Source organism: Trifolium pratense, linkage group LG2 (genome assembly GCF_020283565.1).
Source record: "Trifolium pratense cultivar HEN17-A07 linkage group LG2, ARS_RC_1.1, whole genome shotgun sequence".
NCBI classification, from domain to species: domain Eukaryota; kingdom Viridiplantae; phylum Streptophyta; class Magnoliopsida; order Fabales; family Fabaceae; genus Trifolium; species Trifolium pratense.
The window spans coordinates 9,985,632-10,057,678 of NC_060060.1; the positions used below are offsets into that span (position 1 = coordinate 9,985,632).

The window sequence follows — 72,047 nt, forward strand, 5'->3', positions numbered from 1 at the left end:
GACAAAAAGAAATGGCAGAAAAAGAAAGAGTTCAAGAAAGGGAAAGAAAGTGTTGAAGACAAGCCTGAATCCTCAAAAGAAGGAGGAGGGAAAAAGAAGAATTATCAAAAGAAGGATAAGAGCACCATTCAGTGTTACAATTGTGACAAATATGGTCACTATGCTAAAGAATGTAAGGCTCCTAAGAAGAACCAAAGTCAAAACAGTGGAGAAGAAGCAAATGTGGCACAGGATGATTCAACATCAGAAGATGATGTGAATTTCATGGTGACAATTACTGATGAAGCAGCAGATTCCATGGTTTGGTACTTTGATACAGGGTGCTCAAATCATATGACAGGGAATAGAAGCATCTTAACTGATTTTGACAAGTGTTTCAACACAAAGATCAGGCTAGCAGATAGCAATTCCATTGCAGCTGAAGGCATTGGAAATGTAGTGATACAGAGAAATAATGGAAGGAAAGCAGTGATTGAGAAAGTTCTATATGTGCCTGGTATGAAATGTAACTTGATGAGTGTAGGTCAGTTACTTGAGAAAGGGTTCAGGGTAGTGCTAGAAGATGAAGCACTGAAACTCTTTGATTCAAAGAACAGATTAATTCTGAAAACAGCAAAAAGCAAGAATAGAACCTTCAAGAGTCAAATCAAAGCAATTGAAGCTGAATGCTTAGTTGCAACTGCTGAAAGTAAAGACAGTGACTTATGGCACAAGAGGTATGGTCATTTGAATTTCAAAAGCTTGTCTATGCTTAATTCAAAGAACATGGTGTTAGGACTGCCTAGTGTTATACCTCCAGTCGATACATGCACTGTATGTTTGTTAGGAAAACATCCTAGATCATCTTTTAAAAGTAACTTGCCTATGAGATCTAGTGAAGTGCTAAATGTTGTGCATTCTGATATTTGTGGACCAATTGATGTGTTATCAACTGGTGGAAACAAATATTTTATCACATTTGTTGATGAGTATTCAAGGATGATATGGCTATATCATATAAAGGCTAAAAGTGATGCATTTGAAGTGTTTAAGAAATTTAAAACACTGGTTGAAAAACAAAGTGACAAGTCAATAAAAGTGTTGAGAACTGATGGTGGAGGAGAATATACATCAAAGGAGTTTGAGAATTATTGCAAAGAGCAAGGCATAATTCATGAAATTACAGCACCATACACTCCTCAACATAATGGTCTTGCTGAGAGAAGGAATAGAACTATCCTGGATATGGCTAGAAGCATGGTAAAGCAGAAGGGTTTGCCACGTAGATTTTGGGGTGAGGCAGTTTCTACTGCAGTATATATCCTAAACAGATGTCCTACCAAATGCTTAGACAAAGTGCCAGAAGCTATATGGAGTGGTTCAATTCCATCTGTGAAACACTTGAAGGTGTTTGGTTCCTTGAGTTACAAGCATGTGCCAGATGCAAAGAGAAAGAAGCTAGATGACAAAAGTGAACCTGTGATATTTGTTGGATATCATAGAACTGGTGCATATAGACTGTATAATCCCACATCAGACAAGATAGAGATCAGCAGAGATGTGAAAGTACTTGAGAATGAAAGCTGGGATTGGAAACAGAAATCTGTATCTAAGAAAATTTGTGAAGTGGACTTAGATGATGGATTAAGCAACATAGATGAACCAGTTACTTTTGTTAATCCAAATCAAGGTACTAATCATGAAGAAGATATGCACACCTCAAGTGATGATGATGATAGAGTTCATCCGACACCAAGACCTCACAGAGTTACTCATATTCCAAGAAGGTTAGCAGATTGTGAAATGGTTCCAGATAATGCTGTAGACAATGAGGGTGACATTGTGCATTATGCTATGCTTGCAGACACTGAACCTTTAGATGTCAAGAGTGCACTAAAGAGTAAAGTGTGGTTAGAAGCAATGATTGATGAGCTGAAGTCAATTGAAAAGAATAAGACATGGGACCTGTGCAAGCTACCTTCAGAGAAAAGAGCAATTGATGTGAAGTGGGTGTACAAAGTGAAGCAAAATCCTGAGGGCCAAGTAGTCAAGTACAAGGCAAGACTTGTGGCCAAAGGTTTTCTGCAAAAGCAAGGCCTAGACTATGATGAAGTGTTCTCTCCTGTGGCAAGGCATGAAACTATAAGGCTGGTTATTGCACTAGCTTGTAGCAGAAGATGGCCTTTATTCCATTTAGATGTAAAGTCAGCATTCTTAAATGGACCATTGGAAGAAGATGTATATGTCAAGCAACCACCTGGTTTTGAATTGAAAGGTAAAGAAGATAAAGTGCTGAAACTGAACAAAGCTTTGTATGGTTTGAAACAAGCTCCAAGAGCTTGGAACAAGAGAATTGACCAATTCTTTGTTGTACAAGGATTTGTGAAATGTAGTGTGGAATATGGTGTGTATGTTAAACACAGTGATAACAAGCATATGTTAATCATATGTTTGTATGTTGATGACTTGTTAGTGACTGGTAGCTCACTAGCAGAGATTGAAGATTTCAAATCACAGATGAAGAGTGAATTTGAAATGACCGATTTGGGAAAGCTCACCTATTTCTTAGGAATGGAGCTGTTATATACTGCAAAGGGGGTGATACTGCATCAAGCAAAATATGCCACTGAGATTCTGAGAAAATTTGAAATGCTTGATTGCAATTCATCAGTCACACCTGCAGATACAAGACTTAAGCTGGAAATAGATGAAAACAGTGATACTGTGGACTCTACTATATTCAGACAATTGATTGGTTCACTAAGGTACTTGTGTCAAACTAGACCTGATATTAGCTATGCAGTTGGCTATGTAAGCAGGTTTATGAGCAAACCACTGAAGCCTCATCTACTGGCTGCTAAGAGGATACTCAGATACATCAATGGCACAATACACTATGGTGTGTTATTTCCATATTCAAAAGATAGTGTGAAACTTGAATTAAATGGGTTCTCTGATGCTGATTGGTGTGGAGACAAAGTAGACAGGAGGAGTACTAGTGGTTATCTGTTTAAATTCCAAAATGCACCAGTCTCATGGTGTTCTAAGAAGCAGTCAGTGATTGCTCTCTCTAGCTGTGAAGCAGAATACGTTGCAGGATCCTTGGCTGCTTGTCAAGCTAATTGGCTACAATCACTTCTCAATGAAATGAAGATCATTGAATACATCACGGTAATGCTGAAGATTGACAACAAATCAGCAATTAACTTGGCTAAAAATCCTGTTAGTCATGGTAAAAGTAAACACATTGAGACAAGATTTCACTTCCTTAGGGACCAAGTCAACAAAGGAAAGTTAAGTTTGGAGTATTGTTCCACTGACAATCAACAAGCTGATATATTGACTAAGGCTGTGAAGAGAGATCAGTTCCTCAAGCTCAGGAGGGAAATAGGGATTGTATGCTTCGATAGCTTGTCTTAAGGAGGAGTATTGGTTTTACTGGTAATCCAAGCTCTGAAGCACTTCAGAGTCTGAAGCATTATAACCTCTGAACCAGCGCTTCAGCCTCTGAAGCAACATATCCTCTGAACCTCACAACCTCTGAAGCTGATATAAGTTCTGAAGCTCTGAAGCTCTGTTTCAAGTTCTGATACGCGTTTCTGTTTTACTTAAGCTTTTTAGAGTTAGTTAGTTAGTTTTGTACAGTTGTAATTCAGTTACGTTTTGTTTGTCCTAGGTAGTTATGCAGTTACTTGCATTTTGAAGTAACCACCTATTGTATATAAACAATCAAGGCCCTTTGTGGAAGAATAAGATTTTTACTTTTCCTTTACTCAATTTCTGCTTATTCTAAATTCATTCTTCATTCATCTTTCATCCTTCAGTGCTCTTTGTTTTGGGTTAATCCCCAACAAATTATTGCGGTTTTGTTGTTGTCATCATTATAGTAAAAAAAAAAATAGCTGAACGGTGAAACATTCTTTGCAATAGTTTATTTTTAATATTAATATACTCAAATCTAAAATAAAAATGGATGAGGATGAAATTCAGTCCAATGATATAAATACTTTTAAAAGACTAAATTGTTAAAAAAATAATTGAAAGACTTCATTTACCTAAAAAATTATGATAAAGACAATTCATATTTTTATAAAATTTCAAACCATTCTCATTGTATCTATCTTGTAAAGTCACATTTATTTATATAAATAATTAAATATGTCTTCTACCCAAAAAAAAATAAAATTAAATATGTCTAATAATAAATTATTTTCTAAAGATTTAAATAATAAATTTTAATGAAAATGTGGAATCAATCTATTAAAAATTAAAATATTTTACTTTTACTATATTTTTTTTAACATGCAAAAATGAGATATATTAACCAAACAAAGAATCCTGTCAATACAAGGTGTGCTAAACAGAACTATAAACATTTACATCAAGCTCATATACGGATTGTTCTGAGTTTCTGAATAACCTGAAATTTACTTTTACTATATCAAAATAAATATTTTAATTTTAAATACATAATGTTTTTATCAAATCATTAAATAGTTCTTTTGAGAAACTTGTTAGTAAGACCTTTTATATTAATATTAATAAATTTTATTCTTACCCAACTTGTGTAAGTTGCAACTCTAGAGTCATAGTTCCATTCTAATTCTTTTCACACAAAACCACATTTTAAGTTTTGTGGGCTAATCATAATAACTTAAGCCCAAAGATAATAATCCACTTAAATAAGTATTTACATGTCGGTATATAAAAGCAAACATACAGTAATAAGATTAAAATAAGAATATTTAAGATTAAAATGAGAATATTAAGAAAAACACTTACATAATTAAGCGCACACATATATCTATATATAAATTAATAAATTGTTTTTGACTGCAAATGAATATAGACATCAATTCAAACATAATCTCTTATTCTTTCTCTATCCTTAAAATGAATGAACACCGACAAAGTACACGAATGGCCAAAACATTGCAACTAGGTGTTGTTACTTAATTCCATTTTGCATCTTTTATTCCAACTTTTAGTCAAATCATGATTTTTTAGGTGTGAACATGAATACCAAAAAACTTAGAGGCGGCAACCCGTACCCATACAATGTTTCCCACATTTCCTATTTGTTATGTTTCTTTCAATATGAGATGATATCATGTAATTACATAAATAATTCCTTATGTCGGGTAATATTATAATAAGCAGTAAAAAAAATTATTAAAAATCATATTTAGATATATATTTATATAGTAATTAGGTGGATTATTATCATAGGTCTATAAATAATATTTTATCATAGTTGTCCACCTCATCAATATATACTGGTATACATTTAAATAAGATGTGTACTGCTTATTTTTTTAAGGTTTTTTTTTTTTTTTTTTTTTCTGAAGAAGTTAAATTAGCCCACCGAAATTGACACCATAGCGAATCGAACTTCAGACCTCAAGAGGAGCAATTCTTATCAATTGGTTTTTTGTCAAGAGTCTTGTGATTAGAATTTTACTTTCTAAAATGAATAAGTAAAAGTACGTACCAAAAAAAAATACCAAAACTTTAGTCCTTACGTATTGCTTCCTATCAAGTTATGGAGATAATCTCTTCTCATGTTATTCAAAATTTTTTGTTCATTTTGTTGATAATTTAAGAGTTTAATGAATATACTCTATCAATATATAAAATAATTTTACAATGATATTCAATAGAAATCAAGCATTTTGCTATGTCATATAATTAAAATGGACGTAGTCAGATAATTTGATGTCGAATAAACAGTTATTTATTGCATGACAGTGTAAAATTATATACACGACTCTACATATCCTATTTTCTCATAATTTACATAGTGCTAAAAAATGTTGAATTTAATTTGTCAATTTAACTATACACCATCAAATCTATAATTTTTTTTTTGACTTGGTCATAATTACTTTCCAAATCAAACATATAATTTTTTTTCTCTGTTATGTAAAATTTTACAACTACAATATATAAAAATCATACTGACATTTTAATTTTATATATTTTGGAAAATCAAAGAGAAATTGTACACCATGATATTTTTTTTTTCATCAATAAAAAATAAGTAAAGGGGGTGATGTATCTGTACATAGTGGAAACAAGAGTATAATAAAAAACAACAACAATAGTATATAAAATATACTATTTAAATGGGGGCTAGTATTTTAATACCTCATGTTTAATCTCTTTTGTACAAACTTATTACTATAATTTATTCCTCACATTCTCAATAACTTTCCAAAGGGTATTTAAATAAGCTTTCACATAGTTTTATTTTCATTATCATCTCAAAGGGTCTTCAAAGAAAATCTTATACAAGAGAATTGGTGACAAAATAGAAAGAAAAAAACAACAACGTTGTTTACATGTCCTTGTTAACAGTGGCGCATCAAAGAGGTTCAGGTGAGTTCACCGGATTCACGGTGAAGCGCGACGGCGATAATGATGGTGGAAGTTCTAGTACATCTCAATCATTAAATTTCAACCAAATGCAGAGTAATTCTTCAATGGTTTATAATGGTGATAGAGAATTAACACAAATGGTTTCAGCTCTAACACATGCTGCATCATCAGAGTCTAATCAAATGAGTAGTAATGAATGGATTCAAAGAAGTGGTTTTCCTAATGCATCATCATCTTCATCTTCTTATTCTTCTGGTTCTGGTTCTGGTTTTGTTATGACTTCTGGATCATGGAGTGGTAATAAAAGAGGGCGTGATGAAGAAAGTAGTGATTCTAATAATCACTTTTTACAACAAGCTGTTCCTAAACTCTTTAGAACTGTCATGGTACCTTCTCAAGGACAAGGACAAGGAGAATCTTCATCATCAGGTGCACTTTTTTACCATATATATATATATATTTTTTTTTATCTAAATCGGTTCCTATGCAGCTGCAGTATGATGTCACAGTCATAGAGTTGTTAGGTAAATCTAACGTTGCTATAATTGTAGCACCATACTGCAGCTGCAAAGGATTCGAGTAATTTTTTTTTCATTTCTTCTATGACTGGTCGACTAAAGTATGGTACAACAACCATAAGAGTTGTTAGATATTTTTAGCAAAATAAACCATTTTGCAATTGTACGGAATATTAGATTTTCTAGAGATAACGTTTAAATCTCTAAATCTAAAAGTCACTACAATTGCAGCACCATCCTCCGGCTGTAGAGGATTCACGTAAATTTTCCCTTATTTCTTCTACGACTACGATTGTATCTATGCCATATTTCTAGCTAATGTGAGACTTCTAACAACATGATACAATAAAAAGCTAAATTGCAGCCGTAGAGGATTCAGAGTCATTTTTTCTTCATTTCTTCATCAAATCATAAAACATGATCTTTTGCACATAATCATGACTTGATATATGTGCAGAAATTTTGTGTTTCATTGTTAGATCATCAAAATTTTATCTTAATCCAAAAATGGTGCACACCATGCATTATTAGCATTAGTTTATACTATTGTTTTTGTTAATAACATACCAACTTTATATTAACAAAAACTTTGCACAATGAATATGTATTAAGAATTCAATATCTTATACTGCATGCATCAAATATTTTTCATTTTTCACCATTTTTTTTTTCTCAATCTCAACATTTTTTTATAATTGAATACCTTATCCTTCCATATAAACGCAACATACCATCCTTAATAAGCATACTTATTTTCAATTTTATTGTCTTTTCATGTGTCAAATGCTGACCACGTCTTCGATCAGAAGTGTCGGCCTTCATAGCTGATTATTCTTACTAGTACAAAATGTTTTGATACAACTTTTGTTTCTTTAACTTTTCATTAACAAAATATCTCCAAAACTAATCAAATTATTTTCTTTACTTATTAACCAGTGACTGAAGAAGCTCCAACCACAAGAACAACCATAGCCACCGCCACATCAACGGCAGCGTCACTCGAAGATTCCAGCCAACAGAGGAGAAGATACAGAGGAGTAAGGCAGAGACCATGGGGAAAATGGGCAGCAGAAATAAGAGATCCACACAAAGCACAAAGAGTTTGGCTTGGAACATTTGATACAGCAGAATCTGCAGCAAGAGCTTATGATGAAGCCGCATTGAGATTCAGAGGAAGCAGAGCAAAACTCAACTTTCCAGAAAATGTTAGATCCATTATGCCTCCGCCACCGCAACCACAACAACAACCACGACCACAACCACAGTCATTATCACAACTTCAATCTTTTTCAGCAGCCGCGGTTCCTTCTAGGACACCACAGCCGCCGGTTCAAGATTCCTCTGACTTGATTAGAGATTATTTAGAATATTCTCAAATTCTTCAAAGTTCTGGTGATTTTCAACTACAACAAATGCAGCAGCAACAACAGATGCAACAACAAGAACATGCTTCTAATTTGGTTCAACAATGGTATTATAATTCACAATTAGCTGCACTTCAATCACATTCAATGTTATCAACATCATCATCACTCTCTTTACCTTCTAATATATCACCTCCAATGGCTACAAGTTTACCTTCCACTCAATTTTCAACCTCTTCTAGTTCATTTCCCCTGTTTTCTAGTCAACAAATGGGATTTTTTCGACCCCCGGAAAACCGTCCACCTGGTGGTGGACGTGGTGGCAGAACAGAGTTTCCGCCATCAACGTGGTCAGATACTAGTGGGCATCCACCACCACCTTATGGTTGATACAAATATCTCAAGTCCCCGATGATAATCATTAGTCACAACTCAGTTACTCCCTTCGTTTCATATATAAGTAAAACTGTCTTTTTTAGATTTATTGAATAACTGATGAATCTGAAAAAAAAAACATTTGCTTATACACGAAAATGGAGGAGTAAGTTGCAAACTTTGATATTACGCGGAAAATAAAAAGTAAAATAGTTGTGAAATAATACGCTTATAGAGATATCTAAAACTTTTATATTGCGACATTAATTGTGTATTCAAAATGGAATTTAAAATTTAGTTAACACAATTGTTTAGTTTCATTCATATTCTTTTTTCTTTTTTTTTTTAGGTTTTTCTTTCTTTCATACATATGTAGGAAAAGATGAGAATGAAAGAAATTGTATTAGTCAAAAAAAGAAAAGAAAGAAATTGTATGTTTATTTTTTTTGTATTTCATTTTTAGATAGTAGAAAATTCAATAAAAGGTAGTTTTGGATTTAATTTTTGTTTTGTTACTATTATAGTAAGGAAGAATATTTGAGGGTAAAATTCAACATCATATGAAAAACATTGAAAATGTGTGTTGTTCTGATTATGAAGAGAGAAAATTATTAAAAATGCGAAAATCGTATTTAATATGGTGTTTTTGCTAATTTTCATGTCCAAAAAACATTTGTTATAGAAATTTGTATTCACACCGTTAGTGTACTAAAAATTATTTGATCTTGATTGGACGAGTCATTCATGTTTAAAAATTCCAAATTATAAAATAAAAATCAAATTTACACTATTTTAAACTTTCGATCAAGATTAAACGGCTTTAAAGCACACTGATTGTATGTATGTGTGTTCCAACTATTAGAGAATCCATTTTTTGTAAAAGTGTGGTGATTAATTAAAGATAGAAAAATTATAAAGTCCGGGGTAAAGACAAAACAGAATTTTGGTTTTATAGGTTTATTTACTTATTTTATTCTTCAATGGATTTGGTTTGATGCTAACATTCTCTTAGTTATCCATGTCTTCTATAAGCCTAACAACCACAGAATTTATCAAAATGTTTGGATGCTTTCGAGTATTTTAGTATTAATTTATGGTGACTAGTGAACAAAGCAATGTTGTTATTGTTTATCTTTTATGTTATTTGGATAAGCTCGATCATTCATTCCAATCTTACTCATTAAGTGTAATATATTTCTACGTTCAAAAAAAAAAGTGTAATATATTTCTGAAAAATGATTGATGTTTGTATAATAAAAAATTGTAGTTAAAATTCACAAATTGTATCTCAATTGATAAAAATACCAAAATTATTAGGTCGGATGTTACGATAGGGGTTCGAATTTTCCAATCCTTTAATTTTATGTTTCAATAACTTATTATTTCTATCAACGAAAAGAAATTGTTGTTAAATATTTTTTTAAGGGTATTTCTAAAATGTGTGTAAGTGTGAATAATATAAAGTATAAAGAAATAGAAATGAGAATATATGTTATAAGCTTTTTTTTTCCTAATTTACCCTTTATAATGATTTAGGAGTATTTACCCATCAACCAATAAGAACAAACTATATACATGTAAAATAAAAGTTAATTACAAAGTTAGTTGCGTATACTACATATAAATTTACATATGTAGCTCATTTTCATTGATTGTTAGGCAAATATTCCCAAATTATCAAACAATACCTGATATTTTTTAGGTTCAAATAATATATAATAGTCTCCGAACAAATTTGACAGAGAGAATAAAGTAAAAATATATGTAAACAAAGAATGCACAATATTTGACAACGAAATTCAGTCAATTTTGAGGTGAGTCATATTCAATAATATCATGTTATATTATGCTAAAAAAAACATAAGAAAGTAACTACACACACGAGTTGTGCCATTATTTTATAGAATAAAATTTTATAAAATAGATACAATGGATATACTTAGAGAGAGAGAGTTAAAAATTGTAGACAAGGAAAATGTGAAAAGGAAGAAAAAATGTAAGATGTCATTATAATTCAAGATCTATACAACCCTTTGAATTGCAATTTAATAAACATGGTCGTGTGTGTACCAACTACCAACCATCTTGTTGAGTTTAAAATCTCTAGCAAAATACCGAAGCATGACTGCACTAAAAGCATTTTGGTCTAATGACTCATAAAAAATAAATGTATTTTTGAAATTGTTGTGATTAAAAGATTTCACTGTCATTAGCGATGATTAATTTTTATCGAAAAATATGTGGGGCACAGCCGGCACACAAAGTGGATTATCCCATCCCAATCAAATCTTCTTCATATGCATGAGGCAAAAAATCGAACCCCTAACCATATGCTTAAGAGAATCAAAACTCTTACCACTTAGATCAATTTATTATCGGTAATTTTTGTATTCTTAAAACTAAGAATGTGATATAAATGCCTAATTTGAAATTCCATTGAAAAATAAGTAATACTGTAAATAATTAAGGATTGCATCTGGCGCCAATTTAGGTGGGCTAATTTAGCTTCTTCAAAAAAATTAAGGATTGCATCTATTAGAATTAAAACTCGACTTCTTCGTAATTATTCAACCTTAATTAAGCGCGTGTTTGTTATAGATTTTTTTAAAATAGATTCTTATAGTGTTAAATAATTTCGTGTAAAAAAATTTTACAAAGAAATTTTTTATAAAATTTTCAAATGAAAATATGGTTAGAATAGTTATTCTTAAAATGTTATTTTAGGTATTTGATCATTTTATTGAAACTTTTTTGGATATCAAAATTTCGAAAAAATCATTTAATTTTGAAGCTATTTCAAATAGATTTTCATAAAAATCATTTTTGAAATACAACTTTTTGAAGAAATTGTGATTTTGACTATGTTTTCATCTTCATTAATGTGTGTTTATGTTATATAATGTCAAAATTAGTATTTCAATTTAGAAAAAACTAATACAAAAAAAAAACTTGTAATATTTTAGAAAACGATTTTAGAAAATATAAAGAAAAAATCCATTTTTAAAAATCTAAAACAATCAGCCCTAAATTGTCTTTAATCTGGGCATGTGTATTGGTAAAAATAATATTATTCCTTTATTTTAGAAAAAATTATTTATTTTTTAAGACTCGATATCTAACCGAATAAAGACCGACTAATCCAAATAAATTAAGTGAAATTTTTTTTTACTAAAAGGTAAAGAAAAATATATTTTGCATTGGGTTGTTAACAAAGTCTGTATGGTATGAAAATTCTTTGTACTTAATTTTCCAAATTTAAATTGAATGAAGTGTGGTTCAGTCAAATCACATGGAACCTAGTTTGAGAATGGAATGGAATTTATGCAATCTTATAATGAATTGTCAAAAGATAGTTTTGAATGGCAATTGGTCTATAACCTTTATGCTAGTTTATATGATTCAATGTTTCTTTGTTTTGTATATAGTGTTTTTTTTTAGTAGAAAGGGATTTATAAAAGAGGGCCATTAGGAATAAAAGTAAACGTTGGTATGAATATGGGTTGTTAGAGTGTGGATAATTGAGTTTGAATTTAATCGATAAAATTATTGTAAAATAAAACCATTAACAAAGACAATTGAAAAATAACAATTTTTTCTTCTCCTTAAAAGTAGTAAAGAGGTAAAAAATTGTGTTTGGCCAACTTCTCCTTATTTTGTACTTCTTTACTTTTTTTTTTTATAAGCAAAATATTATTATAAGGGAGTACAAGGGGTACTCAATCCCTTACAATACAAAACAAATTATAGTATGCTTTGGATAGAAACATAAGGATCTGAACACCAATCAGAAAAAGACGAGAAAGAGGCGTCCGGAACAATCACAAAACCAGGCCCAAGAAATAGCTTGTCATCCACAAAATAAGAGACATTAGACAGAGTCTCATTGAATACCATATTATTTTTTTATGCTCTTTCTTCCCCTCTTACTTTATTGTTTTTTTGTAAATAAAGAAAAAATATATAAAGTTGTCACAAAAGTTGTTAACTATTGTTCAAATAACATCACTTGATAAAAAATTGTGGGTTTCATTATTATAGTTAACAAAAGTATAAAAAAAATAAAATTAATAATATTACCTTTCGTATTCGGAGGAAGTAAAACTTGATATAGAACACGGTATATGTATTTTCTATGTTTACTTTAAATGAAATTCTTTTAGAAGTTGCAAAGTATGTAATTCTCTTATAAATAGGAGTTGATATCAAATGAAACCCAGGTGTCAAATTTTAGTTGATACCAAATTTCATCCACTCATTTCATTTAATCTTAAGGTTTAAAACTCTCATCAAAATAAATATAGTATATAAACTACGTTTAGCCTTGATTCCCATGAAATGTGAGACTTTTAGGTGTATTAGAATAGTTGACCCGGTCGAGCCTAAGGGGGTAGAGGATATGTGACGTCTAACCTCTCCTTCTAACACCAATGTTTCATTCCACTCTGAAGTACATCACACCACGTTTCAATGTATTGTTTGCTTTGAGTCTCTGTAAACCCTCACGATTTTATCCTTTCTAATAATGTGAGACTTTTAGGTTTACTAAAATAGTTACCCTTTTTACAACCACAGTCTGAAAATGTGTTCTAGTCACAATCCTTCTGATTGGGTAAGAGTAAGATAAGTAGTAAAAAAAACATTTCTTAAATTTAGAAGTTGTTGTAAAAATGATAAATGTAATTTCATTTTTAATTACTATTTGATCACACTATCTTAAATTCAGAGGTTCGAGTTTGAACAAGTATAAAATGAGTCAGGTGTGCATCTCATCTCATCTCATCTCATTGACTATGATCAATTAAACACGTGGGGTGGCATACCTAATTTTGGGTCTAATTGCCTTTACACAAAATTTAGGTTATTTAAAAATATAATACATATATCTAGTATAAGAAAAGCTTTACCTTTGCAGTGGATGAGTCACTTGTTAGTGTTAGGGATGAGGCTTAAGGGTGACTGGTTGATTACCCACTATTTTGGGTAAGGCAATTGGACCAAAAATTGTGCATATCTTCTAAATACCAATTATAGATGTAGCACATTTTTTTTGCTTTTTAATATTTTAATATCAACCATATCTATCCATTAATATTATGTGAAGTGAAAGTTGATAAGTCTGAAATAGACGACCAGTGTTAAATATTTATGATTGTAATATCGTCTTTTGTTCTAAATATACTATCAACAAAAATTAATATATTTAATTTAAATTTTGAACAACATACATAAATTATGATTAATCTAATATTTTTCTTATATTTAACGTCCCAAAAAGTCTCGCGATAAACATGAAAATGATGTTCTTCATGTCAAAGATGTAATTATTCAATGGTCTAATGATTTGAAAATGATAGGATATGGATTTGTCTCATTTCATGCAATAGTGAATTTTTGGGGACAATTAACATTCCGCGTGTATAGACTCACTAGGGGTTGTTTCACTGTTTATATGATGAGTGCTAGGCTGCTAGCTAGTTGAGTTACTAGTATTTCCATTTTACATATATAAGGTGTTTATTTATTTTATACTTTTGTCAGGTAGCTTAGTGTCTAAATTTAAAGTGAATAAGTGAACGGTACGAGGTTTGAATCTCAACTCTGTATTTATAATGCTATATTTATATCAATTGGGTTAAGCTCATAGGGATAAATGTGATTATTTTTCTATGGTGTTACTTATGGTTTATTTGTTTTTTATTTTACTTTCTTTGATTTTAAATATAAGAAAACTTTAAATAAATAAAAATTAATGTATTATATTTAAATTTGAAATATCAATTTTTATTAACCAATTTTTTCTATATTTAAAATCAGTAGTATTTTTTAAACAACTAAAAGGAACTATAGTAAAAATTGATGATGAAAACCAATGAAACCAATGCAAAATAATCTGTAGGTTTCAAGTGCCGATCATGAAACCATAAAATTGACAAGGGTGATGCTAACATGTGTCCTAAGGGATTACAAAAAATTATTATATAATATTATTAAAATATAAGTGGTTATTGTGTTTTTTCTTGTAAATTTATTTATTCAATATTTTATATTTAGTGATAAATAATGGTCCGTGTATATTTCTAATAAAAAATTATAAATTTTATTACGAATATTTAGGGTAATTTAGTCAGTTTGATACTATTTAACTTTATTATTATTAGTGGTAAGTAGTAAATTTGATAGTATATTGTTTATGTTTCTTTCTTCTTTTTTTTTTTATGAAAAATATTGTTTATGATTTTTTTATATAGAATTGTTTTTATTTGATAGTTAATGAAATGCATTAAGCTTGTTTGAATAAAAAAAAAACTTTATATAATGTTTTTATTGCTTTTTTTTCTTCCCTATTTTTATTCGTATAGATTGCTCTGTTTTGTTTTTATCTATAATTTGTTTTGTTCCTATTTTTAAGTATATCATTTTTTTTTTCGTATTTATCTTATATTTTTTATTTTTTTGTATTTATCTCATTCTTTCTATAATATCTTTTTATATATTTTTTTTTGATGAAATTACAATGAAAGATATAAAATTTACAACATAATTAAAAACAATAAGGATAATTTAAGAACTTTGGTTGTAATCGATTTTAATATATTAGTAATAGAGTATCCTTTGTCAGAAGCATCGCACGATTGACGCAAACGCCAGATGAAAAAAAGTAAAACCTTCAATGACACTAATTTATTCCAAATAATAAATAGCATTAGTATATGAGGCGAGAGGATCCTCTCCGGTCACATTTTCTTCAAGTGGAATCATGACCATTCATTTAATTTGTGAACAGTATCATATATATAATAAAATAATTAAATAAAGGGTGGATTACTGCACTACACTCCATGCAGTTATTTTTTCACGGGAGGTAATCTGTTCCTGTATATATGAGGGTCAATCTCGATAGCCTACGTAAGTAAGAAAATTGTAGGTCTCTTTAACGAGAGAAGATTCTCCCAATTGCATATCTCACTGCAGAGGAAACAATGCCCATCTATACCCTTAAATTAAAACATATCCCCTTTTTTTAAAAAAAATTCTTTATTTTCAAATCAATAACTCATCTTTCATTGCATGGTAATCTGACCGGAGAGGATCCTCTCTCCTCTTTAACTATGTACCTATCCGTATGAACTCCCCCTTCCAAGCTCATTTGTCAGACAATTAGGCTAAATTCTTTCCAATAATAAACATTCTCGAATCATATCTTCCTCCGAAAACAAATAACGAACTCCTCCACCTCCGTCTATCCACCCAAACACCCGACCCCCTCCTAAACATCTCGACCACAAACACATTGGGATCAACCACTGACCCTGCCTGCTAAACCTACAACAAAAAGAAGGTAGTACTTTTAATCTCTTGTTCAATGTCATCACTAGGAGAGCATTTACAAAGATGAAATCATTAAGAGCAAGGAAACTTCTGTTCAAAAGTATTTGCAGCACACAATGATGATTAAACAATTAGAAGACTAAAACTTATTTGCAGCAAGGAAATTTCTAGTTTATAAAAACTAATAAAAAAATTCTATTGGGCGTTAAAAAAAAAAATTCAACCTATTTTTTTAAACTCTTAGAAATAGATTAAATGTCATAAGTAGCTTTCAGTATATGCACAAATTGCATATTTCATTACAAAGACAGCTTATACATTAAACAAATGAACATATTAAGATATATGTTCAAAACACAGGCTATAAGAATTTTGGTGTATTGGTAATGATGAGAATGAAACAAATGAACATAAGTTACATAACAAATGTTAATAGTGAAAACATTTAGATGTTTTCGTACTTTTGGTATTATTGGCTACTATTATTATCTTGATAATGTGTTAAATTAAAAGCATAAATAGCCTCAGTTCCATATAGATAGCTTCCATTATTTATTTGGAGTGAATTTCCCATCTAATCATTTACAAATAATTTTTCTAGTAAAATAAATTTTGTTGATTCAACAAATAACACACAACATGGTGGCCAAAATGACCACACAAAGAGTAGTACGATGGAGCAAAATTGTTGGTGCAAAACCGACTCCTCAACTAGGGCCTCCTTCACCCTTGCCTTTATAGATAGACTCTAAACATTCCTTCGCCCGATAAACTTTCGACTGGAGGTAAAAACTCCCATTCTTTGCATTATTCTCAAACAATCTTTCGTATTTCTGCAAAAAACAATTCTTTAAGACAATGCTAAAACAAGAGTTCATCGAGTATGTTTTTGGAACACTGTAACGTGGATGAAGTTGTTTAAAATTGACGACTATACACGGCTAAAGTGGTAATGTAGAAATGATTGGGGAGATAAAAAGGTAATTATAAATTAAAAGCAATACATTTCTTGCATTTTGTTTACATTTTCTTTGTAACAATCATAATAAGTCATTTTAAAATGGATAAATCAATAAAAAAAAAAAATGGATAAATCAATAAAAAAAAATTAGTTGGACGAAATTCACATTTGGTCAATTTTATAGGAATTGAAAATATATTTAAAACCCTTAAAACAAAAACCACAGCACATAAGATATACTAACCTTGATTATATCCTCCCAGGGAGTTTTCTCGGTAACACCAAGAATTTGCCGAGCCTCTTGCTCTGTTATTGTTTTGCTAGCTTTGCGGATAGTATTTTGCATTGTTTCTTGTGCAACACCATTTTTTGAGGCATCTGGAACAACATATGTTGATAAATTGAGAAGAATTGACAATAACTATATGTATAGATAGATTGGGTAAATACAAAATAGAAGAAAGAAAAAGCTAGGAACTGAAATAGTGCAAATTAGGTAGACAAATTAAGGGTACAAAAGTAAAGAATGTTGCTTATTGTCAAAGATGAGGCTTTTAAACAGAGTCCCGTTGATGTACATAGATCAAATCAAACAATGTAAGCAAAAGAAGATTGCGAAAAGATTCACGTGCCAATATTTTCAATCAAGTGTAACAATGAAGTTTCTTCCGCAAAATAGACATGGCTCAAATAATGTCAAATGTCTTGAAAAGTTCATGGAAGTTGATAGTTCACTCATCACAATATTAAGTTGCATAGGCAATAGAACAGATGAAATGTATCGAGACTAACATGACAAAATTCAATTTAAATATTGCCTATACGTTTGACTACTATATGAATCCATCTTCTAGTAATGCTTATTTATTGTTGCCACATTACCATGAGGGATCTACGTATAATATCTAAAGGATTATTAAAAGCATAAAATTTAGTCCCATAATGAGAATCTGAAGACTTCAGCAACATAAGAGGGCATAGCAAACATTCAAATGAAGCTGGATATGCTAAGGCAATGACCAAGTCTTCTGACATTAGGGGGTGTGACAAGTTTGTAATACAAATAGGTTCAGGGATACAAAATAAATGTTTTAGACACAAAAGGATCCAGTTGAGTGGACCAAAGAATAGAGGTTATGGTTTCAGCTATCACAATTGAATTCAAGTAAAACAAGATGGCTAAATTGGGAAGCTACTTCAAATACAATGTAACTGTAAAGTGTCCACAAAAATGAAGAGGAACTACTTTCTAAACTTCAGTTAGAAATGTAATGTTGTATGTGAATGATGGGCAACGAAATGAAATTGAGAAGTTTTTTAGTCATAAGATCAAATTGACAAAGAATTTTGGTGATAAAATGTAGAAAGTAGAATTATAAAACTATCACTGTATCAATCATTTCTGAGTAATATAATTTCAGATTCAATCTTTTTTTCTTCACTACATATTGGTCATATAGAATTTTCTTCAATTCCAGTCATGGCAGCTTTGCCCTATACATTGAAATCTGGCTAGTTTTTTTGGAAGTTTTTGGAAATTCCAGTCATGGGCAGAACTTTTTTTAGGAACTTCTAATTATGTGTAAGGATCATCTCTACACTTAACTTGAAAATGTGAAAACCAGTAAAAGATTGATTCATTGTAGTCTAGGTCAGCATTTCATTCATTCCACAAGCATTAAATCCAACAAAGCACACTGCCGAAGGGTATCACACAAACTCTAACCAAAATGTTACATTGATTCCAAGGTTTCAAAGCATCTCAACAATATATATATATATATAACAAATAACTCAATCAAAACGACATGGCCCTGGTCCGTGGATATAACTTGTCTCTTAGGGAGAAGTAATATGATCCTATGTTACTCCACACCAACACATCTAAATCCCGAAGAAGAAGAACTCACCACCATTTATTGCTTCTTAAAAATAAGAGTGGTCTACAAAAACCATGTTCTCAATGTGGAACGAATAGGAGCAAATCATGCATACAAATGAAGAACAAGAAACCATGCAACACGGGGTTCGTGAAAGAACCTTTTAGAGATCTACTATAATAAAAATAAAATAGAACATGATGTTTTAATCCTTCATCCATGCTCTTTCCACAATATGCAACACAATCAACTCAAGTAAAATTCCATTCAAAACTGACTGGACATATGCACCCGGAGTAGTATAGCCAAGCCAATCCACAAACAAAATTTCATTATGAATGCATCCCATGTAATGATTCCAACATGTAAAATAGATTGCCCCAGCAATAAAAGAATTTCTTACTCAATCAACATAAAGATATATCGCAGTTATGTCATAACCCATGAAAAAATACACCATAACTCCGATATATCTTTATCGCCAAAGTAAGCTCCTATATTCTTAAAGTAATGTAACAACTAAATATCTAGCAATTAAGTGTTAAAACTTAAAAATGATTTTTGTTTTGGAAAGTGACATTTATATATATATATATATATATATATATATATATATATATATATATATATATATATATATATATATATATATATATATATATATCCATGAAAGCAAGTCAGTATAGAGAACAAACACTTAACGGTCTAATTTGTTGCTTCTCAATATACTAAGAAGTGACAGAATTTAATAATATATTAGCAAGCATATATGTTTTATTGAACAAATCAGTAATATGTACAGTCATAATTTGGGAAGCTTACTGGTAAGGGCCTGACGATATGCCTGAACGACGGCTCTTGCCAAGATTGTCCCACCCATCACAACCAAGTTTGCGAGAATCTTTGTAGCCTGCATAAATAATTTACTTAGTTTTGTTAAAAACAAGGAACATTTCAGAGACTCTATTGCACAAATTCTATTCACAGATAGCTGATTTTGAAACTGTTGGAAGTCCCCCTTCCTCAACCATTACTTCTCTACCAGTTTTTAAGGGCAAAGAACCCAGTTCAATATGGTGATAAAGAAATCCAATCAACACTTTTCTTTTCCATTTTTATTTTCCGCTGGGGACAAACATCAAATAGTTACTACTTACTTCTATGTCTTAATTAACATTAGAAACCCCAAACAAACTAAGCGATAAAGGATCAAACCCGTGACCTCATGCATACTATGCTACCCAAGTCCCTCACCACTAGACCAAACCTAGGATACATATTCGTACAAGTGAGTTGAACAACAAATTTTATGGTAAAAAACATGTTTGGAGTCAGAAGCTACAAATCATACCTTCAAGTTTACATCAATTCAATTCTTAATGCAAAATCAATTCTACTGAAAAACTTCCAAACATATCATAGTCGATTCTATACCTCTAGAATCAATTTTAAAACCTCAAAAAGTGAAAAACAAACATACACACGCTATGCTTAAACAATAATCACAAGCTAAATATCCAACTTTTAACAAAATTCAAATAATCACCAATAGAAAAAGCAAAATCCCAATAACAAATTTTCATCCAAAATATATCTAGCTGAGCCAAACAAATAACAATACATTTTTAAAAAAAGGCAGTCATTAAAAACTGATACTTTCAATTCAAAAGTTCAAAAGTTAATCTAATAAGAAAATATATAAAACCCTAGCTTGAAATTACAAAGAAGCTAAACAACAAATACACATGAAAAGAGAATAAGAAATTACCATAGCTTGAGAATCAACAATATGAAACCTTTATGAATTACAAGATTGGATTTTTCTGCAGCGTGATTTGGAGAATTTAGGGTAAGGTGACGAAAATTGAGATTGAAGGAATTGGTGAATTGGGTTCTCGTCGGGAAAATAACAGAAGCTTGACAATGGCGGAAATTAGGGTTTCAATTTGGGGATTTTATTTTGGGGAACGGTTTCTTTGCCCACACGATGAATGTTTAGAAAAGTCTAGAAATAGTACAATTACGCAATTGGACATCTTAAAAATAAGTTTTGTTTTTTAACGATAAGATATTAAATATATTTTAATCTAACTAAATTTATTGCGTAAAAAAAAAGTACTGTATGATAAACTTTTTATTTTTAATTTCTGAAAAAACATTATGTTTTAAACATTATGTGTTTTAAATGATATTTTTATGACATGTTATTATTAAAACTTAAAATTATTATTAGTTTAATAATTTATCTATCTATTATAAAAGTAAAAAAACTTAACTACTTAATCCTTAATATATTAAGGCAAGATATTGTGCTATACACAATTCAGCGCCTAAATCATCTCCAAATTCCGCCTAAATCTATCCTGTCTAATTAATTGTTTTCACATGAAAGTCCCCTTTTTTTTTTTTACAAAAGAAACTCTCCATGTTCCAACCATTGGGTTCCACTTCTGTTTATTTTTCCAACATAATATTCCTTCAACTTTTCCTCTGTAAACGTTCTCATCATATCCTTAATATATTAAGGCAAGATATTGTGCTATACACAATTCAGCGCCTAAATCATCTCCAAATCCCGCCTAAATCTATCCTGCCTAATTAATTGTTTTCACATCCAAGTCCCCCCTTTTTTTTTTTTTACAAAAGAAACTCTCCATGTTCCAACCATTGAGTTCCACTTCTGTTTATTTTTCCAACATAATATTCTTTCAACTTTTCCTCTGTAAACGTTCTCATCATATCCTTAATATATTAAGGCAAGATATTGTGCTATACACAATTCAGCGCCTAAATCATCTCCAAATCCCGCCTAAATCTATCCTGCCTAATTAATTGTTTTCACATGCAAATCCCCCTTTTTTTTTTTACAAAAGAAACTCTCCATATTCCAACCATTGAGTTCCACTTCTGTTTATTTTTCCAACATAATATTCCTTCAACTTTTCCTCTGTAAACGTTCTCATCATATATAAGTCATGAAGAATGTTAACATGTCCACATGTGGCACATGCGCACATGTTAAGGAATCAAAAATAGAAATTATGTTTTAGAATTTGTGCATTTTAACTTTTTAAACATTAAATTTTTTGTATCATTAAATATTGAATTTCTATATTAAGACACCTTAACATGTGTCCTATATGCAGATGTTAACAAGACCCGTAAGTCATTGATATTCTTCTCTCTTTTTCGTTTTTTTTTTTTCTTCCTTTCTTTCAATTTAAATAATTCTATATTATTGCTCTCATTCACATCAACCATATTGATCTTAGTAGTACAATCCCAACCCAAAGTCTAAGGCGTTTTTTATTTTATTTTTAATAAAATTTTATTTTCACTTATATTTTTCATATTTTATTATCATAATATTTACTTTTTACTCCTGACCAAAAACATATATTGACTTACCCGCCAAAAAATAAATATATATATTTACTTTTTGCTAAAAATGGTAAGTCTATTTTTCGAACTATTTTTTTAAAATTTAATTTATAAACATCACTGGTATAAATTTATTTTACACATGCATCCAATAATATATTGACACATTATGTAATTTGTTTTAAAATACATGACGTTTTAAAACGATATTTTTAACAAAAAACAGTACACTATAAACAAATATTTTTAAAAAGAAGTAAAACAAAAGGGTCCTTAATTAGTTATTTTGTGCAAGGTTTCAATTCTTTAGGATTTAATAAACAGACAAAGCTACAAGATGTGTCCACAAGGATTTGGGACGGGAAAAATGGTAATCACATTTTGCGGCAGTTATGTATCAAATGTTTTTCTTTTATTCCATAATTCCAACTAATAGATTTTAGTTACAGCCTCTCATAACTATTTAATTATTCTAAAGTAATTCAAATGTTGTTTTTATATATAATTTTTAATATATATCTCAATGTTACATAAAAATATAACTAGACTATTTTAAAATAAAATGTTATTTTCAAATTCATAAATTTGTAAAAAAAGAATTTCATAAATTTGTAACAAAAATACAATCTCCATGCATAATTTGCCCCATGCATCGCACGGGTAAAAATACTAGTTTAATTTAAAATTGATTTTTTAATTCATTGAATAAAAAAAAATGTATCTCCTTGCCAACAAAATTGTATCTAGAACATATATATAGATTGTTTCTTATAAAAAAAAGACCTAAATAAAAATTAAATTGTTAAATTATTAAACTAAATGATATTTTGAGATGTTATCAATAATATAAAATAAAGTCATTTGAAACATAATAGTAACCTTTTTTTTATGTATACGGGTGTTGAAAACAACAAAAAAAAAAAACTAAAAATAGAAGTAATATAGCCTAGCCAATAATATATCCATTTTGAATTTTTTTCATATAATTAAGAATCTATTCTCACTTTTATATTTGTAATTTGGTAGTTTTTATCCCTTTAATTTGGAAAAAAAAATTATATAAAAATCAAATAAAAAAAATCTGAATTTATTTGTGTAAAATTATGATTTTTTTTTATTTATTTATCATATCTTCGACTATTATAGTGGAATGGAAGGAGTAATATTTAGATGACCAAAAGCGAAATGGTGAAATAATTATTTAATAAATAATAACATAGAAATTTTACTAAGAACAATTTTATTGGTTTATACATCAAAATTCCTAAATTAACATGCCAACAATTTCCTATTGTTGATTTCATAAGCTTCAACCACTTTATGTGTAAGATGATTTGTAGCTAAAAAAGAAATTTCACAAATCAAGGAGATCTCCTTGTTTAGATAACGCATTGGATAATCTTTTTTTGACTTTTCAGCTTTTAGAGCTTGCTCACAATTTGCAGGTCCATTACCAGCAAGTTTTGCATCCCTATTTGCACCTTGAGGATTCTTAACTAACTCATCCAATGAACTTCTTAGTGAGTTAATAGTTTGATTATAGAATTCATTTACACATTGTAACGCCCTCAATTTTTAAGTAATAAAAATTTGAATCGTGTTCTATCTATTTTGTGCACCTAGCTATTTTATTTTCTAGTTTTGGTGTGACAATGATAAAATAATTATTTTGGACCTTATATATCTATGAATTATTCCTATATTGACCAATTGCTGATGTGTTTTTCCTTAAAAAAAAAAATTGCTGATGTGTTTTAATAAAATGTGAATTATTCCATGATTTATTAACATAGTGTGAGAATAAATACAATAAAATAAAAAGATGATTTAATATATATGTGGAGCGGAATACTTTAATTGTAAGTCCTATAATTGTGCAAATTGTGTGAACATGTTATACTATTTATATAGTAGATGATTGACTTAGTTTGAGGATTTATTTTCCATTCTATTTATAACTCACGCTGATTTTAATGATTGAAGAGGTCAGGATGATTTTCATTGGCAAAATCAATTATCATAAAATGCTATGAATTCCACTTATTTCAATTGATTTGCTCTTATCATAATTCCCTTTCATATACCATGTTTAATTACTTCCTTTCAAATAATCAAACCCCCAAGTCTATTCCACCTTGGCAGCCATACAATCCTCATAAACTGTATGTTCCTCTCCCTTCTAGAATGTTGTATACGTGAACCTTAACATAGGATAAAAATATTGTAACATTTATTTCATCAAATTCCCTAAACCTTGTGAAAAGAATTGTCATAGAGTTATACCATTATTTAAAGACACATATGCTATTGTTCCGATCATCTCCTCCTCTCAATTCCTTACTCCTAAATATAAGAGAAATAGAAAGAGCAAGAAAACACTACACCAGCCCTTTCATTTTCTTGGTACCACTAGAGTTTAAATCGTTCTTTGTACGAGTGACGCGGAAAGCTTAAAGACTTCGTGTTAGAGTAGAAAAGCGCTAAGGTAAGGGCTTTTTCCCCATACATTCATGCTACATAGGGATTTGTTGTGAGATAATAGTAGATCCTTCGTCACTTAAAATAAATCAGAGAATCAACTTCATATAACACTAAATAATCAAATAAGCTTAGGCATCAGAATATATATATATACACACACGTTTGTGATACTTGGTTTGCTATATATGTTGACATGTTTAACTATGTTCTAGTTCGCTATGTGTGTATTATTATGTGTATATTATTATGTTCGATGATTGCTACTTTTTATCACTTGATGAAATTAACAATTAACAATGAAAATATATATAAATAAGCAAGAATAAGATGATGTGATTTATTCATAGTCTCGGCCGTAGAGTATGTCGATAGTGTGTTGGTTTTTGAATAAAATGATCTATTATACATTAAGACATGCATCATATAGATGTGTAGAGAAGAGTCTGTTTAGAGCCTGTGTGGCAAGTTTTAGGGCCTGTGTGGCAGAACTTACTTTTAGCCTGTGTGGCAGAACTTATTATTTAGCCTGTGTGGCAGAAGCCTGTGTGGCAGCACTTACTTTTAGCCTGTGTGGCAGAACTTATTATTTAGTCTGTGTGGCAGATTTTCTTATCCGGATCATTGTCTCATATAGGATTGTCTTAGTTGCATTGCATTGCATATAGAAAGGGAGAAAAAAAAATACAATTGTAAATAATTATTACAGTTATAATAAAAACAAAGAAAAAGTATAGTTAGTCCGTAGTAAAACTGCGATCGTTGCTTCTCTTATTTTACTCGACTTGTCGTGCAATTTGTAATATAGGTTGCTTTGTTTATTTTGTGGTACTTCTTATACTTTTGCTCTAATCACCAAACTCTTTTAGAAAACTAATAATTATATGTTTTTGGAAAGGTGGAGTGTTTTGTTATTATTTTGTAACATTTTCTTGTGGTGAGTATGATTCAATATGGATAAGGAAATTGACCCTTACAACCAACATTTTAGGTACTCAAGGAGAAAGCTTTGATTGAATGTGATGTGATGCTTGAAGTGCGTACGAACGGGAAAAATTGGGTTTTGTAAATTGAGAATTTTATGTAATAAATAATTTGCTGTTGTATTTTCTTCCGCTGGAATTTTCAAACTATTGTTCATTTTTAATTAAGTTTATATTTCTCTGAATTTCACTTCAATTATCTTTGTAACCATTTTATTTAAAAATAAAAATAGCGGCACATTTTCTAACTAAATATGGTTTTTAAGAAATATCTTGGATAAAAATCCGGGATGTTACACACATTGTTTAATAGCTTGAGTTGGATGATGATTCTCAATGAGGTTCTTCTGAATAAATATTTGACCTTGTGTAGTCAAAACTAGTGCAAGATCCAAGATAGACTTAGAGAGGTCAAGATAATTTGTTGCTGAGATTACTTTTGACTCATCTTTCAAAAGATATCCAAGCATCCTTTGATATAGATAGCTTTGTTTGCCTCATTGCATAAAGATTCATACAATTTGCCACATGATGTTGGAATAGGAGCAAAACATATGAGGCACAAGCAAATGATGAATAAGGGTGATAGTGTTGAGGGTTTCATTTTGGTGATGATATTGAAGAATATGAGAACCTCAAATTGATTTTTTATGTGAATAATCAACTAACTATTAAGGCTATATATAATAAGTTCATATGCAACTTGACCTAAAAAAAATTTTCATGCATTTATTATACCATGTAGTCAACAAAATTTACATGGCTTGGGACCTTCTAGTATGTTATTCTCAAAGTCTTAAGTTTGAATCTTCTTATCGACAATTTTTGTGATTGGGCAATCAATGCGAGCTTTAAATGGGTCCTACTAGTGAATGATGAAATTGGTTTCCCTCTAATTGGCCGGTTCTTGGACCGGTTATCTAGTCTTGAAATAAAATATTGGTCAAAGATAGTATTTAATAGCTTTGATAAATTTAATTGCAATCAGAATGATAAAAAATAGGCTTAATTACATTTTTGGTCCCTTATCTTTATTTTAGGTTTCAAGTTGGTCCCTTATCTATTAAAAGTTTCAGTTGATCCTTTATCTTTTCTGCAAGTTTCATGTTGGTCCCTCCCGTCAAAATTTTCCCCATTATCGTTAAATTTGGACACGTGTCCAAATTTAACGGTAATAGTGAAAAATTTGACTGGAGGGACCAACTTAAAACCTATAGAAAAGATAAGGGACCAACTTGAAATCTAAAATAAAGATAAGGGACTAAAAATGTAATTAAGCCTAAAAAAAATATCCATTTGATATTGAGTTTTTATTTTTTGAATGAAAAGAAAAATCTAAATTTATTTGGTCACAAAAATTTAATTATTAATTACCCCCCCCCCCCCCCCCCCCTAATTTTAATTATATGAAGAAAACCAAAAAATATATGCAATTACTCCCTCGGTTTCAAATAGTAAGGAAAAAAACAAAAATCACACTTATTAAGAAAAATCAAAACATTATAATTTGGAGTATGTGTTTTTGTATTTTCTTAAAAATATTTAATGGGAAGATGTACAAATAATTTTCATTGTAGGACCCATTTAATTTGCTTATTGATAAAATTGTAGAGAAAGAAACTTAAATGCAATTTTATGAAAATAAGTAAAAATAATTATTGGAAAAGAGAAATTTTGGTTTTTTTTTTCTCTTATAATTTGGGCAAAGAAATTGCGATTTTTCTCCTTATAATTTGGGACGGAGAAAGTATTAATTATTATAAATTTTTGAGCTATGTAACTTGTGCATCATCCTTATTACACTTTTTTTTTTGAAAAAAAAATTACGCCTTTATTTTATTGTAGTAATTTTTTTAATTTTTTTTAATGGCAAATTGTTAGTTGGTTAACTATATATTATGTTAGATTTTTTACACCTTATTAGAACTTGAACTCTCAATCTCCCATTTTTTTTAACCCTTAGCTCAACTAGTTCAACTAGTTGGACTACCCTTATATTTGTATTGTTATTGTTGGGTCTGTTTGGTAAAAATAAGCTATAAGCTAGTTGATAGCTGATAAGCTAGCTGATAGCTGATAGCTGAAAAGCTAGCTAATTGAAATTAAAGTGTTTGGTAAAATTAGCTTTTGAAGTGGTTAATAAATATAAAATGACATAATTGATAGTGGGTAGTTTATTTTTTAGAGTGGGTAGTTATTAAATTAAAGGGTAAAATTGAAATAAAGTGTAAAAAACTATAAGCTATAAGCTCAAACGCTACTTAAAATAGCATCTGGAAAAAAGCTATAACCTAGTAAAAAAAATTAACTTGTTACCAAACACCTCTAATTTTTTGAAACAAGCTTATAAGCTCATAGAATAAGCTATAAGCTAGCTTATTTGTGTTACCAAACACACCTGTTATGTATGAAAAGATTGAATTCTCATTGATCAACTAATATATGTTTACCCTCTGACTTGCTATCGTAGTAAGAAACCCGCCGGCGGAGTATGAAAGTATAGAGTTTTGAGAAAATTTTATATATGATATAATATATAAATAGTCCAATCACAGTTTTCTCTAAATTAACCCCTAAAAATTTCAATTATAAACATAAAAAAATCCATTTATTAATGAATTTGTTTATTACAATAAAATATGATAGTATATATATATATATATATATATATATATATATATGGGTTTTGCTATAAGACACCCACCTTCAAATTAGAAGGTGTCTTTTAGCAAGCTACACCTTTGCTAGTGGACAAAAATATCTAACTTTTTTCTTAAACAACCAAAAAATGAGGGGTATGGCTGTAATTAATTAATATTTATTAAAAAAAACTAGAATTCCAATTTTCGCTTTCTTTGTCCAATTGGTCAGCAATGCATATGGCTATTCTGGTTGAACAAATTTTGGCCAGGTGAATCATCCTCTTCTTTACCTATTCCAGAAGCTCTTAAATAGCCAATAGAATTGAAAGATTAAATCTTTGCGGCGGTTAAAATTTTCTAAATTGATCTTAAAATTAAAAATTAGTTTAAGGAATGAAAGAGATCTAAAAAAAATTGCAAGTAGCTCATAAACATTATTTCCGGCAACACCAAAGAAGCTAAAGTGATTTTTTTTTTTTATCAAAACAATAAGTCTTCATTTTTTTTATCAACCCATTGGTCATTCATTACGGAGAGGCTGATAAAAAAAAATGGAAATTGAATGATGAAGGAAAAGAAAATCAATTTTTGCTCTGATAAAAAAAAATCAGTTTAACCGAAGAAAAAAAAATTGGTTCAAAGAAGAAGATCTTATGACCTTCAACTAGAAAATTGGGATTTTTGTTTTTTATAAATATATGTTAATTACGGTAATACCCCTCCTTTTTTGGTTGTTTAAGAAAAAAGTTAGATATTTTTGTCAACTAGCAAATGTGTAGCTTGCTAAAAGACACCTTCTAATTTGAAGGTGGGTGTCTTATAGCAAAACCCTATATATATATATATATATATATATATATATATATATATATATATATATATATATATATGTTAGCAAGAGCCATATTTAAAAAGTAAACACTTTGGTTCTCTTTGTTACTTTCTGACTATTATTTAAAGTGCTATGCTAAATAGTACTCTTAGCAATGGTTATTTAAAGTGCTATTGTCATTCTCGAGTTTGACATTAAATTGATTGGTTCGATCTGCCCTTGTGGTTGTTGTAAGGAGTTGTTGGTTGTTGAACTTGTTCTGTGTTGATAGTGAATATATTGAACCATTATCAGTTATAATATCTCTGATCACTGTTAGGCTGAACTAGAGGTTGGAAAGTACACTTGGGTTATGTTTGCATTACCCGTGTGGGTTGTTATAATAATATGAGACAATGAAGGTGTTTGGGCGTGCCAACCTAAATGATATGCGTAAAGATCTTTTGATAATTGCCATTATCTTAATTTATTTTTAAAAAATAAAAGTCCCGTAAACTTATATCAGTTGGCAAGACATTGCATTATATATATGCAGGGTACTGAGGTTAAGCCAGGTCATCTCACTTATATAAGAGTAGAATTTCTAATCATTATGCTACTTGAAAAAAAAAAAACACAAATATATTATTTATATGGAATTCATTTTTATACTTTTCAAAATCACATAATAAATGAGATCTCCTTCTTGGGTGAATCATTACGGAGAATCCAAGTTCAGGGTCCATTTGTTACGGATTAAAAAAATTGTGATTTTGATTTAAAATAATTTAGAGATTAATTTTTAGAGATTTTTAGAAAAGTTGAATTTACTTGTTGTTTGTTTATTATAATAAAAATCACTTTTTTAGTTTGTTTGGATACAACTTATAAAAGTGATTTTTTTAATTACAAACAACTTTCTTCTTTTAACATTTCTTTTCTCTCTCCTCTAAAAAAAATCTATTATTTTATAAGCTACTCTTAGTAGCTTCTCATTTTTAGCTATTTTCTGATTATTGTTAGCTTTTGATTATTTTAAAAATCTGTAACAAACAGATGCAAAACTATTAAAAGTGATTATTTTTATAAAAAAGTGATTTTTTTTTAAAATAAGCTATAACAAACGGCCTTAATTTCTAGTGAGAATAAGTTTTGGCCATAGTCAAATTTTACTTATCTCGCGGTCGAATTTTAAATTATTAAATTATTACATCTTTGTATTACAACTATATTGAATAATGAAATGATATAAGTTTTTGTTTGTAAAAAAAAAAAAAAACAGAGAAGCTGATAGAGTATAGGATAATAATTAATTAAGTAATTTTCATATTAGTAAAATGTAGTAAGATATTATTTGTTTGGATTTTATTTTTGTTGTAAGGAGTAATTTCTACATATACATCGTATTATATGAAGGAGTAAAAAATGGATATTCTCAAAAAAAAAAGAGTACAAATTGGATAAAATCAAATAAACTAGAGCAAGGTCTGATGAAATTTGTTTTTTTTTTTTTTTGGTTACATATGAAACATTTTCCTACATAAGAGTGTGAATGTTTTTTTCTTTAATTTAACGATAAAACTATTATTAATAAGTGTGACACTAATAACTACTAATTTACAGTTATCATTATTGAAATTTGAATTTTTCGTCCACAAATTCTAACTTAACTGATAAAAATATCAAAATTGTTAGGTCGGACATCATGACAGGGATTCAAACCCCGGTGACTCCACTATGTGCATGAGTTTCTAATGGTTTATCATTTCGTCTATAAAAAAATTTCAACTTCATCACTTCAAGTTACAATATTAAACTAGCACTGAACTAACACCTCGGAACGAATAAATTGATAAGTACTTTGTCGAATAATATATATATATATATATATATATATATATATATATATATATATATATATATATATATATAACCAAAACATGCAATTTAACTGTTTTATTTGTTACATAAATTAAAGCCCTATGGTTGATTTCATAATCCTCAACCATGTATATGATGATTTATAGATAAATTAGCAACTAAACTAAGTAAAGTGACCTGAAGATTTAGAGAATGAATTGGGGGACTATTTTCCTGTTCAGCTTGAAGAGCATTCTCACATTTGGTAGATCCAATACCAGCATTTCTTGCTTCATTTTTCGCTATTTCTGGATCGTCATCCAAATGATTTAATGAATCATGGAATAACGAAACAGTTTGAGGGTAGAATTCATTCGCGCATTGTCGAAAACATAGAACATCGGGATATTGGTTTGAGAGTGATGCAACGTAACGTTGAGAATATTCGGCCTTTTCGATTGTCATCGCCAAGATATACTTAGAGAGGTCAAAATAATTTTTGGCTGAGACTATTTTTGGGTCAGAAACCAAAATATTCTTGCAAAAAGAAGCATCCCCTCTGGTCTCATCACATACAGATTCATATAAGTTGATACAAAAAGCTGGAAGAGGAGCAAAAAATATGAAGCAGAAGCAAAGGGATGATAGTGTTGTGGATTTCATTTTATTTTATTTTATGATATTTGTGAAAATGGGAAACTTGAATAAGTTTTTTAGGTCAATATATAGTCTATATATAGGTAGTTCAAATATTAGTGACATAAAAAATTATTGTTCAAAGATAATAATTAAAAGCTTTGACAAATTTAATAGGTCATAGGTCAAAGAAAGTTTTTTCAATAAAAATTATATAAAATTTAATTTTTCAAAGAAATTAATTATTAATTATTCCTCTTTTCCTTATCTATTAGTACTAATATATTAAAATCGATTACCACAAAAGTTACTAATTTATCCTTCATTGTAATGATAAATATTAAAAAAGAAATATAGAAAGAATATAAAATAAATACAATAAAAAATTGCTTAAAAATAGGAATAAAACAGATTATAGATAGGAACAAAATAGGATAATATATTTATGCTTAGAAGTAGGAATAAAAAAAAACTATAGAAAAAATAAGATGAATATGCATAAAAGTAAGACTATAGAAATAGAAACATAAATAATATGTTTTCAAAAAAAAAAAAAGAAACGTAAACAATATTTCTCATAATAGCAATATAATAATAAAGCTATTATAAAAAAATATAATAAAGTTAATTACTATCGAATTTACTAAATTACCATAAATATTCCTAATCAAATTTCTAATTTTTTTATTAAAAAATATACACGGGACCATTATTTGTGATTGATAATTTATTCATTTAATAAGTTTTACAAGAAATAACACAACGCAATAGTTTCATTTATATTTTAACAATATTATATAATAAATTTTTAAATATTTTATATTAAATAAATTTTTACTTAAAAATAATGACAAACTTAAATATCGAATAAAAGTCAATAGACCCGTGCGAATGCTCGGGTTTTTTAAATAGTTATAATAAGAAAAATAAAACAAATATCAAAATCAATGCAATTATTAATTGTTGTATTTTTTTTGAGATTTTTTACAAATATATCTTCATAGGAAATTGTAAAACATTAAACACACTCATTAATATTTAAAAGTCAAACATTAAATTGGGATATTGACAATTCAAATAACTGATCATTTTCTTGAGACATCGAATATCAATAAACTCAGGCTTAACTACATATTTGGTCCCTTATGTTTATTTTAGGTTTCAATTTGGTCCCTTACGTTTAAAAAATATCAATTTGGTCCCTTACGTTTATTTTATGTTTCAATTAGTCATTTCCGTTATATTTGTCACTAATACCGTTTGAACAGTACACGTGTCAGTGTGTCCAAGTGCCACGTGTTTGTCCACATATGCAAATTGGCTGCCACATGTGACAAAATTGACGGAAAGGACTAACTTGAAACCTAAAATAAACGTAAGGGACCAAATTGAAACCTAAAATAAACGTAAGGGACTATGTGTAGTTAAGACATAAACTCAAAGATATTAGAACAAAGTCAAGTATATAATTTGTATCTTGGAGATACAACAATATCATCATCCAATTATGTGAAAGTTTTAAAACTGCATCAAGAAAGTTCAGAATATGGTTTTGTTGAGGTTTGTGATTCTACACATACAAGAAACTTGAAGAAGATAATAATCAGATCTTTCTACAAAGTCATCGTCAAAGTAAAACTTCTGATCAACTATATAGAAGATTAATTACTCTTTTTGTCTTAGATATTGTCTTTATGAGGGGGAGATATAATTGTGTTCTGCACTTTTTCCGTAAACCATGGTTTTGTCCCATTCGATTTTCCTAGTAAGGTTATTCCTCGACCACTTTCTCCAATCTATCTTTATTATTCTATATTCTTGTTATTATTTAGACATAATTTCATAACAAATTTTCAATAATAATAATAATAATAATAATAATAATAATAATAATAATAATAATAATAATTTATTAGGTCTAGTCTCATGGTGAGGGATTCAGGTAGTATCCTAGAGGTCGTAGGTTCAATCATTAGCTCCATTATAAAACAAAAAAACTAAATAATAATATTAATTTTTTTTTTTTGTAAAAAAAAAATAAAACATCCCTTGTTTTTTTTTTTAAAAAAAAAAAAACAAAAATGAAGCAGTAATCAACTATGAAAGGGATATGGTTCAAATCCTACCTAAAAAATAAATCAAATACATGTTCAAGTCTTTTTTATTAATAAGCCAAATGAATATATTAAAATTAGTTAAGCACAAGATGTGCCTAACAATAAAAGAAGTGTTATAATTCTCACATATTTATTTTGATTTCCTATCTTCGTAATGTGTATTTGTTGTCCCGTCTTTGTGCAGTGTATTTTATTGTCTCATCTTTGTGTGGTGTTAATTTATTTCAGGTTGAAAGATTAGTTTTGATCAAGTGCAAATCCATTCAATGTCGACTTTTGTTCCATCAACGCTACAAATCTTGAGGCATGGACATTTCAGACACTTCAATATAATCATATTTGTAGGCTTATGCAATTTGCCGTTTTATGCTATTAACATGGGTGTTGTTTCAAAAAAGAAAAGAAACATGGATGTTTTGAGTTTGTTCACAAATTCATCATATTTGATTTTGGCAAATTTGAATTTGTATTGCATCAATGTATTCTCTATCAATTTTGAATGAATGAATATCATTATTTTTAATAAAATAAATAAATAAAAGAAGTTTTTTTTTTTTTTGGTCAGGTAGCCTAGTGGCTTGAAATTCCACCTTTAAAGATGGATAAGTGGAGTGTCCAGGGTTCGAACCCTGGCTCCTGCATATAAAATGCTGATGTCCCAACCAATTGAGCTAAGCTCATGGGGACAAATAAAAGAAGTTTATTACATGAAGATAGCGTAAACTTTTAAAAGTAAAAAAAACAATACACCATTCTAGTCAAATTTCACCCCTAACTAAACACCAAACAAATGTTTTTAATTTTTCAAACAAAACATCAATTGATATTTGATACCCCTTTTTGACATAAGACCCTAATATTTATTTCCTTCCATATATGCCAATAACATGCCAACCATATCGTTATAAGACCGAGGTTTGCATCACTACTAAACATATATGCATTACAAAATTGTAAAACATGGTCAAACATTACAATCTATAAAGGACAAGAAATACCTAACACCAAATCACGCTAGCTAGAATAATCACAACCAAGAAACAAGTGATCGGAGGTTTCTGAAACTCTACAACCACCGACAATTAACAATAATGAGCCTAAATGAAGCATTCCACAATGCATCAAATTATCTTTAGGTGGTAACCTATTATATAAAAATCTCCAAGCGCACAAAGATACTTTCAAGGATCAATTTTGTTCCAAACAATATCTTTATATATGAGCCACCGACATTCCTTAATTTTGTTAAACTCTTAACACATTAAAAAGGACTAAAAGTAATTAAAATGGTATTTTATTTATTCAGTTTTTGAATAATAATACATAAATCCATAAATGCTAACAATTTCCTAAGGAAGATGATTTATAGCTAAAAATGAAATTTTACAAAGTGCAGAGATCGCAACGTTCCAGTCATGGACTTCAGGATCATATTTTATCCCTTGCCTTTGAAGACCATTATCACAATCTACGACTCTATCACCAGCATATGCTACATCATCTTTTGCATATTGAGGATTATTCAACTCATCCATTGCCCTACTCAATGTATCAATAGCCTTATTGTAGAAATCATTTATGCATTTTCTAATAGCATTACTAGGTAACTTCTGTGACACTGAAGTAAAATATTCTTGAACTGATTTAGCCTCATATGTTGTTAAATCTAAGATATACTTTGATAGATCATGATAATTTGTTGCTCCAACAATTTTATAGTCACCACCTAAAAATCTCAAACAAAAATCCAGATCTTTGCTGGTCTCATGGCATACAATTTCATACAATTTGAGAGATAATATTGGAACAGCAGCATGACATATGAGGCACAAGCAAATGATGAACAATGACGATGATGATAACCTGGTGGATTTCATTTTTTTTTTAATGTGAATATGTGAATATGTCAACCAACAATTAGGTCTATATATATATAGTTAGTTCAAATATTGATGATAATATCATGAGCCAATTTTTTTTTGGTCAAATCAGTCAAAAAAAAAAAATCTGGTCAAATTAGTCAATTTCTTATTTGGTCTAAATTTTAGGCATTTAATGATTTTTTTTTGCCGTAAATCGGGTATACTCGGTGCGCAACCACATAGATTAATCTCTCGAGTCTTGTGAGACCTAAATAGGTGGCAAACTCTTCCTAAAAATTTTAACACTGTTTTAAGTTCAAACCCAAGATTTTGATTAAATTAAAAAAGACATGTGTCATCTAATCTAAGTGCTCTTGATAGTAATTTAATGGCTTAATTAAATATTTGGTCCCTTATCTTTATTTTAGGTTTCAGGTTGGTCCTTTATCTTTTAAAAGTTTCAAGTTGGTCCCTTATCTTTTCGTTAAGTTTCAAGTTGGTCCCTTAAGTTTGGTCTCAGTCATGTTCCATGTCATTTTCTTTTAATTAAAAAAAAAACCAAATTTAAAAGATAAGGGACCAACATGAAACCTAAAATAAACATAAGGGACCAACTTGAAACCTAAAGTAAACATAAAAGACCAATTTAAAACCTAAAATAAATTGGAGGGACTAACTATTGCAACGGAAGAAAAAATAAGAAATCAATTTAAATCCTAAAATAAAGATAAGAGACAAAAATGTAATTAAGCATAATTTAATGATTTTTTACATATGTTTTACATTACAAATTTACAATATTGATGTTAGAGGTATCGAGTTTAATGCACAACTTTTCAAATAGTCAAAATTCAAATATTTATAATGATGTTAGTTATCGAATTTAATGCACCTTAGAAAGGAATTAATATACTTGACAAAAGAAAGGAATTAATATTAATATATTCCCTCCGTCCCACTATTTTGACTAAATGACACTATTTATTTATCTTATTTTGATCATATTTTTTTAATAATATATAGATATAAATTGAAATTCTGGTATCACTAGAATGATGTTGCCTAAGATGTCCCAACAACTACTTTATGATTAACGTTGTTTCTATTGTTGGCACATCTTATATAACATATAAAAACTGACAGAAAATAAATAAATGACACAAGTAATTGTTAACCCAGTTCAGCCAACTGCCTACTCTGAGGGATACCAATCCAGGAAGGAAATCCACTAATAGCTCTAGTTACTAAGACCTCCAGCAAACCCTAGGATTTACGTCTTAAACTAAGACCTCCAGCAAACCCCTGGTTCACGCCTTATAACCTCGACACTACTCATGCAACTTCTGCCTAGGAACTCCTAGACATGAGATCCCATCTCACTTCCACTCACACAACACAACCTGTGTTGTTTATACAATGTTGGGAATGATGTGGCGACAACTTGCCAAGACAACACTTCACTTTTGCTTAAAAGCTTCAAGTGAATCACACACGGTAAACTCCGTACTTCAAAGCTTAGGAGTAACCTTAAAATAATAAACTCACTTCTTAACTCGTGTTATAGAATCCACAAGCAAGAATTACAATCAAACAATAAAAGACTCAACAAAGACTCAATATGTATAACTAGTATTTTTCAATGAGATACTTAGTCTTGAGCTTGGTCTTCGTATATATAATGATCTAGCACGCTCCTCTTACTTCATTACTGATAGGACGCTCCTTGTCAATCATAAAAGGTGATATGATACTTTTTCAATCTTCATTAAAGATATATCAAGACTTTCCAAAAGTGTTTAAAGAACTTTATAAGATAGGATAAGTCATCCAGCTATTCCATTAAGTTTGTCTTATCCTTAAAGCTCCTGATCAGATCAAATCTCCATTGAGCGTGCTCTTAAGTGGATTTCCATATATAGCAGATGCTCTCATAAATGTGCGAGATTTCCTTTAATAAATATGATGTTGTAACATGTTTTCCAACATCTTGTTAGTATATTTGTTTTAGCAAAATTAAGCCAATTTCAAATATCCAACATAAATATTAACATATAAGATCTTGTTTGATTTGTTTTGATAAATATTTTCAAAATATCAAATTTTATAATTTTTACTAATAGAGAATTAAAAATATTAAGCCACTAAGTTTGGTCTAGTAGTGAGAAATTTGGGTACGTAGTATACATGAGGTCCTTCGATCCTCTGCTTCTTTGTAAACCAAAAAAAATATTAAAAATTAGTGATCAAAATTGTGCGTTGCCACACGTGCATTCAGGGTTGTCAAACTCACGAGTAGACTCTTAATTAAACTCGTACGAGTTTACGTATCTAGGAAGCAAAAACAAATTGAATTGCTCATAGAATCGATTTTTGATAAACTCGATTAGATTCGAATAGATTCGCATAGACTCGTATAAACTCGCGAGTTTATGGCGAGTTTACGAGTCTATAAATCTTTCTAAAAAAAAATTAATTTTCTTTATTAAAAAATCCCCATCCAAAACACAAAATTAAAAAATAAAAACAAAATTGAAAACCCTTAATGAAGAAAATAATAAGCAAACTGAAGTTAATGTTGAGCAAGTTGATGTTACTGCTAACAATGTTGAGGAACCTGATGTTATTATACCAATGTTGTGCAATGGTGGTCGCAATGTTGAATTAAGTGGAAGTTCAAGCAATCAAACCTTGGTTAATGACGAATAAGGTGTTTTATCTGGGGCAAAGTTTGATGTTGATGGTGAAGATAATGGTGATGATTATACTGTCGTGATGATGTCACTGGAGCTTTTGATCTTTGAAGTCATTATCATATATATTTCATCGGAGCTTTGCTATTTTGTTTGTTTTATTATGGAGCTTTTTTGTTGGCAAAGATAGCCTTTATAAGTGTAGTGCACACCTCAACTCTCAAGCTAGCTTTTGTGGTTGATTATAGGCCTCCCAAACGGAGGGAGTAGATATATATGGGTCAGGATCAAATGACACTAACTAGTTTAACATTGAATGTTACACCTCTTAATAATGTTTTAACCGATATAAATTTTATAAAATCTACCATTGGATTGAAAGTTTATATCATATTTGTTTAAAATTTTAAACAAATTCAAAAGATTAACGGCATAAAAAAACGCATAAAAGAGATTAACCGATATAAATTTTATAAAATCCATCATTCGATGGAAAGTTGATATCAAATGATTTGGGATTTCTAAAAAACATAGCAAATTAATTCATCAACCTCTGCTTTGTTTAAACCCATTCTCATTCCTTTAATCATTATATCTCAGCATCAACATTTTGCTGCTCCCTATCGACTATACACCACCGCCTCACCGTAACGGTCTCGCCGTATTTTTGCCTAACAATCACACCATCTTGATCGGTATCTAACTTGTTAGGAAGCATTTGCTATTGGGCTTAGTTTGATTGGGCTTTGCTGGTTTTGGCCTAAATGTTGTAAGACTATATAAGGCATTTGTGTTGAATGAATGAAGTGTGGATCATTGTTACCAACAAGTGGTATCAGTTAAGCCTTGATCCAAGACCCGAATCACACGCGCGCTAACTGCCTTCAAGAAACTGCAGTTCTCTTCTCCGGTGACAGTTAGAGCCGTTACGGTGGTTGTTAACCGTTTTTTCACGGTTTTTCTTGCACGATCTTCATCTTTTCCTAGCTCTTTCTTTCTCCTGCTTCTCTTTATCATGGCAGAAACATCAAATTTCGCTCAACCATCAATCCCAATGTTCAATGGTTACCATGAACATTGGGCCATGCTTATGGAGAATCTTCTCCGATTGAAATAGTACTGGAATATGATTGTGAGTGAAGTTATCGCGTCTCCGGCGAATGCAACGGCGGAACAACAACAAATTGCAAATGCATGTAAGCTCATGGATTTAAAGGTAAAGAACTACCTTTGTCAATCAATTGATATAACTATCTTAGAAACGATATTGAAACGTGACCCTGCAAAAGAGATATGAGATGCAATGCGACGCAAGTATCAAGGTTCAACCAAGGTAAAACGTGCGCAATTGCAGTCTCTGAGGCGTGAGTTTGAGATTCTTGAAATGGAAGAAAGTGAATCTGTCACTGATTTCTTTGCAAGAACCCTGAAAATTGCTAACAACCTGACCGCACATGGTGAAAGAATGGAAGAAGTGACAGTTGTTGAAAAGATTCTCAGGCTATGACTGAGAAATTCAATTACGTGGTATGTTCCATAACTGAATCAAATGATGTGATGATGACTCTTTTGCAAGTGTACAAAATCGTTCAAGTAATAAAGTAGTAAGTAAGATCGTCTCCACAGGGATTGCGTGTGCAACAATTCAATTTTCACTAAATTAGGATTAAAGCAGTAATTTAAGGGTTTTTGAAGTTTGTTTGTATCAAGAGCATAAAAGAAACAATAAAACCTAGAGTTTGTTTGTTTTTAAGATGAGAAGAATAGTTAGGTTGTTTCGAATCCCTTCCCTTTTCCTACTTTTGTAACATGTTATTATATTTCACAATTCAAATTAAGTTTAGTTCATCACGACGAATTAACCCTTAAATAGTAACAATCACTCTCGTGTCTTATTACCCTATTCACTAATAACAAACTCCATAATCCCTTAGGTGAGTAGTAAATTATGAAAGCATTAAAGATGCGCATTAATTCAAAAGTCACAACGGCAAACTACATATCCCCACAATAGCCGCAAGTTACGTATCCCTACAATAACCCTGTTGAATAATTATCATCAATTCGAATATCAAAAGAATCTCCCGAAAACAATCGATATTTAGATCAATTTCACTAATACGTATACTAATGAAAAACATTAAACATAGACCATAACTTGTTGTTTCAATATGTTCCTTTATTGTACTTGGCTCAAATGCATCATAACTCATAGATCATAACTTGTTGTTGCATTATGATATGAGATCCGATATTTCCATTGGTTGATCAATACCATAAAAGATCAAGCTCATAGTATACTTCATGAAATATGACTAGGAAAGCATATACTTAAATTCCATCAAATGTTGTTGATCCCAAAAGAGATTATCTTCTGTAGAGATTTGATCCACCATTCCTTTGTAAAGTGCTTATTTGATCTGTCCTTAGTTGACTTGTAAAACCAGAAAGTACTTAAACCAAAATGTGCTTATATTCAAAACTGCAGTCTGTGTCTGAAGAATGTTTTTAGATTGATCTTAAAACAGATTTGCAGGATTTTAACTTTGCAAGCGAATTGTTAGAATCTGTTTAAGCTTATTTCACTCAAAAGCACTTGTTAGATAACAAAATGATCAGAATCATTTAAAATGTATTTAAAGATGTTTGTAATCTTTAAAACAACAAAAGTGGATTTTGCCTCAACAGGGCTTACGGCGGTTATCACTATGGTCAATTTCTCTTGACTTTGCAACTGTCTTATCAGTGTGTGGAAGAATCGGTCATTTCATCGACCACATGTAGTTGTCATGCAGATGAGGAAAACAAAGGTGAAAAAGGTACACATTATTGCATTGCATATTCTATATAGGGAATCTTAATCCATTTTATTGTTGCTGCACATTTAGTATTTCAGATGATATTGATGATGTTATTGCTGCCTGATTTATAGGTGTCAAAGCCTGCTCAGATTCCAGCAGTTGAGGTTGATCCTCCATGTTGCTTATTTAATCCCACACATGAAAGTCATTGGGTAGTTTTCATCTATCTATTCACAACTGTTGAAATTTGTTAGAATATGATGTTAATCTTTGATCTCTAAAGTTAGATAGAAATATAATGAGTTATTTGTTCGAGATAATTTAGAGTAGATGTATGATTTGTCTCTGTTTGATATGATTTTAAATAACTGAAAAGTTATATGGTGGGTGAAAAGAGAAAAATGGAGATAAAATGCTATAGATGCTATACAGCCTATACTAATAATACTTTCAAGTTTCAGCTCTTCATGAATGCATTTTTTTTTCCAGTAGTTCTTGCTCATGTCTCCTAGATTTTTATGCTTAGCTAGCTAGACTTAGTAGGTTCTATTTTGGACATTGAATTATATGATTAAAGTTGCTAGATACAAGTGCTTCGGTGGATCAAGGGGCAAAATCAAATACGCTGCACAATTTTGAGTTGCCAGTTTCATTAATTAGCATTATTTTCATAAGTATGCAATTGGATTCAAACGCAACAGGGAGCTCAAGGAGCTCAAGCAGTATTTTGTGGCAAGAAAACAATGAATAGAAGCAACAGTTGGATTCAAACTCTTGGAAAATAATGGCAGGAGGCATGTACATGACTTTGTCAATCGGTGAATACAAAAGAAGAAGAGGGCTCTTTGCAGTATCCAGTTGAAGTAAGTCTGCAATTTAATGATCCAAATGTGGTTATTTGTAGTATTTTGCTTTTGGATATTTGTGTTATATAAAAAATTAAAAACTCTTCAAACATGTTGTGAATATGCATATTTTGATGTTATTTTATGCTTCAAACTAAATTGAACTCTATTAATATTTTAGTTAGAGATTTTTAATATTTTATGCTTCAAACTATGTTCAGGACATTTTCTCCTGAAGGGGAAAACTTGTCATTCTCAAGCAAGGTTTATCTATTTATGGGTTCCAAATGTAATTGTTGCTAAGAAGTAAGAAAGCAGAAAATCCACCTCAAGCATTAGTGAAAGAAGCAATTGTTGATGAGAGATTTGAGGTATTTTTTTTAATGATCTTGTGTGCACACATTATTTGGATGTAAGTTGAACATCTTATTTAGAATTTTATTGTTACCGACACAACATGATTAATTTGGAGTTAAGTGTCTTAATATTTAAGTAAGTAGAATGAAAATTATGTACTTGTTTGCTTGCACTTGCACATTATTGCCCTCAACTTTCATAAACTTCACAGGTTGATGTTGCTCCTATTGCAAGTTTTTAGTTTGATAATGATTAAAAGTTTTGTAACATTGTTTTCCTTTAAACAGGTTTTGTAACATTGTTGATAATGGCATGTGTTAAGGTAAGAGACAAGGTTTGGTGACATTTCTTATCTCTTTTTACTTGTTTTAGTGTTGTTTATTACTTGTGAATGTTATATCTTACTTTTGTTTCTGAGTATATATATATATATGCACTGCTATGTATTGTAGTTTGTATTCGAATTTTTGGTTTGTTCTTGTGATGCATTATAGTCTATAAGTTAATCTCATTAACTTAATGTCCTTGATTGTTTTACATTTTGTTCACTATTCACTAAGCACTTATTCAATGGTTATAATTACCAAATCAAGATTGAATATTTTTGTATCTTACTTATATTTTATGTGTATTTCTTTGAACTATTAATTAGCATATATTGAATAATGTTGGGAAAGGTTCTTTAGAATAGTATTTAATTTAATATTTTTAAAACGTAATTTTTTTAAAAATTTTGCCATACTTTTTACGTCGGTTACAATATAACAGATCTAATAAGCTCTGTCTTGCTGGTTAGACCTAATGGTCAGACTTGTCTAGCAGCCTAATGATTATACTCACACTATAAATGAAACGAACTGAAGAATTCGGAGTTCGACATGAACCACTCTACTCCAATAATGTCCCAAGAACCATTGATATTCTTTTGAGAAACAATAATTAGTTAAATAAATATAATTTTTAACAAATGTGATTTTTTTTTTATTGAGTAACAATATAAATCCCGCATATGTTTGATCGAAATTTTGTAAATAATATTAATACATTCTTTTATTGAATAACCATAACATTCGTCTTTATTTTAATATGGTCAAACATATGGGAGATTTATATGGTCATTCACACAATGAATATCATACTTGTTAAAAATTAATTTTTTTAACAAATTAATATTTTATCAATGTTTATTATCATTGTTTCTTAGAAAGATTTATCAAAGGAATTCCATTTTAATTTGATACTTTTTACCCCACAAATACATTTAATCTGATGTTATTTTTTTGGAACATATTTAATGTGTTGTTTTATTATAATTGACCGAAGAGTATATCAATAGTCAATAATATATAGTTTTTCCACTATATATACAACTGGAAAAACCAATTTACTCAATTATTTGACAAAATCTCTCTCTCTCTCTCTCTCTCTATATATATATATATATATATTACTTCTTTACATGGTTTGAATTATACTGCTTAGATAACAATATTTCAAATCTTTATGCTAAAAAATTATTTTTAAACACTAAAACCAGAATGAGTATTAAGTGGAAGACTGCTCGGAGGGAAATAGTTGAAGCTATTCATCCCCCTTTAGAAGCTATTAAAATTACCCCACCTAAAGAAAATATTGAAATAGAAGCCTCGCCTTTTAAAATTATAACTAATCATACTGAATCAAAGAAAGAAATAAATAATATTCATAGTCAATTAAACTACACAAACCAAATATTACACACCATGGCTCAACAATTAGACCGAGTTGAACAATTATTACCAGAAACATTAGATGTTAAAACATCTGACCCAACTAGACCAATCTATCATTACAATATACCCTCAGATAAAGAAATTAAAAATTTAACCTTAGGATTTAATCCAGAACAAAAGTTAGATGAATTAGTTGATAGATTAAAAATCTTAAACATAGGATCCACATCAGAAATTAACACATTATCATTTGAAGATAACGAAGAGAATATTCTCTCTCGTTTGGATAAGGCCCCCCGGCCTAAAACTAGAAATTATTACCCTAGACCTATATATATATATATATATATATATATATATATATATATATATATATATATATATATATATATATATATATATATATATATTTACACGCCAAATTGTTGGTTGATATATTGACACATACCAAAAATGAAATCTACTATGTTATCACCATCATCATTGTTCATCATTTTTTTGTGCCTTTTTAATGTTGTTGTTCCAGCATTATCCCTCAAATTGTATGAAATTGTATGTAAGGATACTAAGCAAAATGAAAATGTTTGCTTGCGTTATTTGCAAGCTGACCAAAGAATAGTTAACGCCACAAATTATCACGACCTCTGCAACGGTATCTTGAATCTGGCAATATTTAAGACAATTTTGGCTCAACAATATGTTACAACATTAGCAAAGCAAAATCCCACTAATGCAGCTGTTGTACAATGTGCAACTGACTTTTACAATACGTCTAAATTTAAATTCATTAGTGCATTTGCTGAGTTTGATAAGGATCTTCTACGTGCAAAAACTGATGTAATAGCTGCAGGTGACGGGGTTGCAAATTGTGACAAAGCTATTCTAAAGGGGAAATATGATTCTAGACTCCATGATCTAAACAATGAGATATTTTTATTTAGTGGAATTTCATTTTTTGCTTTAAATCATCTTACATAGGAAATCGTTAGCCTAATAATTTATAATTTCAAATAAAATGGTAAGTCGAATAATATTTTATGGCTTTATGCCTTTATGTATTATAAGAAAGAAAAGAGAAGTTGTCATTTTACTTCTAGACATTTATACGTTTCGTTAAGATTTCAACATTACGTAACCCAAATAACGGAATTCTAATTCTCATGAAACGGTCATAAATGGTTATTATAGTCATTTTAATTAATATTAATTTGATTTTCTATGGTTTATTTTTTTATATATATTTCTTCTGAAATGGTAAAATATTATTATCAAATATATAGCAGAAGGTCTGTTTAGTTCCCTAACTTTTTCCTAACAAATAAAAAATTTACAAGAATAAGTGATAATTTTATTATAGTTATACCATTATTATTAATCTCTTCATAAAACTCAAAAATATGCATACTTTTTCTAAAGCTAACTAATGAATTTTTTCTCTCAAACCTTTCTTAGTCGTTCATCCATAAGAGGAGTGGTTTTGGATCATCTTTTATTTGGAATAATCCCTCTTTATCGTTTCATCTCGTCATCCATAAAATAAGTTACCACATATATTTTATTTATTATTTTTCTGTTTTTGTAGCCTAAGTGCGGCGTTTTTTTGTTTTGTTAATCGTCTTGTACGTACGACATTTTTTTGTTCTTCCATCTTATTGTGATTTTTTGTTTGATCGGAGTGGCAGATCAACTTTGATTCATTACAAGTTAACAATGATATAAAAATTCAGAGGCATAGATACTATAGTTTGAGTAAGGGGTTTATGGCGGTTATCACTATGTTCAATTTCTCTCTACTTTGTAACTGTCTTATCAGTATGTGGAAGAATCGTTCATTTCATAGACCACATATAGTCAGATTTTTTGAGCGAATACTTGCAAATATCTTTTTTTCGGAGTTGGATGCTATCAAAGATTGTGGATCTCAAAATATTTTTGACCTTAATTAGTTATATGTCGAAGAATCTAGCCTGGTTGCAGAAATTTAGATTTTGGTTTGTTAACGCTATATTGTCGACTGGAAGTTTTATATGTATCTTTATTGAGTTTTTATCTTTCTTCGTCTCTTGTATTGTTGCTATTTTAGCATACAAATAAATAATTTATTTTATTGTCAATTTTTTTTAATTCTCATATTTTAATAAATCCATAATTTTGTTCTCCTAATATTTATTTTCTCTTTGGTGTTGGATGGCTTCAATTCTGAATACTACATTGCATTTTCAATCTATTGAAGATATTTGGCATTTGTGTGATGGTTCTTGGTCTCCTCAGTGCAAGATAACAATTAAAGCTGCTATTGTAAATCTTTTGAATGCTATTTGGCTTGCTAGAAACAATGTTAGATTCAATAGCAAAACCACTAATTGGAAAAATGCAATTTCATGGATTCTGTCTAACACTTCTCTCATAGGTAACACTTCTCCTTGTGTCGCCTCTTCATCTATGACAGAATTCAGGATTCTCAAAAGTTTAAATGTTAATTTACATCCTCCTAAGCCTACTGATATTAAAGAGGTCTTATGGCAGCCACCATTGGAGCATTGGGTGAAGTGTAATACAGATGGGGCCTCTAACTCTATTACCTCATCTTGTGGTGGCATTTTTAGAAACCACAGTGCAGATTTTTTATTGTGTTTTGCTGAAAATACTGGTATGAAGTCAGCTTTCATGGCAGAGCTTTGTTGTGCTATGAGAGCTATCGAGATAACTAATTGCAGGAATTGGAAAAACCTTTGGCTTGAGTTAGATTCTACCCTTGTTGTCATGGCTTTTAAATCTCCCGTTTAAGTTCCTTGGGAGCTAAGTAATATATGGATGAATTGTCTCAGGATCACTAAAAGCATGAACTTCGTGGTTTTCCATGTGTATAGGGAAGGTAACCAATGTGTAGATGGTTTAGCTAACACATTGGCCTCTCTATTGATATGCTTACTATATGGAATGAGCTCCCTCGGCAGATTAGTAGTTTTTTTTGCTAACAATAGATCGGGTATTCCTAGTTTTAGAATCTCTCGTGTTTAAGGAGGTTTTGGTGTAGTCCCCCTCCTTTTTTTGTTATTCTCTCTTTATTTGATATATATATTTTGAGGCAGTAACACTTTGCTACTCCTCTTTTGGGAAAAAAAAAATTTACGCAATTTTAGTCCAAAATTGCATTTAAGTGTGGTTAGACCTAATGGCCAGACTTGTCTAGCAGCCTAATGATTATACTCACACTATAAATGTAACGAATTGGAGAATTCAGAGTACGACCTGAACCACTCTACTCCAATAATGTCCCAAGAACCTTTGATATTCTTTTGATAAAAAATAATTAGTTAAATAAATATAATTTTTAACAAATGTGATATTTTTTTATTGAGTAACAATATAAATCCCGCATATGTTTGATCGAAATTTTGTGAATAATATTAATACATTCTTTTATTGAATAACCATAACATTTGTCTTTATTTTAATATGGTCAAACATATGGGAGATTTATTTGGTCATTCACACAATGAATATCATACTTGTTAAAAATTAAATTTCTTTAACAAATTAATATTTTATCAATGTTTATTATCATTGTTTCTTAGAAAGATTTATCAAAGGAATTCCATTTTAATTTGATACTTTTTACCCCACAATTACATTTAATCTGATGTTATTTTTTTGGAACATATTTAATGTGTTGTTTTATTATAATTGACCGAAGAGTATATCAATAGTCAATAATATATAGTTTTTCCACTATATATACAATTGGAAAAACCAATTTACTCAATTATTTGAAAAAATCTCTCTCTCTCTCTCTCTCTCTCTATATATATATATATATACGGGGGCTGCTAACTTAGACCTAGTTGGGTCTAAGTTATCAAGGTGCACCTTTTCAGTTGGACAAAAATACCCATTTTTTTAATTTTTGAAAGAATAGAGCAACAGGGGCATTTCTGTAATTTTACCTAACAATACACGCGCCCCCAACTTCTTTTCCCCCCCCAGGACGCGTGGCAGCGTGTGATTGCACAAAATCCACGCGCGTGCATCACACGCGCCGACAGCCGCGCGTGGGTGGAAGATGACGCGGAGAGAGAAAACTTTTTGAAAAGGCAGGCCATGTGTCACGCTATTATTGGCTGCGTTAATTTTTTTCCATTTAATACTTTAAACTCGATTATTTCGTCGTAAATTAATTTTTTATTTTTTATACCAAAATTCATAATTTTTTTTTCTCTACAAATAGAGACTTGGTTCGTTTGATTTGGACACAGAAAAAAAACCCAATTTTTCACTACCTTACATCAACTCACTGAAACCATTCTACCAGGAAAATGGTTTCAGAGTACAAATCTCTGAAACCATTCTACAAGCTAAATGGTTTCAGAAGCAAATAACTAATAATCAACTTACTGAAACCATTCTACCAGCAAAATGGTTTCAGATTACAACTCTCTGAAACCATTGTACCAGATAAATGGTTTCAGAAGCAAACACAATTAATAAATTACTCACTGAAACCATTCTACCAGTAAAATGGTTTCAGAATACAACTATGTGCAACCATTCTACAAGCTAAATGGTTTCAGAAGCAAATAACTAATAATCAACTTACTGAAACCATTCTACCAACAAAATGGTTTCAGATTACAACTCTCTGAAACCATTGTACCAGATAAATGGTTTCAGAAGCAAACACAATTAATAAATTACTCATTGAAACCATTCTACCAGTAAAATGGTTTCAGAATACAACTATGTGCAACCATTCTACAAGTAAAATGGTTTCAGAAGCAAACATTAGTTTTTAATTACCGTTTTATCTCATTTAATTAACTAAAAATAGTTTCAGGTCTCCAAAAATTTCATAAAATATACCAAAAGTTCCAGAATATTATCTACTATTTTCCTGGTATAATGGTTTCAGTGAGTTGGTTGAGTGGTGCGTGTTAAATTACAACACACAAGTAACGTATTTAGTAGACAAAAAATGAGATTAAGGTAGTGAAAAATTGCGTTTTTTTTTCGGTGTCCAAATCAAACGAACCAAGTCTCTATTTGTAGACAAAAAAAAATTATGAATTTTGGTATAAAAATAAAAAAATAAAAAATTAATTTACAACGAAATAATTGAGTTCAAAGTATTAAATGAACAAAAATCACGCCCAGCCAACCATTGTGTGACATGTGTCCTACTTTTAAAAAGCAAATTTTTCTCTCTCTAGGTTGTAATCCAGTGTGGCGCAGGCTCTGGAATCTGATGGATCAGGATGATCTGGGCTGTCTGATTGATCAGACAGTCTTGATGAGATCAGATCTTGGCTGTCTGATGGAAATCAACGGCCTGTAACCATGGTCCTGCGGTACGCGCGCGACACTGGATCCGCGTCTATTAATGGGTATTTTGGGAAAAGAAGGTGGGGGCGCGTGTATTGTTGGGTAAAATTACAGAAATGCCCCTGTTGCTCTATTCTTTCAAAAATTAAAAGAATGGGTATTTTGGTCCAATTGAAAAGGTGCACCTTGCTAACTTAGACCTAACTAGGGTCTAAGTTAGAAAACCCGTATATATATATATATATATATATATATATATATATATATATATATATATATAATTACACGCCAAATAGTTGGTTGATATATTGACACATACCAAAAATGAAATCTATTATGTTATCACCATCATCATTGTTCATCATTTACTTGTGCCTTTTTAATGTTGTTGTTCCAGCATTATCCCTCAAATTGTATGAAATTGTATGTAAGGATACTAAGCAAAATGAAAATGTTTGCTTGCGTTATTTGCAAGCTGACCAAAGAATAGTTAACGCCACAAATTATCACGACCTCTGCAACGGTATCTTGAATCTGGCAATATTTAAGACAATTTTGGCTCAACAATATGTTACAACATTAGCAAAGCAAAATCCCACTAATGCAGCTGTTGTACAATGTGCAACTGACTTTTACAATACGTCTAAATTTAAATTCATTAGTGCATTTACTGAGTTTGATAAGGATCTTCTACGTGCAAAAACGGATGTAATAGCTGCAGGTGACGGGGTTGCAAATTGTGACAAAGCTATTCTAAAGGGGAAATATGATTCTAGACTCCATGATCTAAACAATGAGATATTTTTATTTAGTGGAATTTCATTTTTTGCTTTAAATCATCTTACATAGGAAATCGTTAGCCTAATAATTTATAATTTCAAATAAAATGGTAAGTCGAATAATATTTTATGGCTTTATGCCTTTATGTATTATCAGAAAGAAAAGAGAAGTTGTCATTTTACTTCTAGACATTTATACGTTGCGTTAAGATTTCAACATTACGTAACCCAAATAACGGAATTCTAATTCTCATGAAACGGTCATAAATGGTTATTATAGTCATTTTAATTAATATTAATTTGATTTTCTATGGTTTATTTTTTTATATATATTTCTTCTGAAATGGTAAAATATTATTATCAAATATATAGCAGAAGGTCTGTTTAGTTCCCTAACTTTTTCCTAACAAATAAAAAATTTACAAGAATAAGTGATAATTTTATTATAGTTATACCTTTATTATTAATCTCTTCACAAAACTCAAAAATATGCATACTTTTTCAATTATTCATCTTTAACTAAAGCTAATTAATGAATTTTTTCTCTCAAACCTTTCTTAGTCGTTCATCCATAAGAGGAGTGGTTTTGGATCATCTTTTATTTGGAATAATCCCTCTTTATCGTTTCATCTCGTCATCCATAAAATAAGTTACCACATATATTTTAGTTATTATTTTTCTGTTTTTGTAGCCTAAGTGCGGCGTTTTTTTGTTTTGTTGATCGTCTTGTACGTACGACATTTTTTTGTTCTTGCATCTTATTGTGATTTTTTGTTTGATCGGAGTGGCAGATCAACTTTGATTCATTACAAGTTAACAATGATATAAAAATTCAGAGGCATAGATACTATAGTTTGAGTAAGGGGTTTATGGCGGTTATCACTATGTTCAATATCTCTCTACTTTGTAACTGTCTTATCAGTATGTGGAAGAATCGTTCATTTCATAGACCACATATAGTCAGATATTTTGAGCGAATACATGCAAATATCTTTTTTTCGGAGTTGGATGCTATCAAAGATTGTGGATCTCAAAATATTTTTGACCTTAGTTATATGTCGAAGAATCTAGCCTGGTTGCAGAAATTTAGATTTTGGTTTGTTAACGCTATATTGTCGACTGGAAGTTTTATATGTATCTTTATTGAGTTTTTATCTTTCTTCGTCTCTTGTATTGTTGCTATTTTAGCATACAAATAAATAATTTATTTTATTGTCAATTTTTTTTAATTCTCATATTTTAATAAATCCATAATTTTGTTCTCCTAATATTTATTTTCTCTTTGGTGCTGGATGGCTTCAATTCTGAATACTACATTGCATTTTCAATCTATTGAAGATATTTGGCATTTGTGTGATGGTTCTTGGTCTCCTCAGTGCAAGATAACAATTAAAGCTGCTATTGTAAATCTTTTGAATGCTATTTGGCTTGCTAGAAACAATGTTAGATTCAATAGCAAAACCACTAATTGGAAAAATGCTATTTCATGGATTCTGTCTAACACTTCTCTCACAGGTAACACTTCTCCTTGTGTCGCCTCTTCATCTATGACAGAATTCAGGATTCTCAAAAGTTTAAATGTTACTTTACATCCTCCTAAGCCTACTGATATTAAAGAGGTCTTATGGCAGCCACCATTGGAGCATTGGGTGAAGTGTAATACAGATGGGGCCTCTAACTCTATTACCTCATCTTGTGGTGGCATTTTTAGAAACCACAGTGCAGATTTTTTATTTTGTTTTGCTGAAAATACTGGTATGAAGTCAGCTTTCATGGCAGAGCTTTGTTGTGCTATGAGAGCTATCGAGATAGCTAATTGCAGGAATTGGAAAAACCTTTGGCTTGAGTTAGATTCTACCCTTGTTGTCATGGCTTTTAAATCTCCCGTTTAAGTTCCTTGGGAGCTAAGTAATATATGGATGAATTGTCTCAGGATCACTAAAAGCATGAACTTCGTGGTTTTCCATGTGTATAGGGAAGGTAACCAATGTGTAGATGGTTTAGCTAACACATTGGCCTCTCTATTGATATGCTTACTATATGGAATGAGCTCCCTCGGCAGATTAGTAGTTTTTTTGCTAACAATAGATCGGGTAATCCTAGTTTTAGAATCTCTCGTGTTTAAGGAGGTTTTGGTCTAGTCCCCCTCCTTTTTTTTTTGTTATTCTCTCTTTTTTTTGATATATATATATATATATTTTGAGGCAGTAGCCCTTTGCTACTCCTCTTTTGGGAAAAAAAAAAATTACGCAATTTTAGTCCAAAATTGCATTTAAGATTATAACAAGTGTGATATTTTTTCTACAAAACTAATGTGAATTTATTTTCTTGATAAGTGTGGTTAGACCTAATGGCCAGACTTGTCTAGCATCCTAATGATTATACTCACACTATAAATGTAACGAATTGGAGAATTCAGAGTTCGACCTGAACCACTCTACTCCAATAATGTCCCAAGAACCTTTGATATTCTTTTGATAAAAAATAATTAGTTAAATAAATATAATTTTTAACAAATGTGATATTTTTTTATTGAGTAACAATATAAATCCCGCATATGTTTGATCTAAATTTTGTGAATAATATTAATACATTCTTTTATTGAATAACCATAACATTTGTCTTTATTTTAATATGGTCAAACATATGGGAGATTTATATGGTCATTCACACAATGAATATCATACTTGTTAAAAATTAAATTTCTTTAACAAATTAATATTTTATCAATGTTTATTATCATTGTTTCTTAGAAAGATTTATCAAAGGAATTCATTTTAATTTGATACTTTTTACCCCACAAATACATTTAATCTGATGTTATTTTTTTGGAACATATTTAATGGGTTGTTTTATTATAATTGACCGAAGAGTATATCAATAGTCAATAATATATAGTTTTTCCACTATATATACAATTGGAAAAACCAATTTACTCAATTATTTGAAAAAAACTCTCTCTCTCTCTCTCTCTCTCTATATATATATATATATATATATATATATATATATAATTACACGCCAAATAGTTGGTTGATATATTGACACATACCAAAAATGAAATCTATTATGTTATCACCATCATCATTGTTCATCATTTACTTGTGCCTTTTTAATGTTGTTGTTCCAGCATTATCCCTCAAATTGTATGAAATTGTATGTAAGGATACTAAGCAAAATGAAAATGTTTGCTTGCGTTATTTGCAAGCTGACCAAAGAATAGTTAACGCCACAAATTATCACGACCTCTGCAACGGTATCTTGAATCTGGCAATATTTAAGACAATTTTGGCTCAACAATATGTTACAACATTAGCAAAGCAAAATCCCACTAATGCAGCTGTTGTACAATGTGCAACTGACTTTTACAATACGTCTAAATTTAAATTCATTAGTGCATTTGCTGAGTTTGATAAGGATCTTCTACGTGCAAAAACTGATGTAATAGCTGCAGGTGACGGGGTTGCAAATTGTGACAAAGCTATTCTAAAGGGGAAATATGATTCTAGACTCCATGATCTAAACAATGAGATATTTTTATTTAGTGGAATTTCATTTTTTGCTTTAAATCATCTTACATAGGAAATCGTTAGCCTAATAATTTATAATTTCAAATAAAATGGTAAGTCGAATAATATTTTATGGCTTTATGCCTTTATGTATTATCAGAAAGAAAAGAGAAGTTGTCATTTTACTTCTAGACATTTATACGTTGCGTTAAGATTTCAACATTACGTAACCCAAATAACGGAATTCTAATTCTCATGAAACGGTCATAAATGGTTATTATAGTCATTTTAATTAATATTAATTTGATTTTCTATGGTTTATTTTTTTATATATATTTCTTCTGAAATGGTAAAATATTATTATCAAATATATAGCAGAAGGTCTGTTTAGTTCCCTAACTTTTTCCTAACAAATAAAAAATTTACAAGAATAAGTGATAATTTTATTATAGTTATACCTTTATTATTAATCTCTTCATAAAACTCAAAAATATGCATACTTTTTCAATTATTCATCTTTAACTAAAGCTAACTAATGAATTTTTTCTCTCAAACCTTTCTTAGTCGTTCATCCATAAGAGGAGTGGTTTTGGATCATCTTTTATTTGGAATAATCCCTCTTTATCGTTTCATCTCGTCATCCATAAAATAAGTTACCACATATATTTTAGTTATTATTTTTCTGTTTTTGTAGCCTAAGTGCGGCGTTTTTTTGTTTTGTTGATCGTCTTGTACGTACGACATTTTTTTGTTCTTCCATCTTATTGTGATTTTTTGTTTGATCGGAGTGGCAGATCAACTTTGATTCATTACAAGTTAACAATGATATAAAAATTCAGAGGCATAGATACTATAGTTTGAGTAAGGGGTTTATGGCGGTTATCACTATGTTCAATTTCTCTCTACTTTGTAACTGTCTTATCAGTATGTGGAAGAATCGTTCATTTCATAGACCACATATAGTCAGATTTTTTGAGCGAATACATGCAAATATCTTTTTTTCGGAGTTGGATGCTATCAAAGATTGTGGATCTCAAAATATTTTTGACCTTAGTTATATGTCGAAGAATCTAGCCTGGTTGCAGAAATTTAGATTTTGGTTTGTTAACGCTATATTGTCGACTGGAAGTTTTATATGTATCTTTATTGAGTTTTTATCTTTCTTCGTCTCTTGTATTGTTGCTATTTTAGCATACAAATAAATAATTTATTTTATTGTCAATTTTTTTTAATTCTCATATTTTAATAAATCCATAATTTTGTTCTCCTAATATTTATTTTCTCTTTGGTGCTGGATGGCTTCAATTCTGAATACTACATTGCATTTTCAATCTATTGAAGATATTTGGCATTTGTGTGATGGTTCTTGGTCTCCTCAGTGCAAGATAACAATTAAAGTTGCTATTGTAAATCTTTTGAATGCTATTTCGCTTGCTAGAAACAATGTTAGATTCAATAGCAAAACCACTAATTGGAAAAATGCAATTTCATGGATTCTGTCTAACACTTCTCTCACAGATAACACTTCTCCTTGTGTCGCCTCTTCATCTATGACAGAATTCAGGATTCTCAAAAGTTTAAATGTTAATTTACATCCTCCTAAGCCTTCTGATATTAAAGAGGTCTTATGGCAGCCACCATTGGAGCATTGGGTGAAGTGTAATACAGATGGGGCCTCTAACTCTATTACCTCATCTTGTGGTGGCCTTTTTGGAAACCACAGTGCAGATTTTTTATTTTGTTTTGCTGAAAATACTGGTATGAAGTCAGCTTTCATGGCAGAGCTTTGTTGTGCTATGAGAGCTATCGAGATAGCTAATTGCAGGAATTGGAAAAACCTTTGGCTTGAGTTAGATTCTACCCTTGTTGTCATGGCTTTTAAATCTCCCGTTTAAGTTCCTTGGGAGCTAAGTAATATATGGATGAATTGTCTCAGGATCACTAAAAGCATGAACTTCGTGGTTTTCCATGTGTATAGGGAAGGTAACCAATGTGTAGATGGTTTAGCTAACACATTGGCCTCTCTATTGATATGCTTACTATATGGAATGAGCTCCCTCGGCAGATTAGTAGTTTTTTTGCTAACAATAGATCGGGTAATCCTAGTTTTAGAATCTCTCGTGTTTAAGGAGGTTTTGGTCTAGTCCCCCTCCTTTTTTTTGTTATTCTCTCTTTTTTTTTATATATATATATTTTGAGGCAGTAGCCCTTTGCTACTCCTCTTTTGGGAAAAAAAATAAAAATTTACGCAATTTTAGTCCAAAATTGCATTTAAGATTTTAACAAGTGTGATATTTTTTGTACAAAACTAATGTGAATTTATTTTCTTGATAAGTGTGGTTAAACCTAATGGCCAGACTTGTCTAGCATCCTAATGATTATACTCACACTATAAATGTAACGAATTGGAGAATTCAGAGTTCGACCTGAACCACTCTACTCCAATAATGTCCCAAGAACCTTTGATATTCTTTTGATAAAAAATAATTAGTTAAATAAATATAATGTTTAACAAATGTGATTTTTTTTATTGAGTAACAATATAAATCCCGCATATGTTTGATCGAAATTTTGTGAATAATATTAATACATTCTTTTATTGAATAACCATAACATTTGTCTTTATTTTAATATGGTCAAACATATGGGAGATTTATATGGTCATTCACACAATGAATATCATACTTGTTAAAAATTAAATTTCTTTAACAAATTAATATTTTATCAATGTTTATTATCATTGTTTCTTAGAAAGATTTATCAAAGGAATTCCATTTTAATTTGATACTTTTTACCCCACAATTACATTTAATCTGATGTTATTTTTTTGGAACATATTTAATGTGTTGTTTTATTATAATTGACCGAAGAGTATATCAATAGTCAATAATATATAGTTTTTCCACTATATATACAATTGGAAAAACCAATTTACTCAATTATTTGAAAAAATCTCTCTCTCTCTCTCTCTCTCTCTCTCTCTCTCTCTCTCTCTATATATATATATATATATATATATATATATATATATATATATATATATATATATATATATATATATATAATTACACGCCAAATAGTTGGTTGATATATTGACACATACCAAAAATGAAATCTATTATGTTATCACCATCATCATTGTTCATCATTTACTTGTGCCTTTTTAATGTTGTTGTTCCAGCATTATCCCTCAAATTGTATGAAATTGTATGTAAGGATACTAAGCAAAATGAAAATGTTTGCTTGCGTTATTTGCAAGCTGACCAAAGAATAGTTAACGCCACAAATTATCACGACCTCTGCAACGGTATCTTGAATCTGGCAATATTTAAGACAATTTTGGCTCAACAATATGTTACAACATTAGCAAAGCAAAATCCCACTAATGCAGCTGTTGTACAATGTGCAACTGACTTTTACAATACGTCTAAATTTAAATTCATTAGTGCATTTACTGAGTTTGATAAGGATCTTCTACGTGCAAAAACGGATGTAATAGCTGCAGGTGACGGGGTTGCAAATTGTGACAAAGCTATTCTAAAGGGGAAATATGATTCTAGACTCCATGATCTAAACAATGAGATATTTTTATTTAGTGGAATTTCATTTTTTGCTTTAAATCATCTTACATAGGAAATCGTTAGCCTAATAATTTATAATTTCAAATAAAATGGTAAGTCGAATAATATTTTATGGCTTTATGCCTTTATGTATTATCAGAAAGAAAAGAGAAGTTGTCATTTTACTTCTAGACATTTATACGTTGCGTTAAGATTTCAACATTACGTAACCCAAATAACGGAATTCTAATTCTCATGAAACGGTCATAAATGGTTATTATAGTCATTTTAATTAATATTAATTTGATTTTCTATGGTTTATTTTTATATATATATTTCTTCTGAAATGGTAAAATATTATTATCAAATATATAGCAGAAGGTCTGTTTAGTTCCCTAACTTTTTCCTAACAAATAAAAAATTTACAAGAATAAGTGATAATTTTATTATAGTTATACCATTATTATTAATCTCTTCATAAAACTCAAAAATATGCATACTTTTTCAATTATTCATCTTTAACTAAAGCTAATTAATGAATTTTTTCTCTCAAACCTTTCTTAGTCGTTCATCCATAAGAGGAGTGGTTTTGGATCATCTTTTATTTGGAATAATCCCTCTTTATCGTTTCATCTCGTCATCCATAAAATAAGTTACCACATATATTTTAGTTATTATTTTTCTGTTTTTGTAGCCTAAGTGCGGCGTTTTTTTGTTTTGTTGATCGTCTTGTACGTACGACATTTTTTTGTTCTTGCATCTTATTGTGATTTTTTGTTTGATCGGAGTGGCAGATCAACTTTGATTCATTACAAGTTAACAATGATATAAAAATTCAGAGGCATAGATACTATAGTTTGAGTAAGGGGTTTATGGCGGTTATCACTATGTTCAATTTCTCTCTACTTTGTAACTGTCTTATCAGTATGTGGAAGAATTGTTCATTTCATAGACCACATATAGTCAGATTTTTTGAGCGAATACATGCAAATATCTTTTTTTCGGAGTTGGATGCTATCAAAGATTGTGGATCTCAAAATATTTTTGACCTTAGTTATATGTCGAAGAATCTAGCCTGGTTGCAGAAATTTAGATTTTGGTTTGTTAACGCTATATTGTCGACTGAAAGTTTTATATGTATCTTTATTGAGTTTTTATCTTTCTTCGTCTCTTGTATTGTTGCTATTTTAGCATACAAATAAATAATTTATTTTATTGTCAATTTTTTTTAATTCTCATATTTTAATAAATCCATAATTTTGTTCTCCTAATATTTATTTTCTCTTTGGTGCTGGATGGCTTCAATTCTGAATACTACATTGCATTTTCAATCTATTGAAGATATTTGGCATTTGTGTGATGGTTCTTGGTCTCCTCAGTGCAAGATAACAATTAAAGCTGCTATTGTAAATCTTTTGAATGCTATTTGGCTTGCTAGAAACAATGTTAGATTCAATAGCAAAACCACTAATTGGAAAAATGCAATTTCATGGATTCTGTCTAACACTTCTCTCACAGGTAACACTTCTCCTTGTGTCGCCTCTTCATCTATGACAGAATTCAGGATTCTCAAAAGTTTAAATGTTACTTTACATCCTCCTAAGCCTACTGATATTAAAGAGGTCTTATGGCAGCCACCATTGGAGCATTGGGTGAAGTGTAATACAGATGGGGCCTCTAACTCTATTACCTCATCTTGTGGTGGCATTTTTAGAAACCACAGTGCAGATTTTTTATTTTGTTTTGCTGAAAATACTGGTATGAAGTCAGCTTTCATGGCAGAGCTTTGTTGTGCTATGAGAGCTATCGAGATAGCTAATTGCAGGAATTGGAAAAACCTTTGGCTTGAGTTAGATTCTACCCTTGTTGTCATGGCTTTTAAATCTCCCGTTTAAGTTCGTTGGGAGCTAAGTAATATATGGATGAATTGTCTCAGGATCACTAAAAGCATGAACTTCGTGGTTTTCCATGTGTATAGGGAAGGTAACCAATGTGTAGATGGTTTAGCTAACACATTGGCCTCTCTATTGATATGCTTACTATATGGAATGAGCTCCTTCGGCAGATTAGTAGTTTTTTTGCTAACAATAGATCGGGTAATCCTAGTTTTAGAATCTCTCGTGTTTAAGGAGGTTTTGGTCTAGTCCCCCTCCTTTTTTTTGTTATTCTCTCTTTTTTTTGATATATATATATATTTTGAGGCAGTAGCCCTTTGCTACTCCTCTTTTGGGAAAAAAAAAAAATTACGCAATTTTAGTCCAAAATTGCATTTAAGATTATAACAAGTGTGATATTTTTTCTACAAAACTAATGTGAATTTATTTTCTTGATAAGTGTGGTTAGACCTAATGGCCAGACTTGTCTAGCATCCTAATGATTATACTCACACTATAAATGTAACGAATTGGAGAATTCAGAGTTCGACCTGAACCACTCTACTCCAATAATGTCCCAAGAACCTTTGATATTCTTTTGATAAAAAATAATTAGTTAAATAAATATAATTTTTAACAAATGTGATATTTTTTTATTGAGTAACAATATAAATCCCGCATATGTTTGATCAAAATTTTGTGAATAATATTAATACATTCTTTTATTGAATAACCATAACATTTGTCTTTATTTTAATATGGTCAAACATATGGGAGATTTATATGGTCATTCACACAATGAATATCATACTTGTTAAAAATTAAATTTCTTTAACAAATTAATATTTTATCAATGTTTATTATCATTGTTTCTTAGAAAGATTTATCAAAGGAATTCCATTTTAATTTGATACTTTTTACCCCACAAATACATTTAATCTGATGTTATTTTTTTGGAACATATTTAATGGGTTGTTTTATTATAATTGACCGAAGAGTATATCAATAGTCAATAATATATAGTTTTTCCACTATATATACAATTGGAAAAACCAATTTACTCAATTATTTGAAAAAAACTCTCTCTCTCTCTCTCTCTCTCTCTCTCTCTCTCTCTATATATATATATATATATATATATATATATATATATATATATATATATATATATAATTACACGCCAAATAGTTGGTTGATATATTGACACATACCAAAAATGAAATCTATTATGTTATCACCATCATCATTGTTCATCATTTACTTGTGCCTTTTTAATGTTGTTGTTCCAGCATTATCCCTCAAATTGTATGAAATTGTATGTAAGGATACTAAGCAAAATGAAAATGTTTGCTTGCGTTATTTGCAAGCTGACCAAAGAATAGTTAACGCCACAAATTATCACGACCTCTGCAACGGTATCTTGAATCTGGCAATATTTAAGACAATTTTGGCTCAACAATATGTTACAACATTAGCAAAGCAAAATCCCACTAATGCAGCTGTTGTACAATGTGCAACTGACTTTTACAATACGTCTAAATTTAAATTCATTAGTGCATTTGCTGAGTTTGATAAGGATCTTCTACGTGCAAAAACTGATGTAATAGCTGCAGGTGACGGGGTTGCAAATTGTGACAAAGCTATTCTAAAGGGGAAATATGATTCTAGACTCCATGATCTAAACAATGAGATATTTTTATTTAGTGGAATTTCATTTTTTGCTTTAAATCATCTTACATAGGAAATCGTTAGCCTAATAATTTATAATTTCAAATAAAATGGTAAGTCGAATAATATTGTATGGCTTTATGCCTTTATGTATTATCAGAAAGAAAAGAGAAGTTGTCATTTTACTTCTAGACATTTATACGTTGCGTTAAGATTTCAACATTACGTAACCCAAATAACGGAATTCTAATTCTCATGAAACGGTCATAAATGGTTATTATAGTCATTTTAATTAATATTAATTTGATTTTCTATGGTTTATTTTTTTATATATATTTCTTCTGAAATGGTAAAATATTATTATCAAATATATAGCAGAAGGTCTGTTTAGTTCCCTAACTTTTTCCTAACAAATAAAAAATTTACAAGAATAAGTGATAATTTTATTATAGTTATACCATTATTATTAATCTCTTCATAAAACTCAAAAATATGCATACTTTTTCAATTATTCATCTTTAACTAAAGCTAATTAATGAATTTTTTCTCTCAAACCTTTCTTAGTCGTTCATCCATAAGAGGAGTGGTTTTGGATCATCTTTTATTTGGAATAATCCCTCTTTATCGTTTCATCTCGTCATCCATAAAATAAGTTACCACATATATTTTAGTTATTATTTTTCTGTTTTTGTAGCCTAAGTGCGGCGTTTTTTTGTTTTGTTGATCGTCTTGTACGTACGACATTTTTTTGTTCTTCCATCTTATTGTGATTTTTTGTTTGATCGGAGTGGCAGATCAACTTTGATTCATTACAAGTTAACAATGATATAAAAATTCAGAGGCATAGATACTATAGTTTGAGTAAGGGGTTTATGGCGGTTATCACTATGTTCAATTTCTCTCTACTTTGTAACTGTCTTATCAGTATGTGGAAGAATCGTTCATTTCATAGACCACATATAGTCAGATTTTTTGAGCGAATACATGCAAATATCTTTTTTTCGGAGTTGGATGCTATCAAAGATTGTGGATCTCAAAATATTTTTGACCTTAGTTATATGTCGAAGAATCTAGCCTGGTTGCAGAAATTTAGATTTTGGTTTGTTAACGCTATATTGTCGACTGGAAGTTTTATATGTATCTTTATTGAGTTTTTATCTTTCTTCGTCTCTTGTATTGTTGCTATTTTAGCATACAAATAAATAATTTATTTTATTGTCAATTTTTTTTAATTCTCATATTTTAATAAATCCATAATTTTGTTCTCCTAATATTTTTTTCTCTTTGGTGCTGGATGGCTTCAATTCTGAATACTACATTGCATTTTCAATCTATTGAAGATATTTGGCATTTGTGTGATGGTTCTTGGTCTCCTCAGTGCAAGATAACAATTAAAGTTGCTATTGTAAATCTTTTGAATGCTATTTCGCTTGCTAGAAACAATGTTAGATTCAATAGCAAAACCACTAATTGGAAAAATGCAATTTCATGGATTCTGTCTAACACTTCTCTCACAGGTAACACTTCTCCTTGTGTCGCCTCTTCATCTATGACAGAATTCAGGATTCTCAAAAGTTTAAATGTTAATTTACATCCTCCTAAGCCTACTGATATTAAAGAGGTCTTATGGCAGCCACCATTGGAGCATTGGGTGAAGTGTAATACAGATGGGGCCTCTAACTCTATTACCTCATCTTGTGGTGGCATTTTTAGAAACCACAGTGCAGATTTTTTATTTTGTTTTGCTGAAAATACTGGTATGAAGTCAGCTTTCATGGCAGAGCTTTGTTGTGCTATGAGAGCTATCGAGATAGCTAATTGCAGGAATTGGAAAAACCTTTGGCTTGAGTTAGATTCTACCCTTGTTGTCATGGCTTTTAAATCTCCCGTTTAAGTTCCTTGGGAGCTAAGTAATATATGGATGAATTGTCTCAGGATCACTAAAAGCATGAACTTCGTGGTTTTCCATGTGTATAGGGAAGGTAACCAATGTGTAGATGGTTTAGCTAATACATTGGCCTCTCTATTGATATGCTTACTATATGGAATGAGCTCCCTCGGCAGATTAGTAGTTTTTTTGCTAACAATAGATCGGGTAATCCTAGTTTTAGAATCTCTCGTGTTTAAGGAGGTTTTGGTCTAGTCCCCCTCCTTTTTTTTGTTATTCTCTCTTTTTTTTGATATATATATATATTTTGAGGCAGTAGCCCTTTGCTACTCCTCTTTTGGGAAAAAAAAAAATTACGCAATTTTAGTCCAAAATTGCATTTAAGATTATAACAAGTGTGATATTTTTTCTACAAAACTAATGTGAATTTTTTTCTTGATAAGTGTGGTTAGACCTAATGGCCAGACTTGTCTAGCATCCTAATGATTATACTCACACTATAAATGTAACGAATTGGAGAATTCAGAGTTCGACCTGAACCACTCTACTCCAATAATGTCCCAAGAACCTTTGATATTCTTTTGATAAAAAATAATTAGTTAAATAAATATAATTTTTAACAAATGTGATATTTTTTTATTGAGTAACAATATAAATCCCGCATATGTTTGATCGAAATTTTGTGAATAATATTAATACATTCTTTTATTGAATAACCATAACATTTGTCTTTATTTTAATATGGTCAAACATATGGGAGATTTATATGGTCATTCACACAATGAATATCATACTTGTTAAAAATTAAATTTCTTTAACAAATTAATATTTTATCAATGTTTATTATCATTGTTTCTTAGAAAGATTTATCAAAGGAATTCCATTTTAATTTGATACTTTTTACCCCACAAATACATTTAATCTGATGTTATTTTTTTGGAACATATTTAATGGGTTGTTTTATTATAATTGACCGAAGAGTATATCAATAGTCAATAATATATAGTTTTTCCACTATATATACAATTGGAAAAACCAATTTACTCAATTATTTGAAAAAAACTCTCTCTCTCTCTCTCTCTCTCTCTCTCTCTCTCTCTCTATATATATATATATATATATATATATATATATATATATATATATAATTACACGCCAAATAGTTGGTTGATATATTGACACATACCAAAAATGAAATCTATTATGTTATCACCATCATCATTGTTCATCATTTACTTGTGCCTTTTTAATGTTGTTGTTCCAGCATTATCCCTCAAATTGTATGAAATTGTATGTAAGGATACTAAGCAAAATGAAAATGTTTGCTTGCGTTATTTGCAAGCTGACCAAAGAATAGTTAACGCCACAAATTATCACGACCTCTGCAACGGTATCTTGAATCTGGCAATATTTAAGACAATTTTGGCTCAACAATATGTTACAACATTAGCAAAGCAAAATCCCACTAATGCAGCTGTTGTACAATGTGCAACTGACTTTTACAATACGTCTAAATTTAATTCATTAGTGCATTTGCTGAGTTTGATAAGGATCTTCTACGTGCAAAAACTGATGTAATAGCTGCAGGTGACGGGGTTGCAAATTGTGACAAAGCTATTCTAAAGGGGAAATATGATTCTAGACTCCATGATCTAAACAATGAGATATTTTTATTTAGTGGAATTTCATTTTTTGCTTTAAATCATCTTACATAGGAAATCGTTAGCCTAATAATTTATAATTTCAAATAAAATGGTAAGTCGAATAATATTTTATGGCTTTATGCCTTTATGTATTATCAGAAAGAAAAGAGAAGTTGTCATTTTACTTCTAGACATTTATACGTTGCGTTAAGATTTCAACATTACGTAACCCAAATAACGGAATTCTAATTCTCATGAAACAGTCATAAATGGTTATTATAGTCATTTTAATTAATATTAATTTGATTTTCTATGGTTTATTTTTTTATATATATTTCTTCTGAAATGGTAAAATATTATTATCAAATATATAGCAGAAGGTCTGTTTAGTTCCCTAACTTTTTCCTAACAAATAAAAAATTTACAAGAATAAGTGATAATTTTATTATAGTTATACCATTATTATTAATCTCTTCATAAAACTCAAAAATATGCATACTTTTTCAATTATTCATCTTTAACTAAAGCTAATTAATGAATTTTTTCTCTCAAACCTTTCTTAGTCGTTCATCCATAAGAGGAGTGGTTTTGGATCATCTTTTATTTGGAATAATCCCTCTTTATCGTTTCATCTCGTCATCCATAAAATAAGTTACCACATATATTTTAGTTATTATTTTTCTGTTTTTGTAGCCTAAGTGCGGCGTTTTTTTGTTTTGTTGATCGTCTTGTACGTACGACATTTTTTTGTTCTTCCATCTTATTGTGATTTTTTGTTTGATCGGAGTGGCAGATCAACTTTGATTCATTACAAGTTAACAATGATATAAAAATTCAGAGGCATAGATACTATAGTTTGAGTAAGGGGTTTATGGCGGTTATCACTATGTTCAATTTCTCTCTACTTTGTAACTGTCTTATCAGTATGTGGAAGAATCGTTCATTTCATAGACCACATATAGTCAGATTTTTTGAGCGAATACATGCAAATATCTTTTTTTCGGAGTTGGATGCTATCAAAGATTGTGGATCTCAAAATATTTTTGACCTTAGTTATATGTCGAAGAATCTAGCCTGGTTGCAGAAATTTAGATTTTGGTTTGTTAACGCTATATTGTCGACTGGAAGTTTTATATGTATCTTTATTGAGTTTTTATCTTTCTTCGTCTCTTGTATCTATATATATAATTCCTAAATAGTTCTCCTAACCCTAATCCACTTAGACCAATCAAATTGTTTCATTTAGCCACATCATCTATATTATTATTATTATTATTAGTTATTATTATAATTATTATTGTCATCTCTATACTTTTCATATTCTACATTTAAATACTTATGCCTTTTTAATATACACTCACTCAAGCTTTTACTTAGCCTTTACTTTTTTTGGTGAATATAATAATTTTTTCTTACTATATTATAATAAGGAGAATACAAAAATACACACTAATTAACTTTGTAACTCTCGGTAATATATTTTTCATCTCTTAAGTCACAATTCAATTTTCATCCCTTGGACTCTTCTACCAATATTTTAATATATAGCTTACAATTGTTTTAATTTGTATCCTATTCATATTTTCCTAACTAACCATTACGAATGTTAGAGACAAATATTTTCATCCCCCGGTGCTCAATCATGTGCTTAATAAGATTACCATTTGTTTTTCCGGTTGAATGTGAGAATAGATTTTTTCATATCTTATAATGTACAATTTCTCTTTCCATTATCTTACATCTTCATCTTTTGTGCATCAGGTATAAATACTTATGTTATTTTCTAAAACCATGATTTGTTGTAGTTATTTTATTTTTTGCAAAAATTAACTTTTTGCATAACAAATAAAATTAAGAGAATTTGACATTTTTTGTTTCTTGCAGATCATACATTCAACTTTTGTGTTGCACATCATTTATAGGTTTAGTTAATTGTTACTGTATATGTGTATTTATATTCTATTATGATACAAATTAAATAATATATACTTTATTTTTAATTGAATTATGTAATAGTTGTTTTACTTTCCTTTTCTTTACTTTTTTATTTATTCATTTTTTTATTGATATACTTATTTTTATAATTTTTGATTTTAGGCTTTGGGTCATCATCTCTTACTCAAACGAACTGAACTGTGAGGTTGATGCTCTTCACATATGTCCCTTTGGAATATTTTTAAAAGGTATGTACCCTTTAATTTTATTTGTTTTATTTGAGTTTTTCTAATTCTGTCACTATTTATATGCCAATTGTGTGACTTAGATTTTGTCACATATATTTTCATCCAATCCTTTGTGTGTTTTGAAATAGATTTATATGTTGTGCCGAGATATATCATATTACTCCTGTATATATAAATTTTAGATAGTCATTCTGTTACTCATATAAAGTAAACCATAATCCTTAAACCAATAATATTTCTTCATTTAACCACTCACTTACAATGCCACACCACTTCTCCTTAGAAAATAAATCTTTTGAATTTCGGATTCTCTATTTTATTATTATTATTATTTTGATAATATGTAATGTTTCAGTTTTATGCAATTGTAAAATAAAAATAATTGCATCACACCCGTGCATCGCACGGGTAAGGGTCTAGTTGTTGCTATTTTAGCATACAAATAAATAATTTATTTTATTGTTAATTTTTTTTAATTCTCATATTTTAATAAATCCATAATTTTGTTCTCCTAATATTTTTTTCTCTTTGGTGCTGGATGGCTTCAATTCTGAATACTACATTGCATTTTCAATCTATTGAAGATATTTGGCATTTGTGTGATGGTTCTTGGTCTCCTCAGTGCAAGATAACAATTAAAGTTGCTATTGTAAATCTTTTGAATGCTATTTCGCTTGCTAGAAACAATGTTAGATTCAATAGCAAAACCACTAATTGGAAAAATGCAATTTCATGGATTCTGTCTAACACTTCTCTCACAGGTAACACTTCTCCTTGTGTCGCCTCTTCATCTATGACAGAATTCAGGATTCTCAAAAGTTTAAATGTTAATTTACATCCTCCTAAGCCTACTGATATTAAAGAGGTCTTATGGCAGCCACCATTGGAGCATTGGGTGAAGTGTAATACAGATGGGGCCTCTAACTCTATTACCTCATCTTGTGGTGGCATTTTTAGAAACCACAGTGCAGATTTTTTATTTTGTTTTGCTGAAAATACTGGTATGAAGTCAGCTTTCATGGCAGAGCTTTGTTGTGCTATGAGAGCTATCGAGATAGCTAATTGCAGGAATTGGAAAAACCTTTGGCTTGAGTTAGATTCTACCCTTGTTGTCATGGCTTTTAAATCTCCCGTTTAAGTTCCTTGGGAGCTAAGTAATATATGGATGAATTGTCTCAGGATCACTAAAAGCATGAACTTCGTGGTTTTCCATGTGTATAGGGAAGGTAACCAATGTGTAGATGGTTTAGCTAATACATTGGCCTCTCTATTGATATGCTTACTATATGGAATGAGCTCCCTCGGCAGATTAGTAGTTTTTTTGCTAACAATAGATCGGGTAATCCTAGTTTTAGAATCTCTCGTGTTTAAGGAGGTTTTGGTCTAGTCCCCCTCCTTTTTTTTGTTATTCTCTCTTTTTTTTGATATATATATATATTTTGAGGCAGTAGCCCTTTGCTACTCCTCTTTTGGGAAAAAAAAAAAATTTACGCAATTTTAGTCCAAAATTGCATTTAAGATTATAACAAGTGTGATATTTTTTCTACAAAACTAATGTGAATTTTTTTCTTGATAAGTGTGGTTAGACCTAATGGCCAGACTTGTCTAGCATCCTAATGATTATACTCACACTATAAATGTAACGAATTGGAGAATTCAGAGTTCGACCTGAACCACTCTTCTCCAATAATGTCCCAAGAACCTTTGATATTCTTTTGATAAAAAATAATTAGTTAAATAAATATAATTTTTAACAAATGTGATATTTTTTTATTGAGTAACAATATAAATCCTGCATATGTTTGATCGAAATTTTGTGAATAATATTAATACATTCTTTTATTGAATAACCATAACATTTGTCTTTATTTTAATATGGTCAAACATATGGAAGATTTATATGGTCATTCACACAATGAATATCATACTTGTTAAAAATTAAATTTCTTTAACAAATTAATATTTTATCAATGTTTATTATCATTGTTTCTTAGAAAGATTTATCAAAGGAATTCCATTTTAATTTGATACTTTTTACCCCACAAATACATTTAATCTGATGTTATTTTTTTGGAACATATTTAATGGGTTGTTTTATTATAATTGACCGAAGAGTATATCAATAGTCAATAATATATAGTTTTTCCACTATATATACAATTGGAAAAACCAATTTACTCAATTATTTGAAAAAATCTCTCTCTCTCTCTCTCTCTCTCTCTCTCTCTCTATATATATATATATATATATATATATATAATTACACGCCAAATAGTTGGTTGATATATTGACACATACCAAAAATGAAATCTATTATGTTATCACCATCATCATTGTTCATCATTTACTTGTGCCTTTTTAATGTTGTTTCAGCATTATCCCTCAAATTGTATGAAATTGTATGTAAGGATACTAAGCAAAATGAAAATGTTTGCTTGCGTTATTTGCAAGCTGACCAAAGAATAGTTAACGCCACAAATTATCACGACCTCTGCAACGGTATCTTGAATCTGGCAATATTTAAGACAATTTTGGCTCAACAATATGTTACAACATTAGCAAAGCAAAATCCCACTAATGCAGCTGTTGTACAATGTGCAACTGACTTTTACAATACGTCTAAATTTAAATTCATTAGTGCATTTGCTGAGTTTGATAAGGATCTTCTACGTGCAAAAACTGATGTAATAGCTGCAGGTGACGGGGTTGCAAATTGTGACAAAGCTATTCTAAAGGGGAAATATGATTCTGGACTCCATGATCTAAACAATGAGATATTTTTATTTAGTGGAATTTCATTTTTTGCTTTAAATCATCTTACATAGGAAATCGTTAGCCTAATAATTTATAATTTCAAATAAAATGGTAAGTCGAATAATATTTTATGGCTTTATGCCTTTATGTATTATCAGAAAGAAAAGAGAAGTTGTCATTTTACTTCTAGACATTTATACGTTGCGTTAAGATTTCAACATTACGTAACCCAAATAACGGAATTCTAATTCTCATGAAACGGTCATAAATGGTTATTATAGTCATTTTAATTAATATTAATTTGATTTTCTATGGTTTATTTTTTTATATATATTTCTTCTGAAATGGTAAAATATTATTATCAAATATATAGCAGAAGGTCTGTTTAGTTCCCTAACTTTTTCCTAACAAATAAAAAATTTACAAGAATAAGTGATAATTTTATTATAGTTATACCATTATTATTAATCTCTTCATAAAACTCAAAAATATGCATACTTTTTCAATTATTCATCTTTAACTAAAGCTAACTAATGAATTTTTTTCTCTCAAACCTTTCTTAGTCGTTCATCCATAAGAGGAGTGGTTTTGGATCATCTTTTATTTGGAATAATCCCTCTTTATCGTTTCATCTCGTCATCCATAAAATAAGTTACCACATATATTTTAGTTATTATTTTTCTGTTTTTTGTAGCCTAAGTGCGGCGTTTTTTTGTTTTGTTGATCGTCTTGTACGTACGACATTTTTTTGTTCTTCCATCTTATTGTGATTTTTTGTTTGATCGGAGTGGCAGATCAACTTTGATTCATTACAAGTTAACAATGATATAAAAATTCAGAGGCATAGATACTATAGTTTGAGTAAGGGGGTTTATGGCGGTTATCACTATGTTCAATTTCTCTCTACTTTGTAACTGTCTTATCAGTATGTGGAAGAATCGTTCATTTCATAGACCACATATAGTCAGATTTTTTGAGCGAATACATGCAAATATCTTTTTTTCGGAGTTGGATGCTATCAAAGATTGTGGATCTCAAAATATTTTTGACCTTAGTTATATGTCGAAGAATCTAGCCTGGTTGCAGAAATTTAGATTTTGGTTTGTTAACGCTATATTGTCGACTGGAAGTTTTATATGTATCTTTATTGAGTTTTTATCTTTCTTCGTCTCTTGTATTGTTGCTATTTTAGCATACAAATAAATAATTTATTTTATTGTCAATTTTTTTTAATTCTCATATTTTAATAAATCCATAATTTTGTTCTCCTAATATTTATTTTCTCTTTGGTGCTGGATGGCTTCAATTCTGAATACTACATTGCATTTTCAATCTATTGAAGATATTTGGCATTTGTGTGATGGTTCTTGGTCTCCTCAGTGAAAGATAACAATTAAAGCTGCTATTGTAAATCTTTTGAATGCTATTTGGCTTGCTAGAAACAATGTTAGATTCAATAGCAAAACCACTAATTGGAAAAATGCAATTTCATGGATTCTGTCTAACACTTCTCTCACAGGTAACACTTCTCCTTGTGTCGCCTCTTCATCTATGACAGAATTCAGGATTCTCAAAAGTTTAAATGTTAATTTACATCCTCCTAAGCCTACTGATATTAAAGAGGTCTTATGGCAGCCACCATTGGAGCATTGGGGTGAAGTGTAATACAGATGGGGCCTCTAACTCTATTACCTCATCTTGTGGGTGGCATTTTTAGAAACCACAGTGCAGATTTTTTATTTTGTTTTGCTGAAAATACTGGTATGAAAGTCAGCTTTCATGGCGGAGCTTTGTTGTGCTATGAGAGCTATCGAGATAGCTAATTGCAGGAATTGGAAAAACCTTTGGCTTGAGTTAGATTCTACCCTTGTTGTCATGGCTTTTAAATCTCCCGTTTAAGTTCTTTGGGAGCTAAGTAATATATGGATGAATTGTCTCAGGATCACTAAAAGCATGAACTTCGTGGTTTTCCATGTGTATAGGGAAGGTAACCAATGTGTAGATGGTTTATCTAACACATTGGCCTCTCTATTGATATGCTTACTATATGGAATGAGCTCCCTCGGCAGATTAGTAGTTTTTTTTTGCCAACAATAGATCGGGTAATCCTAGTTTTAGAATCTCTCGTGTTTAAGGAGGTTTTGGTCTAGTCCCCCTCCTTTTTTTGTTATTCTCTCTTTTTTTGATATATATATTTTGAGGCAGTAACACTTTGCTACTCCTCTTTTGGGAAAAAAAATAAAAATTTACGCAATGTGAATTTAAGATTTTAACAAGTGTGATATTTTTTGTACAAAACTAATGTGAATTTATTTTCTTGATAAGTGTGGTTAGACCTAATGGCCAGACTTGTCTAGCAGCCTAATGATTATACTCACATTATAAATATAACGAATTGGAGAATTCAGAGTTCGACCTGAACCACTCTACTCCAATAATGTCCCAAGAACCTTTGATATTCTTTTGATAAAAAATAATTAGTTAAATAAATGTAATTTTTAACAAATGTGATATTTTTTTATTGAGTAACAATATAAATCCCGCATATGTTTGATCGAAATTTTGTGAATAATATTAATACATTCTTTTATTGAATAACCATAACATTTGTCTTTATTTTAATATGGTCAAACATATGGGATATTTATATGGTCATTCATACAATGAATATCATACTTGTTAAAAATTAAATTTCTTTAACAAATTAATATTTTATCAATGTTTATTATCATTGTTTCTTAGAAAGATTTATCAAAGGAATTCCATTTTAATTTGATACTTTTTACCCCACAAATACATTTAATCTGATGTTATTTTTTTGGAACATATTTAATGTGTTGTTTTATTATAATTGACCGAAGAGTATATCAATAGTCAATAATATATAGTTTTTCCACTATATATACAATTG

At 29.9% G+C, this 72,047-nt stretch overlaps 2 protein-coding genes across 2 annotated transcripts; one reads left to right on the forward strand and one right to left on the reverse strand.

Annotated features, from left to right (window-relative positions):
- Positions 1-6,195: 6,195 nt before the first annotated feature.
- On the forward strand, positions 6,196-8,921 carry LOC123905839 (ethylene-responsive transcription factor ABR1-like). The gene is made up of 2 exons (XM_045955594.1): positions 6,196-6,786; positions 7,812-8,921. Exons 1-2 carry the CDS (start codon positions 6,321-6,323, stop codon positions 8,627-8,629), a joined length of 1,284 nt encoding a protein of 427 aa, XP_045811550.1. The 5' UTR covers positions 6,196-6,320; the 3' UTR covers positions 8,630-8,921.
- Positions 8,922-16,442: 7,521 nt separating this feature from the next.
- Positions 16,443-20,799, reverse strand: LOC123905840 (mitochondrial import inner membrane translocase subunit PAM16 like 2-like). The gene is made up of 4 exons (XM_045955596.1): positions 20,553-20,799; positions 19,607-19,694; positions 17,149-17,282; positions 16,443-16,776 (listed from the first exon to the last, which is right to left on the reverse strand). Exons 1-4 carry the CDS (start codon positions 20,553-20,555, stop codon positions 16,651-16,653), a joined length of 351 nt encoding a protein of 116 aa, XP_045811552.1. The 5' UTR covers positions 20,556-20,799; the 3' UTR covers positions 16,443-16,650.
- Positions 20,800-72,047: the final 51,248 nt, after the last annotated feature.

Coding starts and splice junctions, on each gene's coding strand:
- LOC123905840 (XM_045955596.1), bottom strand. Junction 17,283..19,606: donor ATATCGTCAGGCCCTTACCA/GTAAGCTTCCCA, acceptor ATGTTGTTCCAG/ATGCCTCAAAAAATGGTGTT. Junction 16,777..17,148: donor CCTGGGAGGATATAATCAAG/GTTAGTATATCT, acceptor TGTTTTTTGCAG/AAATACGAAAGATTGTTTGA.
- LOC123905839 (XM_045955594.1), top strand. CDS start 6,321: ATGTCCTTGTTAACAGTGGCGCATCAAAGAGGTTCAGGTGAGTTCACC. Junction 6,787..7,811: donor AGGAGAATCTTCATCATCAG/GTGCACTTTTTT, acceptor CTTATTAACCAG/TGACTGAAGAAGCTCCAACC.